Source organism: Leptodactylus fuscus, unplaced genomic scaffold, assembly GCF_031893055.1.
Source record: "Leptodactylus fuscus isolate aLepFus1 unplaced genomic scaffold, aLepFus1.hap2 HAP2_SCAFFOLD_167, whole genome shotgun sequence".
NCBI classification, from domain to species: Eukaryota; Metazoa; Chordata; class Amphibia; order Anura; family Leptodactylidae; genus Leptodactylus; species Leptodactylus fuscus.
This window is the reverse complement of record NW_027440189.1, coordinates 91011-163099: the sequence shown is the minus strand read 5'-3', so window position 1 is coordinate 163099 and position 72089 is coordinate 91011. Positions and strand designations below refer to the sequence as shown.

The window sequence follows — 72089 nt, the reverse complement described above, 5'->3', positions numbered from 1 at the left end:
GGGACCTTCATCAGGTGAGATGTCAGTGCTACGGGTCGGTAGTCATTGTAGCCCACCGGGTTGGGTATCTTTGGGACTGGCACCACACAAGATGTTTTCCACAGTCGAGGTACCACTCCCAGCTTTAGACTCGTATTGTACATGTGTGTAATAATACCACACAGCTGGTCACTGCACATTTTAAGAACTCTTGCGCTTATACCATCAGGTCCTCCGGCCTTGTCTGCTTTAATAAACCCTTCTGCTACCCTCCTCCCCTATATCTCCTCTCCGGAAAGTTTTACATTCATATCCCATAAGTGGTGTCCCTGACCCTCGATATCTACGGTCCTCGGCTAGAGTTATTCTACATTCTTTCCGCACTCCCACACCTGGGCTTTCTTGCCCTCCCCTGCAGCCCCCTGCCGCCTTCTCTAACAGGGTCTCATCCGAACCTCCCCTGTGGATTAGTCGTAGCAGTTAAGATTGGGAAAGGCTGTCTTACCTACAGGAATATCATCCCCACTACTGCACTAAGAGACGTAGAACCCAATTATACCTGATACCTCGCTTGCAGAGGACGACTGTCTGCCTAGACGCTGAGATTGTCAACCTTACCTATTGATATTTGGGGACCTCTCCCCTCCCTGTACCTAAGTGAATCTCCAAGAACACTCTTGTCTATGTTGTCATTTAGACTGATGCTCTCTGTTTGCTAGATGTTATAGTCTTGACCTTGTCCCTCTCCCTCACTTATATTGCATCCATCAAGATGGTTAAACCAAATAAAGACAAAGGCACAGACCTCGCTGGTACTCCCAATCAAACTAAACTCCAAAGTGACTTGCAAAAGTATCTTAGAAAGAAAAATCGACAATCTCCCGCCGGATCGCTGAAAATGGCGCCTGATCACAATAGGGAGCCTGACACAGGTGATGACTCGGATGCTGAGAGTAATATTGACCAGGACCGCCTGGAGGATAGCACCTTCTTAAGAACATTTCTACAACAAGCTCTGTCAGCCGCCCTAGACCCAGTTCTTCAGCAACTTGAGGATATTAGAGCAGAACTTCATCATATAGACAGTCGAGTCTCTACTCTAGAAAGTGCATATCCTTCAATTAAATCTCATAATGACCTCACTACGTCTCAGCTGGCCCTGCACAAAGATTACATCGATTGTTCTCTTACTCTACTTCACCGCCCTCATCTCTTCTCTCTCCAGCAACCCTAAAAGGATTTTTGAAACTTTTCACTCCTTACTCACAGCCAAGGTGCAGACACCATTCACAGTCCTTAGTGCTGATGACCTGGCCACGTATTTCCATGATAAAATTGATAAGATCCATCAGGAAATAACTGCCAAAGCCCCAGGTGGCATTGATCCCATCACCTACCATAGTACTGATCCCCTCACCAACCGCACTTCAGACTGTCTTTTCTCATCTTTTCAACCTGTTACAGAAGAGGAAGTCTCTCAGCTACTTTCTTCATCTCGCCCTACAACCTGCAGTAGTGACCCCTTCCCCTCGCACCTTCTCCAACCTCTGTCGCCTGCTGTCACGACTTGCCTTACTAAAATATTTAACTCTCTCTCTCTCTCTCTCTCTCTCTCTCTCTCTCTCTCTCTCTCTCTCTCTCTCTCTCTCTCTCTCTCTCTCTCTCTCTCTCTCTCTCTTCTGGAATCTTACCATCCTCCTTCAAGCATGCTGTTATAATTCCACTATTGGAAAAACCCCACCCTGTGCTGCTAACTATCGACCCGTCTCTAACCCGCCCTTCATCTCTAAACTTTTGGAACGCCTGGTCTATTCTCGTTTAATCCGCTATCTCTCTGCTAACTCTCTGCTTCACCCCTTACAATCTGGTTTCCGCGCTCTGCACTCTACTGAAATGGCTCTCGCAAAAGTCTCCAATGATCTCCTAATGGCTAAATCCAATGGTGACTTCTCTCTTCTTATTCTTCTGGACCTCTCTGCAGCTTTTGACACTATTGATCATCATCTTCTCCTCCTCACTATGCTCCGCTCAGTCGGCCTCAACGCCACTGCGCTCTCCTGGTTCCCCTCTTATCTCTCAGACCGCACTTCCAGTGTATCATTTGCGGGCTCTGTTTCTTCCCCTCTTTCCCTTGCTGTTGGGGTTCCTCAGGGCTCGGTCCTAGGCCCCCTGCTCTTTTCTCTCTACACAGCCCCATTGGACAAACCATCGCCAGATTTGGCTTCAGGTACCATCTTTATGCTGATGACACCCAATTATACACATCTTCCCGTGACATCACCCCTGCACTCATACAGAACACTAGTGACTGTCTTTCTGCTGTCTCTAATATCATGTCCTCGCTCTATCTGAAACTAAATCTCTCTAAGACTGAACTACTACTGTTTCCACCATCTAACAGATCTGTCCCTGATATATCCATTGCAGTGTCAGGCCTTACTATAACTCCTAGGCAGCATGCCTGCTGCCTCGGGGTCATGTTTGACGCAGACCTTTCCTTCACCCCGCATATTGAATCACTCGCACGTTCATGTCACCTCCTCCTCAAAAACATCTCCAGAATACGCCCTTTCCTCACCAGAGAAACACTAAAGACACTTATTGTCTCTCTGATTCATTCTCGCCTTGACTACTGTAACGCCTTACTAATCGGTCTTCCCCTCACTAAACTCTCCCCTCTACAATCTATTCTGAATGCAGCGGCCAGGCTCATCTATCAGGCTAGACACTACAGCGATGCCTCCGGTCTGTGCCAGTTGCTACACTGGCTGCCTATTCATTATAGAATAAAATATAAAGTTATCATCCTCCTCCACAAGGCTCTCCATAATGCCGCACCTCCCTATATTTCCTCCCTCATCTCTGTCTACTGCCCAACCCGTGCTCTCCGTTCACTCAATGGCCTAACACTTACATCCCCTATTATCAGAACCTCCCACGCTCGTATACAAGACTTCTCCCGAGCCGCACCACTTCTCTGGAATGCTCTACCCCGGACAATAAGATTAACTCCCAATTTCTACAGTTTCAAATGCAAACTAACGACACATCTTTTCAGACAGGCCTATCACAATTTCTAACGTAAACCCTTCCGTGCTATAATTAGAATCCCCAAAATTTAACCCTCTTCTGTCCCCGCTCCCACATTACCCCACATGATATGATGTCTTTTCCAGATAACTTTATTTGTCCAAGCTCCATCCACATGTTACAGGACACCACTAGTGATGGCTCATAAAGTTTTGTTTGTGTAATGACAGTAACCTCTATTACAAAAGTGTCTGACCCCTGTATAAGCAATGCCGCCCCTCCTACCTCTTGTGTCACCCCCCTCTACCTCATAGATAGTAAGCTCTTGTGAGCAGGGCCCTCAGTCCCATTGTGTGAAATGACGTTCTTTGTTATGTATCTGTCTGTATTTGAACCCTACAAAATGTACAGTGCTGCGGAATATGTTGGCGATATATAAATAAATTTATTATTATTATTATTATTATTATTATTATTATTGTTGTTGTTGTTGTTGTTGTTGTTGTTGTTGTTGTTGTTGTTGTTGTTGTTGTTGTTGTTGTTGTTGTTGTTGTTATCAAAGAAAACCACAGTTGCTGCAAAACGTAAGACTTAAGTGGCTTTCTGAATCTTGTGCTAATGAGGCTTTGCAGTAAATTGCAATCCGAATGTCTGATCCTCAAGGAGTCTCTGGTGTGCCGGGAAATCAAGAGGATTAAAGCAGACAAGGTAGACTTGTACCGCCCGAGGTGCACCGCCGCAGGCATGACGCCGCCGATCGCCGGAGTGAAATCTGGCCCGCGGAAGTATTTTGAAAGTTGAAATTTTGACAAAGTGTCTACGGAAGTGGAAATTCTCTCAGGGGGAAGCTCCCCTCGGACCCTGCCCAGGAGGGTGAGCCCCAGCCCGGCCTGGCGCTCGCCGCAGGAAGGCCTCCTCGGGGGCTCCGATTTTTTTTCAAAGTGTCTGCGGAAGTGGAAGTTCTCTCAGGGGGAAGCTCCCCTCGGACCCTGCCCAGGAGGGTGAGCCCCGGCCCGACTTGCCTCCCCTAGGCCCGCCCGGTCCGGAACCCGGTTCTCCCTGCAGACCTCGCCTCGGGGCAACCCTCCAACTCCACATCTCCCGGCACTTTCCGCCGGAGTCAAAAACAGCACTACCTCTTCCTTCCGCTGGCCCTCGAGAGTCCTCACCGCTCCCCCAGGCAGGCTTCCACGGGAGGCGGATCGGACCCCACCATTAAGCCCCCTGACAAATAGCCGTCCCTGGAACTCTCTCCGGGCCCGACTATTAAGCCCCACCGCCGACCCTCCGGGGCCGACTATTAAGCCCACTGCCAGAGATAGCACTCATGATAATCTCTCTGGGCCCGACTATTAAGCCCAACCGTGACTTATGCCGGGAAATGTGACTTATGCCGGGAAATGTGACTTATGCTGGCAAATGTGACTTATGCTGGCAAATGTGACTTGTCCGCCCAACCGTGACTTATGCTGGCAAATGTGACTTGTCCGCCCAACCGTGACTTATGCTGGCAAATGTGACTTGTCCGCCCAACTGTGACTTATGCCGGCAAATGTGACTTGTCCGCCCAACCGTGACTTATGCCTGGAAATGTGACTTGTCCGCCCTGTGCCTGGGCTTCCATGTATTGGATATCTCTGTCATGGTACGATAACCTTACATACAATTGCTATCTTTTAGAAACCCGAGACGGATGAAGAAGAACTGATTGCGCCGAATCCTGATGACATCACCCTTGCCTAAGGCGACCACTATTCTTCATTTTTCCCCCACATTTAAACAATAATGGGATTTGCCTGCTCCGAGAAACAGTTGATCTGTGGGGTTCTAACAGTCTAAGGGATCAGTAGGGATTAGAGATGAGCCAACAGCGTTCCATCGAATTGGTATTCAGGCTGCTCAAGATATTCCATTCCAATTGAATACCACGCGGCAAACGCACTAAAAATTTGTATCCCCTCCCACCTTCCCTGGCGCTTTTTCTTTCTTTCTTTCTTTTTTTTTTTTTTTTTGCACCAATAACTGTGCAGGGGAGGTTGGACAGGAACTACGACAACGGCGGCATCGAAAAAAAAAAAGTCAGAAAAAGTAACTGGCTGGCTGAATCAGGTGACCTCCGCTTCATATGAATGGGGGATTTCAGATTCGGTTCATATGAGACTGTGAACTATGTGACTGTGAGACAGGGATAGATATACTGTGGGAGGGGGAGGGGGCATGGCTAGCCGGCAACCAGAGCGGTCGCGTCTGCTGTGAGCTCCTGACTTGGACACTTTCATCCGTTTCTTACCGGCGGTGATCTCAGCCATCCATACAGATAACAACCCCGAGGCTCTCCTCCAAGCCTCTGTCTGCTATTTTGGGGTGTTATTTCACACTTTTACAGCGCTCCTGAGGATATAAACTGTTGCGGCCTTCTGTCCCACAGGACCCGGCCGCCATCTTGTTTTTGGACTTACCTGCTCCCGACTTGTTCCAGCTCCCGGCGTAGTCCCTCGCAGCTCTGGACCGCTCATCCGACCCAGGAGAGGACCTCTGGCGCGTTCCAGCCACTTACTGCCTTCATCCAGCTCTCTTACTTTACCGGGCAGCTGATCATAGGAGTCACGACCGCCATTTTGTTTTTTTGCGGCCTGCCTTCTTCTGGAGTCACCACGGCCTGCGGAGCGCAGGAGACATCTCCCGCGACATCACAGCTGCTTCTGGTTCTGGAGCAGCCTGGAGAGGAGGTATTTCGAGGTACGGAACCTCAGATTCTGGATCTCTTCTCCCAGACCCGGCAGCCATTTTGAGTAGGCCTCACTAGGATCTCTAGCCTAAAGTGTAAGGGCCGGCCCCTGATGTGACGTCTACGCAGAACCCAGATCCGGAAGAAGGGGTGTGACTTGCCGGACAGCTATCCGGCTGTGATTTGCGCCCAGCTCCAGACCTACCCATCTTGGAGCGCAGCCTGCCTCTCTGCATGAAGCAGCAGCTACAGACCAACTACACTGAGACGCCTGCAGCTGCCCTTCAGTTTAACCCACTCGTATCCTGACATGGAGGTGAGCCGAATCTGCATTTCTCCCTTCCCCTGGAGTTGGAAACAGTAGCAGGCCACATTAATCTGCACTTGAGGACCTATGATAAGATAAGATAATCCTTTAATAGTCCTACATTGGGGAAATTCCAGCATGTTACAGCAGCCTAGTAATACAGGATAATACACAGTAATATAATACAGACGCAGACACACATATGCTGAGAAGAGAAGATATACTAGGAGTCCATGGCAGCTAAGGAACGGAAGAGAAAGAAGGAAGACTTCATGGTCATCGTCATAGTCATTTAGTTGTCTGTGCGGAGTGTCTTCGCTTGGTCTGATGTAAATTATACAGCCCGGTCGCGGTTGGAAGGAAGGACCTGCGATAGCTTCTTCTCACACTTGGGGTGAAGCAGACGGTCACTTACAGTGCTGCCAAGTCCCATCAAGGTCCCATACATGGGGTGGGATTTGTTCTCCCGCATGGAGGTCACCACAGACAGTATCCTTCTGTCACCCACCACCTGTACTGGGTCCAGGGGGCTCCCCAGGACAGAGCTGGCCCTCCTGATCAGCCTGTCACGTCTGTTTCTGTCCCTGGTTGATGGACTGCACCCCCAGCAGGCCACACCGAAAAAGATGGCTGAGGCAACCACAGAGTTGAAGAAGGCCCTAAGAAGTGTCCCCTGGACTCCGAAGGCCCTCAGCCTCCTGGGCAGGTAGAGTCTGCTGTGGCCCTTTCTGTGCAGCGCCTCCAGGTGATCAGCCCAGTCTAGTTTATTAGTGAGGAGCACGCCCAGGTACTTACAGGTCCTGACTATCTCAATACATATTCCCTGGATCTCCACCGGGGTCGGAGCACCTCTCCGTTTACTAAAGTCCACCACCATCTCCTTGGTCTTCCCAGCATTAATACTGAGCTGGTTCCGCTGGCACCATTCAACAAAGTCCAGGTTTAAGTCTCTGTATTCCCTATCGTCGCCATCAGTGATAAGGCCGACTATAGCAGAGTCATCGGAGGACTTCTGTAAGTAACAGCTGGATGAGTTGTGCCTGAAGTCAGCAGTGTACAGTGTGAAGAGAAATGGGGCAAGAACTGGACCTTGTGGTGCCCCCGCACTACAGATCACAGTGTCAGACACACAGTCCCGGGCTCTCACATACTGAGGGCGGGTTGTCAGGTAGTCTAGGGTCCAGTTGGACAGGTGATGGTCCACTCCACCAAGGTTCAGCTTTTCCCTCAGTAGCCCTTGCTGAATGGTGTTGAACGCACTGGAGAAGTCAAAGAACAATATTCTCACAGTGTTCCCGGGTTTCTCTAGGTGAGAGAGAACTCTATGAAGAAGGTGGATGATGGCGTCATCTACCCCAATGCCCGGCCGATAGGCAAACTGGAGGGGGTCCAGAGCGGAGCTCACTAGAGGGTGTAGGTGTGTCAGGACCAGTCTCTCTGGGACCTTCATCAGGTGAGATGTCAGTGCTACGGGTCGGTAGTCATTGTAGCCCACCGGGTTGGGTATCTTTGGGACTGGCACCACACAAGATGTTTTCCACAGTCGAGGTACCACTCCCAGCTTTAGACTCGTATTGTACATGTGTGTAATAATACCACACAGCTGGTCACTGCACATTTTAAGAACTCTTGCGCTTATACCATCAGGTCCTCCGGCCTTGTCTGCTTTAATAAACCCTTCTGCTACCCTCCTCCCCTATATCTCCTCTCCGGAAAGTTTTACATTCATATCCCATAAGTGGTGTCCCTGACCCTCGATATCTACGGTCCTCGGCTAGAGTTATTCTACATTCTTTCCGCACTCCCACACCTGGGCTTTCTTGCCCTCCCCTGCAGCCCCCTGCCGCCTTCTCTAACAGGGTCTCATCCGAACCTCCCCTGTGGATTAGTCGTAGCAGTTAAGATTGGGAAAGGCTGTCTTACCTACAGGAATATCATCCCCACTACTGCACTAAGAGACGTAGAACCCAATTATACCTGATACCTCGCTTGCAGAGGACGACTGTCTGCCTAGACGCTGAGATTGTCAACCTTACCTATTGATATTTGGGGACCTCTCCCCTCCCTGTACCTAAGTGAATCTCCAAGAACACTCTTGTCTATGTTGTCATTTAGACTGATGCTCTCTGTTTGCTAGATGTTATAGTCTTGACCTTGTCCCTCTCCCTCACTTATATTGCATCCATCAAGATGGTTAAACCAAATAAAGACAAAGGCACAGACCTCGCTGGTACTCCCAATCAAACTAAACTCCAAAGTGACTTGCAAAAGTATCTTAGAAAGAAAAATCGACAATCTCCCGCCGGATCGCTGAAAATGGCGCCTGATCACAATAGGGAGCCTGACACAGGTGATGACTCGGATGCTGAGAGTAATATTGACCAGGACCGCCTGGAGGATAGCACCTTCTTAAGAACATTTCTACAACAAGCTCTGTCAGCCGCCCTAGACCCAGTTCTTCAGCAACTTGAGGATATTAGAGCAGAACTTCATCATATAGACAGTCGAGTCTCTACTCTAGAAAGTGCATATCCTTCAATTAAATCTCATAATGACCTCACTACGTCTCAGCTGGCCCTGCACAAAGATTACATCGATTGTTCTCTTACTCTACTTCACCGCCCTCATCTCTTCTCTCTCCAGCAACCCTAAAAGGATTTTTGAAACTTTTCACTCCTTACTCACAGCCAAGGTGCAGACACCATTCACAGTCCTTAGTGCTGATGACCTGGCCACGTATTTCCATGATAAAATTGATAAGATCCATCAGGAAATAACTGCCAAAGCCCCAGGTGGCATTGATCCCATCACCTACCATAGTACTGATCCCCTCACCAACCGCACTTCAGACTGTCTTTTCTCATCTTTTCAACCTGTTACAGAAGAGGAAGTCTCTCAGCTACTTTCTTCATCTCGCCCTACAACCTGCAGTAGTGACCCCTTCCCCTCGCACCTTCTCCAACCTCTGTCGCCTGCTGTCACGACTTGCCTTACTAAAATATTTAACCTCTCTCTCTCTCTCTCTCTCTCTCTCTCTCTCTCTCTCTCTCTCTCTCTCTCTCTCTCTCTCTCTCTCTCTCTCTCTCTCTTCTGGAATCTTACCATCCTCCTTCAAGCATGCTGTTATAACTCCACTATTGGAAAAACCCCACCCTGTGCTGCTAACTATCGACCCGTCTCTAACCCGCCCTTCATCTCTAAACTTTTGGAACGCCTGGTCTATTCTCGTTTAATCTGCTATCTCTCTGCTAACTCTCTGCTTCACCCCTTACAATCTGGTTTCCGCGCTCTGCACTCTACTGAAATGGCTCTCGCAAAAGTCTCCAATGATCTCCTAATGGCTAAATCCAATGGTGACTTCTCTCTTCTTATTCTTCTGGACCTCTCTGCAGCTTTTGACACTATTGATCATCATCTTCTCCTCACTATGCTCCGCTCAGTCGGCCTCAACGCCACTGCGCTCTCCTGGTTCCCCTCTTATCTCTCAGACCGCACTTCCAGTGTATCATTTGCGGGCTCTGTTTCTTCCCCTCTTTCCCTTGCTGTTGGGGTTCCTCAGGGCTCGGTCCTAGGCCCCCTGCTCTTTTCTCTCTACACAGCCCCCATTGGACAAACCATCGCCAGATTTGGCTTCAGGTACCATCTTTATGCTGATGACACCCAATTATACACATCTTCCCGTGACATCACCCCTGCACTCATACAGAACACTAGTGACTGTCTTTCTGCTGTCTCTAATATCATGTCCTCGCTCTATCTGAAACTAAATCTCTCTAAGACTGAACTACTACTGTTTCCACCATCTAACAGATCTGTCCCTGATATATCCATTGCAGTCTCAGGCCTTACTATAACTCCTAGGCAGCATGCCTGCTGCCTCGGGGTCATGTTTGACGCAGACCTTTCCTTCACCCCGCATATTGAATCACTCGCACGTTCATGTCACCTCCTCCTCAAAAACATCTCCAGAATACGCCCTTTCCTCACCAGAGAAACACTAAAGACACTTATTGTCTCTCTGATTCATTCTCGCCTTGACTACTGTAACGCCTTACTAATCGGTCTTCCCCTCACTAAACTCTCCCCTCTACAATCTATTCTGAATGCAGCGGCCAGGCTCATCTATCAGGCTAGACACTACAGCGATGCCTCGGGTCTGTGCCAGTTGCTACACTGGCTGCCTATTCATTATAGAATAAAATATAAAGTTATCATCCTCCTCCACAAGGCTCTCCATAATGCCGCACCTCCCTATATTTCCTCCCTCATCTCTGTCTACTGCCCAACCCGTGCTCTCCGTTCACTCAATGGCCTAACACTTACATCCCCTATTATCAGAACCTCCCACGCTCGTATACAAGACTTCTCCCGAGCCGCACCACTTCTCTGGAATGCTCTACCCCGGACAATAAGATTAACTCCCAATTTCTACAGTTTCAAATGCAAACTAACGACACATCTTTTCAGACAGGCCTATCACAATTTCTAACGTAAACCCTTCCGTGCTATAATTAGAATCCCCAAAATTTAACCCTCCTCTGTCCCCGCTCCCACATTACCCCACATGATATGATGTCTTTTCCAGATAACTTTATTTGTCCAAGCTCCATCCACATGTTACAGGACACCACTAGTGATGGCTCATAAAGTTTTGTTTGTGTAATGACAGTAACCTCTATTACAAAAGTGTCTGACCCCTGTATAAGCAATGCCGCCCCTCCTACCTCTTGTGTCACCCCCCTCTACCTCATAGATAGTAAGCTCTTGTGAGCAGGGCCCTCAGTCCCATTGTGTGAAATGACGTTCTTTGTTATGTATCTGTCTGTATTTGAACCCTACAAAATGTACAGTGCTGCGGAATATGTTGGCGATATATAAATAAATTTATTATTATTATTATTATTATTATTATTATTATTATTATTATTGTTGTTGTTGTTGTTGTTGTTGTTGTTGTTGTTGTTGTTGTTGTTGTTGTTGTTGTTATCAAAGAAAACCACAGTTGCTGCAAAACGTAAGACTTAAGTGGCTTTCTGAATCTTGTGCTAATGAGGCTTTGCAGTAAATTGCAATCCGAATGTCTGATCCTCAAGGAGTCTCTGGTGTGCCGGGAAATCAAGAGGATTAAAGCAGACAAGGTAGACTTGTACCGCCCGAGGTGCACCGCCGCAGGCATGACGCCGCCGATCGCCGGAGTGAAATCTGGCCCGCGGAAGTATTTTGAAAGTTGAAATTTTGACAAAGTGTCTACGGAAGTGGAAATTCTCTCAGGGGGAAGCTCCCCTCGGCCCTGCCCAGGAGGGTGAGCCCCAGCCCGGCCTGGCGCTCGCCGCAGGAAGGCCTCCTCGGGGGCTCCGATTTTTTTTCAAAGTGTCTGCGGAAGTGGAAGTTCTCTCAGGGGGAAGCTCCCCTCGGACCCTGCCCAGGAGGGTGAGCCCCGGCCCGACTTGCCTCCCCTAGGCCCGCCCGGTCCGGAACCCGGTTCTCCCTGCAGACCTCGCCTCGGGGCAACCCTCCAACTCCACATCTCCCGGCACTTTCCGCCGGAGTCAAAAACAGCACTACCTCTTCCTTCCGCTGGCCCTCGAGAGTCCTCACCGCTCCCCCAGGCAGGCTTCCACGGGAGGCGGATCGGACCCCACCATTAAGCCCCCTGACAAATAGCCGTCCCTGGAACTCTCTCTGGGCCCGACTATTAAGCCCCACCGCCGACCCTCCGGGGCCGACTATTAAGCCCACTGCCAGAGATAGCACTCATGGTAATCTCTCTGGGCCCGACTATTAAGCCCAACCGTGACTTATGCCGGGAAATGTGACTTATGCTGGCAAATGTGACTTATGCTGGCAAATGTGACTTGTCCGCCCAACCTTGACTTATGCTGGCAAATGTGACTTGTCCGCCCAACCGTGACTTATGCTGGCAAATGTGACTTGTCCGCCCAACTGTGACTTATGCCGGCAAATGTGACTTGTCCGCCCAACCGTGACTTATGCCTGGAAATGTGACTTGTCCGCCCTGTGCCTGGGCTTCCATGTATTGGATATCTCTGTCATGGTACGATAACCTTACATACAATTGCTATCTTTTAGAAACCCGAGACGGATGAAGAAGAACTGATTGCGCCGAATCCTGATGACATCACCCTTGCCTAAGGCGACCACTATTCTTCATTTTTCGTGGGCTAGTTATAAAATCCTACGAGGAGAGAGGACTATGTATTTGGCTTGCCTGTGTCAATGGCTGCTCCGGTCATAAATCTTTATCTGTCATGATTTCTAAAGATTGCCTTATTGCCTGGTAGGCACAGCTCAGGTTATAACACTTTTGCAGTCCTGACTTCTCCACCTTCATTTCCTCTTTAGCTCCCAGGAGGTATCCGTTTCCTTTACATAGACTTAAGTAAGGTGGAGCGAGGGGTCGCTATTAGAGATGAGCGAACACTAAAATGTTCGAGGTTCGAAATCCGATTCGAACAGCCGCTCACTGTTCGAGTGTTCGAACGGGTTTCAAACCCCATTATAGGCTATGGGGAACATATACTCGTTAAGGGGGAAACCCAAATCCGTGTCTGGAGGGTCACCAAGTCCACTATGACACCCCAGGAAATGATACCAACACCTTGAAATGACACTGGGACAGCATGTCTAGGGGCATAAAAGTCACTTTATTTCATGGAAATCCCTGTCAGCTTGCGGTTTTCGCAAGCTAACTTTTTCCCATAGGAATGCATTGGACAGCGCTGATTGGTCGAATTCCGTATTCCATTCAGGTCCGACCTTAGACTCCGCCTCCTTCGGCAGAGCCAGCACTGATTGGCCGAAGGCTGGCCAATGCATTCCTATGGGTATGCAGAGACTCAGCTGTGTTGAGCCAGTTCTGCTCAACTACACCGTGTGCTGGTCAGCCCATCAGATGTAACAGAGCCGAGGGTGCACTAGAACCCTTGTGCACACTCAGCTCACGCTAATAGAATGCATTGGCCAGCGCTGATTGGCCAATGCATTCTATAAGCCTGATGAAGCAGAGCTGAATGTGTGTGCTTAGCTCAACTACTCCACCAGCGTAGTTGAGCTAAGCACACACATTCAGCTCTACTTCATCAGGCTAATAGAATGCATTGGCCAGCGCAGATTGGCCAGAGTACGGAATTCGACCAATCAGCGCTGGCTCTGCTGGAGGAGGCGGAGTCTAAGGTCGGACCAGAATGGAGACTGGTGTGGAGTGATCTTAGACTCCTCCTCCTCCAGCAGAGCCAGCGCTGATTGGTCAAATTCCGCACTCTGGCCAATCAGCGCTGTCCAATGCATTCCTATGGGAAAAGGTTTATCTCACAAAAATCACAATTACACACCCGATAGAGCCCCAAAAAGTTATTTTTAATAACATTCCTACCTAAATAAAGGTTATCCCTAGCTATCCCTGCCTGTACAGCTATCCCTGTCTCTTACTCACACAGTTCACATTCTCATATGACCCGGATTTGAGATTTCGTCTAAAATGGAGGTCACCTAATTTCGGCAGCCAATGACTTTTTCCGATTTTTTTCAATGCCCCCGTTGTCGTAGTTCCTGTCCCACCTCCCCTGCGCTGTTATTGGTGCAAAAAAATGCGCCAGGGAAGGTGGGAGGGGAATCAATTTTTTTTGGAGTTTGCCACGTGATGTTCGATTCGAATCGAACACATCGAACAGCCTGATATCCGATCGAACATGTGTTCGATAGAACACTGTTCGCTCATCTCTAGTCGCTATGACTGTTCTAGTTCTAGTACAAGCCTCACATAAATGACAGTACAGTGCGTTCTGCTAATCTGACACCCAGTAGCCCTGAAGTCTGGATGGTCTAGGGTAACAGAATATACCTGATGGCGTGTTTCGGGATAGGCATAGGGAAAGTCAGACTCTTCAGATGAGCAACTTGGCTTATAACCACTAGTCTGCTGCCATGTTGGAATTGGTGCCTGGCCCCGGGGCTCTTGCTGTCCACATTGGCTTATCTGTCTATTGGTGATGGTATGAACTATGTAGAGAATATCACATTATCCTAAGGAGTATCACAGAATACAGCCCATACCATTGAATCCTCCTGCACCATGTGATGGTACCCAACAGCCCTGCCACTGCGAATGATACATCCTGTCACTCAGGGCCGCCATCAGGAATTTTGGGGCCCCATAAAGCCTAAGTGTCTGCCCCCCCCCCCCCCTGCCATTTTTGCTTTGCGCCGCGAGAAATTTAGCCCCACCCACTGTTATGTTGACTCCGCCTACTCATTAATTCCCATTTGCCCGCACACTGTATAATCCTCCTACAGTCACCCGTAAATTATATGTCCCCCTCCGTCTCTCCCCTAGCTTCATATACACCCTTCATCTGCCCCCAGATTCATGTCCCCTCCATCTCTGCCCCCAGATTCATGTCCCCACATTTCTGCCCACAGATTCATGTCCCTCCATCTCTGCCCCCAGATTCATGTCCCCCCATCTCCATACCTCCCAACTTTTGAAGAGCTAAAAGAGGGACAAAATGTGTGGCGCGCTTAGCGCGCCGCAACAAATTTAGCCCCGCCCACTTTTGTGTTGACTCCGCCCACTCATTAATTTTTCGTGTGCCCACACACAGTATAATCCTCCTACAGTCACCCGTAAATTATATGTCCCCCCTCTATCTCTCCCCCAGTTTCATATACACCCTTCATCTGCCCCCAGTTTCATGTCCCCCTTCCATCTCTGCCCAGGGATTCATGTCCCCACATCTCTGCCCCCAGTTTCATGTCCCCTCCATCTCTGCCCCCAGATTCATGTCCCCCCAGATTCATGTCCCCTCTCCATCTCTGCCCCCAGATTCATGTCCCCATCTCTGCCCCCAGATTCATGTCCCCACAGTGTCATGCCGTCCTCTCTTTCATCTGCCCCCAGATTCATGTCCCCACAGTGTCATGCCGTCCTCTTCTTCATCTGCCCCCAGATTCACGTTCCACCTCCACATTAAACTTACCTTCTCCTCCGCTCCCTCGCCGCTCTCTGCGCGTCTCTCTCGTTGACACATGCGGCTGAAGGAAGGAGCTGACACGGGTCAGCTCCACGCTTCGCCGCTGGGTGTCTCTCTCGCTGACACATATGCGGCTGAGCCGGGTTCCGGCTCAGCCGCATATGTGTCACCGAGAGAGGCGGCAGCGGCGAAGTGAGGAGCTGACCTGTGTCAGCTCCTCTCTTCAGCCGCATATGTGTCAGCGAGACAGGCGGCAGCGGCGAAGCGAGGAGCTGACCTGTGTCAGCTCCTCGCTTCAGCCGCGTATGTGCTCAACTCAGATCTGCGTCCTCTGGCCGGGCCCCTGACACCAGTAGCAGTAGTACTGGCCTATTGGCGGACCTGCTGTCACTGTTTTATGTCCACTAGTTTCAGGGCATGTCTGGCTGAGTAGGGGCAGTGGTGGGAGCTGTGACCACATGTGGCACAATAAGATAGACAGGAGCAAAGATCATATCTGTCTGAATATGGAAATAAAATCAATCAGACCTTTTTCTAGCCTGGCAGAGGTTGTCAGCAGGATGTAGTTCTATCGATCTCCAGGCTAATAAGCCGCCCCTCCGATCCATCTGACCCTGAAATCATGGACCTCATCAGTTTATAAAGGGCTCTCAGCTCTGCCCTCTTCCTGGAATCTTCCACCACTGACCCGACCACCTAATGTCCCGCATTAAGCCCAGAGAGAGAGAAATCATACATCTTTTGTGAATACGCCATAACTCCCGGGAATAAAACATATCGGTGTAATGTGCCTAACAAGAGATCCCAAATGCTTTGAGAAGTCGGGGTACGCCAGACCTGCAGCTTCAATGATACTCCATTCCCAGATGCAACCCTTGGGGACACTTGGCCAATATCCAGCATATTTTAGGGTTCCTACATAGTTAGGGTTTCTGGATCATCTGCTGGCGTCTGGATGGTCATAAAAACATAAATATGGCGGAAATGTCATTGATGTCATCATATTTTATTTCCAGTTTTTGGGCAGTCACGCTTTCACACTGACACCTGGAGCTGCTACTTCTGACTGCAATCCCCACACAACGACTTGCTGTATGGCCGTGTGTCTATCTGTAATGTGTCTTACTGTGCTGTTGGTTGTGGATTGTAATTGCCATACAGATCGCACAGGGTCTAAACTGACACATTGAAGCAAAGACAAACTTTTCAATAGTTCATGATGGTAGTGATTGTCAGGTTTGGATCACTATCACCTTGTATGCATCCCATCCTATATAATACGTGTAACTGCAGGAGACTGAAATCACCTCCAGCCATCATCCCATCCTACACGCCTCTGTGCAGACAGCTGTATATACACAATGTCCCCGCTTTTCTATTCTGCCCGGTGTATAGACATTGCTGCAGGGCAGAGCCCCATGAGAAGCGGCCCCCCTGTCTGCAGTGTATATATATATATATATATATATATATATATATATATATATATATATATATATGTATCTATCTGATGTGAGGACAGGGAGCCGGCAGTGAGCGGAGCCGCCGCCTGTGTTACCCTCCCCGGCTCTCAGCAGCTCCAGCTTGTCCCCGCATCGTACAATCAGCTTCCTGTAGCATAGAGCTTGTGGTAAAGATCCCGGGGATGGTGACAAGCGCCGGGAATAGAAGGGGGCAGCTCCCGCAGCGGTTTCATCTTCCTGCATAGATAGTGATGGACAGATGTGGGGGTGCTATGGCGGAAATCCCGGGGCCTCCTCTCCGCACCACCCCCGCACCTCCGCCAGTGACGGCCAGGGACTGTTAGGGAGGATGTCGGGGAGTGGGGAGACACGAAGAATGGAAGCTCTCCTGTCCGGTTCTAGCCGGTAATGGGCTCTGATCCCGGGCAGGGAAGCACACGGGGAGAGCGGAGCTTGACTCTGGCCCTGTGCTGAGTGACAGCCAATAGGAGGTGAGGCCGAGGCCGCTCAGCAGCCAATCAGTGCGCACCGCTGTGCATATAAGAGGCGGCGGCTGCTCCGGCCCCAGTGTTTTCCCGTCTAGGAAAGGAATTAGAGCTCGATTCGTATCATGGCAGAAACCGCGCCCGCCGCCGCCGCTGCTCCCCCTCCCGCCGAACCGGCCGCCAAATCCAAGAAGCAGCCGAAGAAAGCAGCCGCAGGGGGCGCCAAGAAGAGCAAGAAATCCTCCGGTCCCACCGTGTCCGAGCTGATCGTCAAAGCCGTGTCCGCCTCCAAGGAGCGCAGTGGGGTGTCTGTGGCCGCCCTGAAGAAGGTGCTGACTGCTGGCGGCTACGATACAGACAAGAACCGCAGCCGTGTCAAGCTGGGCCTTAAGGCTCTGGTGACCAAGGGAACCCTGATCCAGGTGAAAGGCAGCGGCGCCTCCGGCTCCTTCAAGCTGAACAAGAAGCAGGCGGAGAGTAAGGACAAGGCGGCCAAGAAGAAGCCTGCAGCGGCCAAGCCCAAGAAAGCTGCCGCCAAGAAGCCCGCGGCTAAGTCTCCTAAGAAGGCGCCGACCGCGGCCAAGAGCCCGAAGAAAGCCAAGAAGCCTGCCGCGGCCGCCAAGAAAGCGGCCAAGAGCCCCAAGAAGCCGAAGGCGGCTCCTAAAGCCAAGAAGGTGACGAAGAGCCCGGCTAAGAAGGCGGCTAAGCCCAAAGCTGCCAAGAGTCCGGCTAAGAAGGCGGCCAAGCCCAAAGCTGCCAAGAGTCCGGCTAAGAAGGCTGCTAAAGCCAAGAAGCCCGCGGCTAAGAAATAAGCCCGAGCCGCCCTGTACTTGTCCCACAAAGGCTCTTCTCAGAGCCACCACCTTGTCCCGGCAGAGCTGTATCATCGCTATCTCCCCAGCCAGCGGGGGGCGGGGGCGTCATATTAACGGCAATCCTATGACCAGGGCTCCATTCCCGTATCCGCACCGACACATGAGCGGTCACTACAGGGTAACATCCCCGCAGGTTTCTCCAGGTGACCGGTCCAGCGGGGTAGTAATGAGGACTAAAAGCTGAGGCCGCTGAGGGTTTATAGGGGCAGTAATCCAGTAGATTGGCCGCGCATCCTCCTCGTTACTGGCGGGGGCCTCTGTCTGGATAAGGGGGGAGGAGGAGGAGGAATTGTCAGTATGTCTGAGCTACACAATCCCTGCAGTCCCGAATGCAGCCTGATGCCGGGGGTCGCTGCGGTGTACGGCGGGCGGCTGTGTGCGTGTTTGTGGTAGGGGGACAAACGATACATACTCCCAGGTCTGTATCAGATCAGCGGGGAACGAGCCTGGACGCCCGGGAGGTTGTACTGGGGGAGAAGGGGGATGAGGCTGGGTGACAAGCGCTCTCAGGGGAGCCCCCGCCTGACACTACTCGTTCCTACACAGGCTGAGGAGGGGGCTCCCCTGAGAGCTCTTGTCACCCAGCCTCATCCCCTTCTCCCCCAGTACAACCTCCCGGCGTCCAGGCTCGTTCTCCCCTGAGAGCGCACACCGTTATTTCGGGGTCACTTCTGGACCCAGAAACTCGGATCTTTGCTGCCTCCTGTTCAGCGTGTTCTCTTGTATTTATAACGCACTGTCTGTGCTGCAGCTGAATGACTTGTCTGGGGGAGCTCCGGCTCCCAGCAGTAGGTTTGTGATGACACTGGGGCGGGTGGAGAAAGCCGGCAGACGTCCATTGTCTCCGGGGCCGAGCTGAGAGCGGCAGCAGGGACAGGGAGAGGCGGCGAGAACTGTAGGATATGAGCGGGAAAGCTCCGAATCACTAACGGGTGAGAGTTCTGCCAATCAGAGGAGGAAAGCGGGGGAGGGGGGAGTGGCTTCAGGACACACCCCCATAATTGCGTCATCATAGCAGGGTTCTCCTTCTGGTCCGACCACTCTCTATATAAAAGGCGGCTGTGCGGAGGGACGCTTATTCTAGTCTGTCAGCAGCACAGAAGATGTCCGGTCGCGGTAAAGGAGGGAAAGGTCTCGGCAAGGGCGGTGCCAAGCGGCACAGGAAGGTGCTCCGGGATAACATCCAGGGCATCACCAAGCCTGCCATCCGCCGTCTAGCTCGCAGAGGAGGCGTCAAGCGCATCTCCGGTCTCATCTATGAGGAAACTCGCGGTGTCCTGAAAGTCTTCCTGGAGAACGTCATCCGTGACGCCGTCACCTACACCGAGCACGCCAAGAGGAAGACCGTCACCGCCATGGACGTGGTGTACGCGCTCAAGCGCCAGGGCCGCACTCTCTACGGCTTCGGAGGTTAATTCCGCCGCTCCCCGACTCTCTACTACATAACCCAAAGGCTCTTCTCAGAGCCGCCACATCCTCCTGAGAACAGAGCTGTCCCCGCCACCCACCTCTCCTCTGCCCTCTAGGGCTGGAGCTGTCGCTGCGGCTACTGTAGGAATACCGGAGAGCGTGGAGATAAACGCTCCTAAGCTTCAGGGAACGTGTGAACAAATGCATAAATCTTAAGAGCGTTCCTGTCGCTGTACAGTGTGCACTGCCTAAAGTTTCTCCTTTACTTTGCCAGTGTGCGCAGATGTAGATACACGCGATAGATACGAGGTTATCAGGCGGATAAGTTCCTTCGCCTTGAGGATAATACAAACAGTGCGGTGTAACGTCCATAAATACAATGACAAAACGGATCGGGATAAATAAAGCCTCTGGTCCGGGGAATAAACACCAGAAATGGAGGGCTCAGCAGCTCTAGTGTGGAAGGTGTGGGGGGCTCTTAGAAGAGCCTTTTCCCACGGCGATCTTTTCCCACACGAGAATGAGAGAAAGTAATGTCTGTGCTCCTCCCAGCGCAGCCCTATTTATAGGCGGGCTATGCAAATGAGCGCCGCTGTCTGCGCGCTGTTCTACTGGACCAGCAAGTCATGTGACCAGTGCCAGCATCATAATCCCCGCCCTCCGCAGCTGATTGGCGCTTCCACCAGGTTTGAATTTCCCTCCGTTTCTCTCCTGGGTGATAGTACAGAGCAGGTGATGGAGCCGATTACTTGGCGCTGGTGTACTTGGTGACGGCCTTGGTGCCCTCGGACACGGCGTGCTTGGCCAACTCTCCGGGCAGCAGCAGGCGCACGGCGGTCTGGATCTCCCGGGAGGTGATGGTGGAGCGCTTGTTATAGTGAGCCAGGCGGGAGGCTTCTCCTGCGATGCGCTCAAAGACGTCGTTGACGAAGGAATTCATGATGCTCATGGCCTTGGAAGAAATGCCGGTGTCGGGGTGGACCTGCTTCAGCACCTTGTACACGTAGATGGCATAGCTCTCCCTCCTGGCCCTCTTACGCTTCTTGCCGTCCTTCTTCTGGGCCTTGGTCACGGCTTTCTTGGAGCCCTTCTTGGGCGCTGGGGCAGACTTGGCGGGATCAGGCATGGTAGCACGGCGATCTTTTCCCACACGAGAATGAGAGAAAGTAATGTCTGTGCTCCTCCCAGCGCAGCCCTATTTATAGGCGGGCTATGCAAATGAGCGCCGCTGTCTGCGCGCTGTTCTACTGGACCAGCAAGTCATGTGACCAGTGCCAGCATCATAATCCCCGCCCTCCGCAGCTGATTGGCGCTTCCACCAGGTTTGAATTTCCCTCCGTTTCTCTCCTCAGGTTTACAGGTTCTAATCGCCTCGTTATGTTGCGGGGGGGAACGCCACAGATTGTCCCCTGTGTAGCCTGATGCATGCCGGCGGGGGCTGTACAGCGCCGTGCTGCACGGGGTCTGGGGGAGGGGCATGAGCGCTAATGCTGGACTGTAGAAATAAACCAATGAGATGGAGGGGGCGGGCTTTCCATGAGCCAATGAGGACGAGCCCCGGCTGTATAAATATGTCGCTCTTTCCGCTCCTCAGCTCATATCACCGCTGTGTAGTAACGTCTATACTGAAGCGATGGCCAGAACCAAGCAGACTGCCCGCAAATCCACCGGAGGGAAAGCTCCCCGCAAGCAGCTGGCCACTAAGGCCGCCAGGAAGAGCGCTCCCGCCACCGGCGGAGTGAAGAAGCCTCACCGCTACCGCCCTGGTACAGTCGCTCTGCGTGAAATCCGCCGCTACCAGAAGTCCACCGAGCTGCTGATCCGTAAGCTTCCCTTCCAGCGCCTGGTCCGAGAGATCGCCCAGGACTTCAAGACGGATCTCCGCTTCCAGAGCTCCGCCGTCATGGCCCTGCAGGAAGCTAGCGAGGCTTACCTGGTCGGGCTCTTTGAGGACACCAACCTGTGCGCCATCCACGCCAAGAGGGTCACCATCATGCCCAAAGACATCCAGCTGGCCCGCAGGATTCGTGGGGAGAGGGCTTAGATCTGCCCAGGCACCGTCTGACAACACAAAGGCTCTTCTCAGAGCCACCAAATCCTCCCTCAGACGAGCTGTAGCCGTTGTCTTTCTCCTCTCGGGAGGGGAGAAGAGAAGCCTTCACTGGCTGCTAATAGAGAGGTTACCCTTTCCCTTACAGTCACTGAGTTAGCGATATCTCGTCTACCTCCTTTGTATGTATAACAGGCACATATGTAACTGCAGCGCCCTCTACAGTAACCTGAGCGCCCCCCCCACTGACTGCTGACTCAATCTTACTTCGCAGCAGCGGAGGATGTAATAGACAGGCGGAGGCTTGAAATTCGCGTCCTTTCTCCCTTTGCACCACCTGACGCTGCCGGTTCTCGCGCGGGTTGTAACGGTCACTGAATGAATGGGAATCTACGATTGAGCGGGAAGATAGACAAAGGTTCGCCCGGATCAGCCCTTTAACGCCCGTTTCATCGGCACTTCTAAACCTGCCACCGTGGGCTGTGCCCTGGCGGGGAGAGAGGATTAGGATGAGCACAGCCATTACTATCCCTAACTGACCCTGCGCCCGCACCACATCTCCCTCCCTCCTCTCCGTCGCTAGTATGTGCCTACTCCGCACATCTCTCCCTAGCGCCTTCTACAATGACCTGAGCGCCGCTGAATCTTCTTCAGTTGGGGAGGTTTTGAAATTCGCGCCCATTCTCTCTGCACCACGTGACGCTGCCGGCTCTCGCGCGGGTTGTAACGGTCACTGCGACTGAGCGGGAATTTCAAAACCACCAACCGTGTGAGCGGGGAGAAAAGACAAAGCGTCACCCGGAGGAGCCGGCGCTCACCTCGGCTTTGTATCAGCGCCCGCCCGTCCGTCCGTTATATCTAAGCTCCGCTTATACTACCTGCCTGGGAAGAGAGCATTAGCAGATTACCACCAGCCCGACCTGACACAAAACCCCGCGCCCGCACCACATCTCCCTACAGAGTGAATCCTCCTCCCTCCTTCCCAGTCAACCCACGGTGCTTCCCTGTAAGGGCCGCCAGTCGGGCCAGGAGTTGGCTTCAGAATAGACGGACAGCCCGTATTGTAGACAGGAGGCAGCTCTGCTGTAGACAAGGTGGTGGCTCTTAGAAGAGCCTTTGCTTGTATAGACGGATGGGGTGGGAGCGGCGCTCACTTGCTCTTGCTGGGCTTGCTGCTCTCGGTCTTCTTGGGCAGCAGCACGGCCTGGATGTTGGGCAGGACGCCTCCCTGGGCGATGGTCACGCCACCCAGCAGTTTGTTCAGCTCCTCGTCATTGCGCACGGCCAGCTGCAGGTGACGGGGGATGATGCGGGTCTTCTTGTTGTCCCGTGCAGCATTACCAGCCAACTCCAGGATCTCAGCGGTCAGATACTCCAGTACGGCCGCCAGGTAGACGGGAGCACCAGCACCAACCCTCTCGGCGTAGTTGCCCTTGCGGAGAAGCCTGTGCACACGACCGACGGGGAACTGAAGTCCCGCCCGGGATGAGCGAGTCTTGGCCTTAGCACGAGCTTTGCCTCCTTGCTTGCCGCGTCCAGACATGGTTCGTGGATCGTCAGTTACTGTAATGGAACACAGAATATCCTGCCCTGTACCGGCTCCTCCTGCCTTATATATATAGTTCTGCCCCGCCCTCCTGCAACTCTCATTGGACACATCTCAAGCCGCCAATAGAGGCCAGATTTGTGGAACCACCAATCCGCTTCAGCAGGCGGGGCTTGCAAAAGTCACATGGTTTGCTGGTCCAGTAGAACAGCGCACAGACAGCGGCACTCATTTGCATAGCCCGCCTATAAATAGGGCTGCGCTGGGAGGAGCACAGACATTACTTTCTCTCATTCTCGTGTGAAAGAGATCTCCGTGTTATACCATGCCTGATCCCGCCAAGTCTGCCCCAGCGCCCAAGAAGGGCTCCAAGAAAGCCGTGACCAAGGCCCAGAAGAAGGACGGCAAGAAGCGTAAGAGGGCCAGGAAGGAGAGCTATGCCATCTACGTGTACAAGGTGCTGAAGCAGGTCCACCCCGACACCGGTATCTCCTCCAAGGCCATGGTCGTCATGAATTCCTTCGTCAACGACATCTTCGAGCGCATCGCAGGAGAAGCCTCCCGCCTGGCTCACTACAACAAGCGCTCCACCATCACCTCCCGGGAGATCCAGACCGCCGTGCGCCTGCTGCTGCCCGGAGAGTTGGCCAAGCACGCCGTGTCCGAGGGCACCAAGGCCGTCACCAAGTACACCAGCGCCAAGTAATCGGCTCCATCACCTGCTCTGTACTATCACCCCAAAGGCTCTTCTAAGAGCCCCCCACACCTTCCACACTAGAGCTGCTGAGCCCTCCATTTCTGGCTTCTTGCTGCTGCTGCACGTGTTTCTACCCAGAACCTTTCTTTCCAGCTATTTTCTTGTACTTGCTAGACTCACTATACACCCAAAGAGAAGCTCTAATCTCCGGCTTGATGCATGACCTCTCTGCCGGTGCGTGCAGAGAGCACTGCTCCGGCAATTTGAAGATTAAACTAAGCTGCTACTTATCGGCCCGAGCTGCCGGCAGGGGGGGGTTACACTGCAGAGCCGCAGTAGGACTACTTCTAGGGACCTGTTCACAAAGCTTAGATTCCAAAGGTTTGGACCGTTTTCTTCTTCTACTCTCTCCAGTATTCCAGCAGTGATGACATTACAGCCTACAGGAGGCGTCTGCAGCCCCAGACCTACAAGGCAGAGGAGAGGTGGGTGGCGGGGACAGCTCTGTTCTCAGGAGGATGTGGCGGCTCTGAGAAGAGCCTTTGGGTTATGTAGTAGAGAGTCGGGGAGCGGCGGAATTAGCCTCCGAAGCCGTAGAGAGTGCGGCCCTGGCGCTTGAGCGCGTACACCACGTCCATGGCGGTGACGGTCTTCCTCTTGGCGTGCTCGGTGTAGGTGACGGCGTCACGGATGACGTTCTCCAGGAAGACTTTCAGGACACCGCGATTTTCTTCATAGATGAGACCGGAGATGCGCTTGACGCCTCCTCTGCGAGCTAGACGGCGGATGGCAGGCTTGGTGATGCCCTGGATGTTATCCCGGAGCACCTTCCTGTGCCGCTTGGCACCGCCCTTGCCGAGACCTTTCCCTCCTTTACCGCGACCGGACATCTTCTGTGCTGCTGACAGACTAGAACAAGCGTCCCTCCGCACAGCCGCCTTTTTATATAGAGAGTGGTTGGACCAGAAGGAGAACCCTGCTTTGATGACGTAATTCTTCGGCGTGACTCCTACAAGCCCCTCCTCTGTCTCGCGCTGATTGGCTGACATAAGACAATGGATCACTTTGAATTTCCCGCTCATTCTCCCATTGCCGAGGGTCAGCGGTCAGCGGCTCCTTCTAGCCGGCCTACTAGATAACATGTAGGGCGCTGTTCTCACTGCTCCAGACCTTCTTCTCTGTCAATAGGACTATTGTATTCCGGAGCCGCACCCCCTCCTCCCCGGATCTAATTCTTCTCCCGGCTGCGGTATCTCCTCTCTGCCCCCTATGGGCATCCTTGTGTAATCGCCGCGAGGCTGCAGTTATAGTGAACCCCGGGTGCGGGCTGTGCAGTTCCACGCTGATCCAGATGGGGGCGCGGGGAACAAACGGCACAGCTCGGGAGACCCTGTATATACGGATCCCAGCCAGCAGGTGGCGCACAGATACTACATAGGACGGTTACCGGGGCTCTAATTCTGTCGTTAGACGATCGTCTTTAACCCTTTCCCGCCAATGGCATTTTTTGTTTTTTTCGTTTTTTACTCCCCTCCTTCTAAGCCCCATAACTTTTTTATTTCTCCGCTCCCAGAGCCATATGAGGTCTTAATTTTTGTGGGACAAATTTTTCTTCCTGATGCCACCATTAATTATTCTATATAATGTACTGGGAAGCAGGAAAAACCATCAGAATGGGGTGGATTTGAAGAAAAAATGCATTTCTGCGACTTTCTTACGGGCTTTGGTTTTACGGCGTTCACTGTGCAGCCAAAATGACATGTCCCCTGTATTCTGTGTTTCGGTACGGTTCCAGGGATACCAAATTTATACGGTTTTATTTAAATTTCTACCCCTTAAAAAAAAAAATCCAAGACTGTGTTTTATTTTGTTTTTTCTAAAAGTCGCCATATTCCGACAGCCGTAACTTTTTTATACGTCCGTGTACAGGGATGTGTAGGGCGTCTTTTTTTGCGGGGTCGGGTGTACTCTTTAGTTCTACCATTTTCGGGAAATGTTATTGCTTTGATCACTTTTTATTCAAATTTTTATCAGAATCCCACCCCATGCATGGGACCTTGATGGGACTTGGCAGCACTGTAATTGACCGTCTGCTTCACCCCAAGTGTGAGAAGAAGCTATCGCAGGTCCTTCCTTCCAACCGCGACCAGGCTGTATAATCTACATCAAACCAAGCGAAGACACTCCGCACAGACAACTAAATGACTATGAATGTCCTCCTTCTTTCTTCTCTGTTCCTTAGCTGCTATGGACTCCTAGTATATCTTTCTCAGCATATGTGTGTCTACATCTGTAATATATTACTGTGTATTATCCTGTATCTGTATTACTATGCAGCTGAAACATACTGAAATTTCCCCACTGTGGGACTATTAAAGGATTATCTTATCTCTTATCTTATCTTATACTCCCTGTGTGTATACACTAGCTAGGCCAGTCCTGTTATAGTCCTTATTATATAATCCACAAGATACAGGTATTTCTGTGAGTATCTGTATTCTGCCCTTTACTTACAATAGACAGAGTAGGCCGTTCCGTGATTGGCTATATTTCAACACGTGACCTTCCGACAATGAAGTAGTCGACAACATACTATGTTAAAACCCATAAGAAGTAGGCATTTTTGTGATTGGCTACATTCAATCTATTTATTATAGATAAAGTAGGCCGCTTTGTGATTGGCCACATCTTAACACGTGACTTTTTGATAATGAAGCAGTAGATAATTCCATCATGTTAAAACCCATAAGAAGTAGGCATCTCTGTGATTGGCCAGTTTATCTCTATATACATCATGGATGAAAGTAGGCCACTCCATGATTGGCCATATTGTTAAACTACTTAGTGGCCATCCACAGTAAAAACCCATAGGGAATAGGCGACCCTGTGATTGGCTACAGTCATCTTCATATACAACATGGACAAAAGGAGGCTGTCATGGGATTGGCTACATAACAACATGTGACCCTCTGACAATCTAGTAGTGGGCATTCCACTATGGCAAGACTCATAGGAAGTAGGCAAATCTGTGATTGGCTGGTTCTACTCTATATACACTATGGGCTAAGGTAGGCCAGTCTGCTATTGGCCACATAACAACATGTGATCTTTTGCAAACTAAGCACAAGCACCCTTCTATAGTAAAAATCCATAGAAAATAGGCAACTCTGTGATTGGCTACAGTCACTCCTATATACACTATGGACAAAAGTAGGCTGTCTTGGGATTGGCTATATAACAACACATGATCGATCTTGCTCTTGGATACATAAGTTCTCCTTCAGGTCCGATGCCATTTCCCATGTCACTTAAATAGTAGGCAGTCCCCCTATTGGCTGTTAGGACCTTCATAGACTATAGTGGGATATGTAGGCTCACATATGTGCCGTGGTTATAGAAGATGTCTGAGTGACCAATCATATTTGTCCACATGTTTTCTTTCAAGTCCGCTATCGATATAAAATAGGGGCGGAGCTTAAGATGGGCCGCTCTATTCTGATTGGCTCCAAACTTTAAAAGCACACGGCCACATCTATACAGTATTTTTCTATTAACATACATCCCTATTTTATAAACTAGCCACTATATATATATATATACAGAAACATAACTTATTCATTACACATTGATCATTTCAGTATCATTTTAAACATTTTAATTACAAATGCTGCCGGCCATGTTTTCAGTAAAATGTCATTCTTTTATTATTGTTTCTGACTATTTGATTGTGATCATTATTGCTATTACTTTATTATATGTTTGTTTTGTGTTTTTCTGGATGGGAAATGTGACAATGTAGAGTGGCTGGATTCTTGCTCCGTGTCGGTGTCGTCTCTCCGCACACGCATGTAATATGACCATATTGACTTATGAACTCTTCTGGCAAATTTTGCATCCTGGAAAGAGATAAATTAGGATATATAATTAGGAAAGAAAGATAAGCAATTTTGTTATTGAAAACTTTATTTCTGTTTGTTCTTTATCTTCTTTTCTCTGACTGGTGACCACTTCCGCTATTATGCAGTAGGCAGGTACTTCCGGACATATGCACATCCTAGTTCTTTTAGTATATAAGTTCTCATTGAAGAGTTGCCAACATGCCATGATTAAGGTGCTTCGGCACTGAAACGCGTCGGCGTTAAACACTACCACCTCTGTACATGGACTACATTACTCTGAGATGTCCGAATTTTTAATGTGAAAAATAAAAGCGAAGTTTTAATCTAATCTCCCGACACAAGAGTTCTGGCTGCTGGATCCTTTTTTTCTTTACTGCATCATTGCGGCTCCGACCGGAGGGAGTCTTTTACCTGACAATCCGTGAGGACTCTCCAGGAGAACACCGGAAATATGGAACTGGAAGGCAACAATTTTTCTCTTTTCATTTTGGACACTGCTCAAAAACTATCTTACTATTAAGGGGCTGAATGCATACCATATTTGTTTGCAGTCCTGTTATACTCCCTGCGTGTATACACTAGCTGGGCCGGTCCCGTTATACTCCCCGCGTGTATACACTAGCTGGGCCGGTCCCGTTATACTCCCTGCGTGTATACACTAGCTGGGCCAGTCCCGTTATACTCCCTGTGTGTATACACTAGCTGGGCCAGTCCCGTTATACTCCCCGCGTGTATACACTAGCTGGGCCAGTCCCGTTATACTCCCTGTGTGTATACATTAGCTGGGCCAGTCCCGTTATACTCCCTGTGTGTATACACTAGCTGGGCCGGTCCCGTCACACTCCCCGCGTGTATACACTAGCTGGGCCAGTCCCGTTATACTCCCTGTGTGTATACATTAGCTGGGCCAGTCCCGTTATACTCCCTGTGTGTATACACTACCTGGGCCGGTCCCGTCACACTCCCTGCGCGTATACACTAGCTGGGCCAGACCCGTTATACTCCCCGCGTGTATACACTAGCTGGGCCGGTCCCGTCACGCTCCCCGTGTGTATACACTAGCTGAGCCAGTCCCGTCACGCTCCCCGTGTGTATACACTAGCTGGGCCGGTCCCGTTATACTCCCCGCGTGTATACACTAGCTGGGCCGGTCCCGTCACGCTCCCCGTGTGTATACACTAGCTGAGCCAGTCCCGTCACGCTCCCCGCGTGTATACACTAGCTGGGCCAGTCCCGTTATACTCCCCGCGTGTATACTCTAGCTAGGCCAGTCCCGTTATACTCCCTGTGTGTATACACTAGCTAGGCCAGTCCCGTTATACTCCCTGTGTGTATACACTAGCTGGGCCGGTCCCGTCACGCTCCCCGTGTGTATACACTAGCTGGGCCGGTCCCGTTACGCTCCCTGTGTGTATACACTAGCTGGGCCGGTCCCGTTACGCTCCCCGCGTGTATACATTAGCTGGGCCGGTCCCGTTACGCTCCCTGCGTGTATACACTAGCTGAGCCAGTCCCGTCACGCTCCCCGTGTGTATACACTAGCTGGGCCAGTCCCGTTACGCTCCCCGTGTGTATACACTAGCTGGGCCAGTCCCGTTACGCTCCCCGTGTGTATACACTAGCTGGGCCAGTCCCGTTACGCTCCCTGTGTGTATACACTAGCTGGGCCAGTCCCGTTATACTCCCTGTGTGTATACACTAGCTGGGCCAGTCCCGTTACGCTCCCCGTGTGTATACACTAGCTGGGCCAGTCCCGTTACGCTCCCTGCGTGTATACACTAGCTGGGCCGGTCCCGTTACGCTCCCCGTGTGTATACACTAGCTGGGCCGGTCCCGTCACGCTCCCCGTGTGTATACACTAGCTGGGCCAGTCCCGTCACGCTCCCCGCGTGTATACACTAGCTGGGCCAGACCCGTTATACTCCCCGCGTGTATACACTAGCTAGGCCAGTCCCGTTATACTCCCTGTGTGTATACACTAGCTGGGCCAGTCCCGTTATACTCCCTGTGTGTATACACTAGCTGGGCCAGTCCCGTTATACTCCCTGTGTGTATACACTAGCTGGGCCGGTCCCGTCACGCTCCCCGTGTGTATACACTAGCTGGGCCGGTCCCGTTACGCTCCCTGTGTGCATACACTAGCTAGGCCAGTCCCGTTATACTCCCTGTGTGTATACACTAGCTGGGCCAGTCCCGTTATACTCCCTGTGTGTATACACTAGCTGGGCCGGTCCCGTCAGGCTCCCCGTGTGTATACACTAGCTGGGCCGGTCCCGTTACGCTCCCTGTGTGTATACACTAGCTGGGCCGGTCCCGTTACGCTCCCCGCGTGTATACATTAGCTGGGCCAGTCCCGTCACACTCCCCGCGTGTATACACTAGCTGGGCCAGTCCCGTCACACTCCCCGCGTGTATACACTAGCTGGGCCGGTCCCGTCACGCTCCCCGTGTGTATACACTAGCTGGGCCGGTCCTGTTACGCTCCCCGTGTGTATACACTAGCTGGGCCAGTCCCGTTACGCTCCCCGTGTGTATACACTAGCTAGGCCAGTCCCGTTATACTCCCTGTGTGTATACACTAGCTGGGCCAGTCCCGTTACGCTCCCTGCGTGTGTACACTAGCTGGGCCGGTCCCGTTATACTCCCTGCGTGTACACACTAGCTGGGCCAGTCCCGTTATACTCCCTGTGTGTATACACTAGCTGGGCCGGTCCCGTCAGGCTCCCCGTGTGTATACACTAGCTGGGCCGGTCCCGTTACGCTCCCTGTGTGTATACACTAGCTGGGCCGGTCCCGTTACGCTCCCCGCGTGTATACATTAGCTGGGCCAGTCCCGTCACACTCCCCGCGTGTATACACTAGCTGGGCCAGTCCCGTCACACTCCCCGCGTGTATACACTAGCTGGGCCGGTCCCGTCACGCTCCCCGTGTGTATACACTAGCTGGGCCGGTCCCGTTACGCTCCCCGTGTGTATACACTAGCTGGGCCAGTCCCGTTACGCTCCCTGTGTGTATACACTAGCTGGGCCGGTCCCGTTACGCTCCCCACGTGTATACATTAGCTGGGCCAGTCCCGTCACACTCCCCGCGTGTATACACTAGCTGGGCCAGTCCCGTCACAATCCCCGCGTGTATACACTAGCTGGGCCGGTCCCGTCACGCTCCCCGCGTGTATACACTAGCTGGGCCGGTCCCGTTATACTCCCCGCGTGTATACACTAGCTGGGCCAGTCCCGTTACGCTCCCCGTGTGTATACACTAGCTGGGCCATTCCCGTCATGCTCCCCGTGTGTATACACTAGCTGGGCCGGTCCCGTTACGCTCCCTGTGTGTATACACTAGCTGGGCCGGTCCCGTTACGCTCCCCGCGTGTATACATTAGCTGGGCTGGTCCCGTTACGCTCCCTGCGTGTATACACTAGCTGAGCCGGTCCCGTTACGCTCCCTGCGTGTATACACTAGCTGAGCCAGTCCCGTCACGCTCCCCGTGTGTATACACTAGCTGGGCCAGTCCCGTTACGCTCCCCGTGTGTATACACTAGCTGGGCCAGTCCCGTTACGCTCCCTGTGTGTATACACTAGCTGGGCCAGTCCCGTTATACTCCCTGTGTGTATACACTAGCTGGGCCAGTCCCGTTACGCTCCCCGTGTGTATACACTAGCTGGGCCAGTCCCGTTACGCTCCCTGCGTGTATACACTAGCTGGGCCGGTCCCGTTACGCTCCCCGTGTGTATACACTAGCTGGGCCGGTCCCGTCACGCTCCCCGTGTGTATACACTAGCTGGGCCAGTCCCGTCACGCTCCCCGCGTGTATACACTAGCTGGGCCAGACCCGTTATACTCCCCGCGTGTATACACTAGCTAGGCCAGTCCCGTTATACTCCCTGTGTGTATACACTAGCTGGGCCAGTCCCGTTATACTCCCTGTGTGTATACACTAGCTGGGCCAGTCCCGTTATACTCCCTGTGTGTATACACTAGCTGGGCCGGTCCCGTCACGCTCCCCGTGTGTATACACTAGCTGGGCCGGTCCCGTTACGCTCCCTGTGTGCATACACTAGCTAGGCCAGTCCCGTTATACTCCCTGTGTGTATACACTAGCTGGGCCAGTCCCGTTATACTCCCTGTGTGTATACACTAGCTGGGCCGGTCCCGTCAGGCTCCCCGTGTGTATACACTAGCTGGGCCGGTCCCGTTACGCTCCCTGTGTGTATACACTAGCTGGGCCGGTCCCGTTACGCTCCCCGCGTGTATACATTAGCTGGGCCAGTCCCGTCACACTCCCCACGTGTATACACTAGCTGGGCCGGTCCCGTTACGCTCCCTGCGTGTATACACTAGCTGGGCCAGTCCCGTTACGCTCCCTGTGTGTATACACTAGCTGGGCCGGTCCCGTCAGGCTCCCCGTGTGTATACACTAGCTGGGCCGGTCCCGTTACGCTCCCTGTGTGTATACACTAGCTGGGCCGGTCCCGTTACGCTCCCCGCGTGTATACATTAGCTGGGCCAGTCCCGTCACACTCCCCGCGTGTATACACTAGCTGGGCCAGTCCCGTCACACTCCCCGCGTGTATACACTAGCTGGGCCGGTCCCGTCACGCTCCCCGTGTGTATACACTAGCTGGGCCAGTCCCGTTACGCTCCCCGTGTGTATACACTAGCTGGGCCAGTCCCGTTACGCTCCCTGCGTGTATACACTAGCTGGGCCGGTCCCGTTACGCTCCCCGTGTGTATACACTAGCTGGGCCGGTCCCGTTACGCTCCCCGTGTGTATACACTAGCTGGGCCGGTCCCGTTACGCTCCCTGCGTGTATACACTAGCTGGGCCAGTCCCGTTACGCTCCCTGTGTGTATACACTAGCTGGGTCGGTCCCGTCACACTCCCTGCGTGTATACACTAGCTGGGCCAGTCCCGTCACGCTCCCCGTGTGTATACACTAGCTGGGCCGGTCCCGTTACGCTCCCTGCGTGTATACACTAGCTGGGCCAGTCCCGTTACGCTCCCTGTGTGTATACACTAGCTGGGTCGGTCCCGTCACACTCCCTGCGTGTATACACTAGCTGGGCCGGTCCCGTCACACTCCCCGCGTGTATACACTAGCTGGGCCAGTCCCGTTATACTGCCTGCGTGTATACACTAGCTGGGCCGGTCCCGTTACGCTCCCTGCGTGTACACACTAGCTGGGCCGGTCCCGTCACGCTCCCTGCGTGTATACACTAGCTGGGCCGGTCCCGTCGCGCTCCCTGCGTGTATACACTAGCTGGACCGGTCCCGTTACGCTCCCTGCGTGTATACACTAGCTGGGCCGGTCCCGTCGCGCTCCCTGCGTGTATACACTAGCTGGGCCGGACTCGTCACGCTCCCTGCGTGTATACACTAGCTGGGCCGGTCCCGTCGCGCTCCCTGCGTGTATACACTAGCTGGACCAGTCCCGTTACGCTCCCTGCGTGTACACACTAGCTGGGCCGGTCCCGTCGTGCTCCCTGCGTGTATACACTAGCTGGGCCAGTCCCGTTATATTCCCTGTGTGTATACACTAGCTGGGCCGGTCCCGTTAAGCTCCCTGCGTGTATACACTAGCTGGGCCGGTCCCGTTACGCTCCCTGCGTGTACACACTAGCTGGGCCGGTCCCGTTACGCTCCCCGTGTGTATACACTAGCTGGGCCAGTCCCGTTATACTCCCCGCGTGTATACACTAGCTAGGCCAGTCCCGTTATACTCCCTGTGTGTATACACTAGCTGGGCCAGTCCCGTTATACTCCCTGTGTGTATACACTAGCTGGGCCGGTCCCGTCACGCTCCCCGTGTGTATACACTAGCTGGGCCGGTCCCGTTACGCTCCCTGTGTGTATACACTAGCTGGGCCGGTCCCGTTACGCTCCCCGCGTGTATACATTAGCTGGGCCAGTCCCGTCACACTCCCCGCGTGTATACACTAGCTGGGCCGGTCCCGTCACGCTCCCCGTGTGTATACACTAGCTGGGCCAGTCCCGTTACGCTCCCCGTGTGTATACACTAGCTGGGCCAGTCCCGTTACGCTCCCTGCGTGTATACACTAGCTGGGCCGGTCCCGTTACGCTCCCCGTGTGTATACACTAGCTGGGCCGGTCCCGTCACGCTCCCCGTGTGTATACACTAGCTGGGCCGGTCCCGTTACGCTCCCTGTGTGTATACACTAGCTGGGTCGGTCCCGTCACACTCCCTGCGTGTATACACTAGCTGGGCCAGTCCCGTCACACTCCCCGCGTGTATACACTAGCTGGGCCAGTCCCGTTACGCTCCCTGCGTGTATACACTAGCTAGGCCAGTCCCGTCACACTCCCCGCGTGTATACACTAGCTGGGCCAGTCCCGTTATACTGCCTGCGTGTATACACTAGCTGGGCCAGTCCCGTTACGCTCCCTGCGTGTATACACTAGCTAGGCCAGTCCCGTCACACTCCCCGCGTGTATACACTAGCTGGGCCAGTCCCGTCACACTCCCCGCGTGTATACACTAGCTGGGCCAGTCCCGTTATACTGCCTGTGTGTATACACTAGCTGGGCCGGTCCCGTTAAGCTCCCTGCGTGTATACACTAGCTGGGCCGGTCCCGTTACGCTCCCTGCGTGTATACACTAGCTGGGCCGGTCCTGTTGGCGCCTAAATCTGACAATCCTCATTCTATACACTAGCGGACCTGAAAGAGAACAAGGACAGTGGAGTCGTCTCCTATTGGCTGAAGCCATCTATCTTGGCGCTGATTGGCTGACCTCACAACTGTTCGGCATTTGGAATGTCCCGCTTATTGTATGTGACCGGCTCACACACGTAACAATCGTACAGCGCGTGTCTTATCCCGATATATTGTGATAGGTTTGCGCATGTCACTGATGCAGATTGTCAGCTGTGGCGGCCACATACAGCTCAGTGTGAATTAGGCCATAGATCTGTAGCCTCGGTCACTATAACGAGCAGTAAATACCGGATAAGGGTGCATTCACACTGAGTAAACGCTAGCTTATTTTGTAGAGTAAAATTACACTTGTAAATTTTGCTATCCCATTGACTTCAATGACATTTTACAGGCGTATTTTTACAGGCGTATTTTTTACTGGCGTATTTTTACACTTGTAAAAAAATATCATTGAAGTCAATGGGATAGCAAAATTTACAAGTGTAATTTTACTCTACAAAATAAGCTAGCGTTTACTCAGTGTGAATGCACCCTTAATCTGGACTAGAGGCGCCGAAACACAAGCGGGAGTTCTGGCGGGATCCCCTCACCATTCATTCAATGGAATTTCAAATAGACAACGCAATGACGTCACCGGCGTCTTCATGAAGGCGGAGCCAGCTGATCCTAAATGTCCAATCCTGTAAGTGCTCGGCGATTACGTCACAACAACGATGTTCCTCCTGATTGGTGCTATTTCAATACCATAGAGCCTCATTGATTGGCTTGGATAACAACCAATCACTGGCGCCGGCTGCTTGTCCTTGCGGGTATAAATGAGGAGGCGGCCTAAGCGCTGGAGCTTCACGGAGATTCACTCGTAGGAAGAAGGATGTCTGGACGCGGCAAGCAAGGAGGCAAAGCTCGTGCTAAGGCCAAGACCCGCTCATCCCGGGCAGGACTTCAGTTCCCCGTCGGTCGTGTGCACAGGCTTCTCCGCAAAGGCAACTACGCCGAGAGGGTTGGTGCCGGTGCTCCCGTCTACCTGGCGGCCGTACTGGAGTATCTGACCGCTGAGATCCTGGAGTTGGCTGGTAATGCTGCACGGGACAACAAGAAGACCCGCATCATCCCCCGTCACCTGCAGCTGGCCGTGCGCAATGACGAGGAGCTGAACAAACTGCTGGGTGGCGTGACCATCGCCCAGGGAGGCGTCCTGCCCAACATCCAGGCCGTGCTGCTGCCCAAGAAGACCGAGAGCAGCAAGCCCAGCAAGAGCAAGTGAGCGCCGCTCCCACCCCATCCGTCTATACAAGCAAAGGCTCTTCTAAGAGCCACCACCTTGTCTACAGCAGAGCTGCCTCCTGTCTACAATACGGGCTGTCCGTCTATTCTGAAGCCAGACCGGCGGCCCTTACAGGGAAGCACCGTGGGGTGACTGAGCGGGAGGGAGGAGGATTCACTCTGTAGGGAGATGTGGTGCGGGCGCGGGGTTTTGTGTCAGGTCGGGCTGGTGGTAATACTCTCCGCCGGGGCAGGTTTAGGAGAAGCTGCGATGAAACGGTATGTGAAGGGCTGATACAAAGCTTCTACCGCAGGATCCGGCGCTCACCTCCGCTTTATCTCTCCTCTCACACGGTTGGTGATTTTGAAAATCGCCGATTTCTATTCTGTGACCGTTACAAGCAGCGCGAGAGCCGGCAGCGTCACGTGGTGCAGAGGGAGAAAGCGCGCGAATTTCAAACACTCAATAACGCTCAGCATTTCCCCTCATGACACTGTCAGTTACATCCTCCGCTCCTCAGAAGGGAGACTGAGCGGAAGAGTCAGCAACACATCGGGGCAGCAGCGGTGAGGTTACTGTAGAGGGCGCTGCAGATAGATATGTATCATTATATATAAGGGAGGGAGGGAGCGAGACCCGGTGCCGCTACTCAGTGACTGTAAGGGAAAGGGTAACCTCTCTATTAGCAGCCAGTGAAGGCTTCTCTTCTCCCCTCCCGAGAGGAGAAAGACAACGGCTACAGCTCGTCTGAGGGAGGATTTGGTGGCTCTGAGAAGAGCCTTTGTGTTGTCAGACGGTGCCTGGGCAGATTTAAGCCCTCTCCCCACGAATCCTGCGGGCCAGCTGGATGTCTTTGGGCATGATGGTGACCCTCTTGGCGTGGATGGCGCACAGGTTGGTGTCCTCAAAGAGCCCGACCAGGTAAGCCTCGCTAGCTTCCTGCAGGGCCATGACGGCGGAGCTCTGGAAGCGGAGATCCGTCTTGAAGTCCTGGGCGATCTCTCGGACCAGGCGCTGGAAGGGAAGCTTACGGATCAGCAGCTCGGTGGACTTCTGGTAGCGGCGGATTTCACGCAGAGCGACTGTACCAGGGCGGTAGCGGTGAGGCTTCTTCACTCCGCCGGTGGCGGGAGCGCTCTTCCTGGCGGCCTTAGTGGCCAGCTGCTTGCGGGGAGCTTTCCCTCCGGTGGATTTGCGGGCGGTCTGCTTGGTTCTGGCCATCGCTTCAGTATAGACGTTACACAGCGGTGATATGAGCTGAGGAGCGGAAAGAGCGACATATTTATACAGCCGGGGCTCGTCCTCATTGGCTCATGGAAAGCCCGCCCCCTCCATCCCATTGGCCCAGGATTAGCTCTCATGCCCCTCCCCCTGCCCGAGCCCTGATCCTGTGCCGGGGAGTCACCTCTGCACTGCCGGCCTCACATCGCATCACAGCCGCAGCTTGTATCCTGGTGTGTATGTGTGTGCGGTACCGCAGGCTATGTGACCAGTCAGTGCGGCCAATAAGTGGCGCCATATCACCCCCGTGTGGCCACTGCAGAGAACCGCACACTCCGAATAAGAACCGCAACCGGATCCAACTGCTGAACAAGAGGGAAACACGATCCCAATGCGGAACAGCGGCATTGCATGGCTAGAACCGCTTTGGGGTAACGCCCTGGTCTGCACGCTGGTAATAGCCGCGAGGCTGCCGCTTCTGTCATGTGGACTGCAGCAGTCTATGAATAGTGAACCCCGGGTGCGGGCTGTGCAGTTCCACGCTGATCCAGATGGGGGCGCGGGGAACAAACGGCACAGCTCGGGAGACCCTGTATATACGGATCCCAGCCAGCAGGTGGCGCACAGATACTACATAGGACGGTTACCGGGGGGGGGGGGGGGGGGGGGGGGGTCTCCAGTCACATTCTGCACTACTGGGCTCAGGACACACATTGCAGGGAAGCGGTTTTTCTGTAGCTTTTTTCTTGTATATGTTGCTGTTGTGCTTTCATACACAAGGTGGCGCCTCAGCCTTCTATTGGTTTCTAGTGGGTCCTCAGAGCCATAGCACAGGCTCACAGCAGCACATTTGTATTGCAGCTCTGGCCTTGACTGGAGTCTGAAAAGACTTCGGGCTAAAGGGCGAGTTCCCACAGAGTTTTTTTGCAGGCTGCCTCTGACTTCAATGGGAGCCAATTGCTTTTTTTCTAGGCTAGCGAGATTTCCGCGGGACAGTCACGATTTGGGTGACATGTCCCGCGGTCCCGGTTGGAGGGAGGTATGTCCCGATTTCAACTCAGATCTGCGTCCAGAGGACGCAGATCTGAGTTGAACACATATGCGGCTGAAGCAAGGAGCTGACACAGGTCAGCTCCTCGCTTCGCCGCTGCCCGCCTCTCTCCCTGACACATGCGGCTGAAGCTGCTCGCGTGCTCGCTTCGCCGCTGCGTCTCTCTCTCGCTGACACATGCGGCTGAAGCGAGGAGCTGACCTGTGTCAGCTCCTCGCTTCGCCGCTGCCGCCAGCTCCTGGCTTGTAGACGCGATGTACAAGCCAGGAGCCGGCGGCAGCGGCGAAGCGAGGAGCTGACACAGGTCAGCTCCTCGCTTCAGCCGCATGTGTCAGCGAGAGAGAGACGCAGCGGCGAAGCGAGCACGCGAGCAGCTTCAGCCGCATATGTGTCAGGGAGAGAGGCGGGCAGCGGGGAAGCGAGGAGCTGACCTGTGTCAGCTCCTTCCTTCAGCCGCATGTGTCAGCGAGAGAGGCGGGTAGAGCGGCGAGGGAGCGGAGGAGAAGGTAAGTTTAATGTGGAGGTGGAACGTGAATCTGGGGGCAGATGAAGGAGAGGACGGCATGACACTGGGGGCAGAGATGTGGGGACATGAATCTGGGGGCAGAGATGGAGAGGACATGAATCTGGGGGCAGAGATGGGGGACATGAATCTGGGGGCAGAGATGGAGAGGACATGAATCTGGGGGCAGAGATGGGGGACATGAATCTGGGGGCAGAGATGGAGGGGACATGAATCTGGGGGCAGAGATGGGGGACATGAATCTGGGGGCAGAGATGGGGGACATGAATCTGGGGGCAGAGATGGAGAGGACATGAATCTGGGGGCAGAGATGGGGGACATGAATCTGGGGGCAGAGATGGAGGGACATGAATCTGGGGGCAGAGATGGAGGGACATGAATCTGGGGGCAGAGATGGGGGGACATGAATCTGGGGGCAGAGATGGAAGAGGGACTTGAAACTGGGGGCAGATGAAAGGTGTATATGAAACTGGGGGAGAGATAGAGGGGGGACATATAATTTACGGGTGACTGTAGGAGGATTATACTGTGTGCGGGCACATGACAAATTAACGAGTGGGCGGAGTCAACACAAAAGTGGGCGGGGCTAAATTTGCCCGCACAATTTGTCCCTCTTTCAGTTCTTCAAAAGTTGGGAGGTATGCCTATCCTGCCGCAGCGCGATGCCGCTCTCTTCTAGGCGGAATGTGGCTCCTCTGTGTGAATATAGCCTAACAGTGACTGACTGGAGCAGAGGGCTAGAAGAGCCCACAAGAGCTTCCAATGTATGAAGGAAGGGGAGAGATCCAGTGGCTGAGGGGAGAGGCTGCTCACATGGCGCTGTGGTGGGGCAGTGTTATTGCAGGCTGAAGGCTTTCGGCTGAGCGCTGCACTGGGAGACTCTTGTCCTCCTGACACAGGACTCCCCTGACTTGCTGTTGCTCTCCCACTCACTCAGAAGAAGATCCTGGCCAATTGCCTTATTCACAGCCCGACCCTCGGTGCCCTATTGACAACCTTTCACATACATACCTGTGATAGGATGGGAAGATAGGAGGGAATAAAAGCTCTGATCTGCCCTCAACACTCAAATCATTGAAACCTCAAGGCAAAAACTATTGAAGAAAAAACCTCCAGCTCTCCCCCTGAAGATGTCTGATCCTCTGTAGTATCCTAATTCCATGAAAGACACTGCTGTGGATGGAGCCCGTGACAGGGCAGAGAGCTTTGTGCTCCTTCCCCGGGAGCTGTGGGCGCAATGTGATGACATCACTCACATCGCACTTGCAGCTCCCTGACCAGTCCATGAGAAGAGACTGCACAGAGCGGCAGGGGAGCGAGGAGAGGAAACTATCAGTGTCTTATTATGTTAGACTGGGGGCAGATGAAGGGGGCATTAAACTCGGGGAAGATTAAGTGGCCATTAAATTGAGGGAGATGAAGTGGAACATTAAACAGGAAGGGGGGGTCAGATCATGGTGGGACAGTGACATTAATCCGGGGACAGCTGGTTTGGGATATTAAACTGGGGGCAATAATAATGATTTTCCCTTTGTAAATACAAGTAAGGTCACTTTGCATTTAATGGACTGATGTCATATTGGCCTTGTGAAGGCTCCCGGCCCATCATTCTATTTCTTCTATTGCAGGCTACGCTAGGTAGTCTGCAATAGAAGAGCCGGTATTTTGCAATGCATTAGCATTAGAGATGAGCGAACAGCATTCAATCGAATATCAGGCTGCTTCTATTTCTTCTATTGCAGGATACGCTAGGTAGTCTGGGATCCATGTCAGCTTGCGATATGCATGAGCTGACTTTTTCCCATAGGAATGCATTGGCCAGCGTTGATTGGCCGAATGCCATACTGTCAGGATACGGAGTCGCCGCGGTCTCCTTGCTGCGCGGCGTCTCCCTGGGAGACGTGTTAGGAGTTCTATTGGGTGTGCTTAGGTCATTAAGGGTTAATCTTTTCCTTGCCTTCAGTCTCCATGTCATGCAGTAACTGTGACGTCCTTCTGGTCAAGGCTCGGCTGTTCCTGGACAGACTTCTCCCTCCTCCTCCCTCCTCACAAGCAGGACACCTCAGTACTGGAGATCTTGATGGAGCGATTGCTTGATCTTGTGGGCTGAAAATGGCCGCCTTACTGGTCCTGGTTTCCATGGAATGACTGTGACAAGCCGAGTGATGGAAGTGTGACACTGTGATCTCATGATGTGACCAGTCCTGAGATTCTGATGAGCCCCTGCTGTCCTGTACTAGGCCGCAGCCTGAGCTGTAGTAAGCATGACACCGAGCATGAGCCGCCCCACAGCTTGTATAGGAAATAGCCTAATAATAATAATAATAATAATAATAATAATAATAATAATAATAATAATAATAATAATAATAATAATAATAATCCTACTAATATTATAAATGTGAAAGTTTGTGTGTTTGGATGTTTGTGAGTTTGGATGTTTGTTCCTCAATCACGCTAAAACGCCTGGACGGATTTGCGTGCAATTTTCCACAAACATAGTTTTCCCTCAGGATTGAGTCACAGGCTACTTTTGGTGCCACTAAACAACATGGCTTCCTAGCAGGAGACTCACAAAAGCAGGACTCCTAGCCCCAGCTATAGACTCACACACACTGCCTGGCATTTCCTGCCTCAACCTGCCTGCACACTCCTTACTGTCTCCTCAGGAGTAGCCCTCACTCTACTCACTCACATTTACATATAGCTTTCCACTATACATACACAATACAACACATCACATTGTAATTACAGGTTGTCACGGGATGGTTAGAGTCTATACTATAGGCAATGTGTAATATATATTTCATGTGGAATGTATTCTCTAACCTGTTGTATACATCAATGTGTAGTTGGCTGATTCGGGTCTAGTGTGTTAGCACATTGTATGCAAATACCTCTAACTAGTGAGGACCAGTGAGGACAATGGGTGGAGATAATCTGATCAGTGTCTCCAAGAAGATGTTGGACTGTGCATTGTTCAAAAGAGACAGGGAGTCTGCTCTCCTTGGCATAGGTGAGGGGGGAAGGATCTGTGACTCAGCCCTTCCCACCCCCAGATATAGGAAGTAACAGTTTAGTATATAGTATATAGCTAGCAGTTAGTATGAGTTAGCCGGCCTGTGCACAGCTCTGTAGAGAGCCAGGATTTAGTTACAGGACCAAGGAGCCAAAGCTCTCATTGGATTGTGACTTCTGTGGACTTATTGTTATTACGGTTGATGTGACCGCCGCCGGCTACTAACTTTGTGGATTACAATAAATTGCTGTTGTCTCCCGACCTCTTGCGTCCGTGTTGATTCAAAAGACCATCCGGAGGAAGACGTATACCTTTGCTCCGTGACAACTGGTTGGCAGCGGTGGGATCAACAGCGGACAGCGAGATGGACTACAACAGCCCAGCGATTAATGGAGCCACAACCTCAGAATACAGGAACTGGACTATGGCAAGTCTACAAGTAAGGGCCCGGGAACTAAACCTGAGTTATCAGGGAAGAACGAAAGAGCAACTGATCGAGGCACTGGAGGAGATGACCCTGCAAAGCGACCATGAGGAGGGCTGCCCCCAGGAGACAGTAGAGATACGGGAGTGGCAGGTACAGACCCAAAAGAGCAGATGGGTTGTTTTGTATGAGGAGGAATTGGCAGTGCTGGGGCTAGGAGCAACTGCAGAGTAAAGGAGTAGAGCATTACAGAGGGCTCAGGAAACGGAGAAGGAGGAACAGAGAATGGCGCATGAAAAGGAAAGAATGGCACATGAAATGCGAATGGCTGAGATAACTATGAGGAATTATAATCAAACGTCGACCCCCAGCCCAACAGTGAGAGAACCACCATATGTCTCCCATAAACACTTCAAGACCTTTGATGAAGCGGCTGGGGATGTTGATGGATATTTTCAGGACTTCGAACACCAGTGCCGCCTGATGGAAGTCCCAGAGAAGGATTGGGTCCGGTATCTGGTGGGGCACCTACGAGATGGGGCTGCGGAAGCTCTCAGAGCCATGGACCCTAGTGATCAGCGGGACTATGAGGCCATTAAAAGAGCGGTGCAGAAGTATTATGCAGTCACTCCAGAGTCCTACCGAGTTCAGTTCCGCTCTTTGTCTTACAATGGGGGAAGCTCCTTCCACATGTTCACCCACAAGTTGAAGCAAGCATGCAAGCGCTGGCTAGAAGGAGAGGGGGCTGTCACAGTCGATAAAATCCTCCAAGTCATACTTAAGGAACAGTTCTTTTCCCAGTGCCCCGCTGAGATCCGTGAGTGGGTGCTGGAACGGAACCCAGCCACAGTTGAGCAAGCTGCTTCTCTTGCAGATGAGGGCCTGACCATCAAGCCGCAGTGGAAGAGGTTGTTTGCAGAGGAGCGGAAAACTACCACAGTCCGCCAGACACCCTTCAGCCAGCCACCCACCTTTCGTGCCCGGCCTCAGGATTACAATTCCCCCTCTACCCTTGCCCCAGCCCATCGGCCTCCAGCTATGAACAACCCTGTCCCTAGACAACGACCTACTGGAAGAATGCTAGAGCGCAGATGTTTTGGTTGCGGGCGACCTGGACATTTGCAAGCTAGTTGCCCTGTTAACATGGGGGCACGGGCCACCGTGACATCTCGGCCTATTCACTACCTGGGAACAACCCCTAGGACAGAAAGTTTGGCCCCATTTCCAGATGACTCCATGAATGACCCATCTGTTCCACCTCCAGGGGTCTGTGGGATTCAGCCTTCTGCCACACATCCTGCAAACCTTCAGCGGAAGCACTTGCAGGAGGTCCTCCTGGATGGCCGAACAGTTGTTGGATTCCGGGACTCGGGAGCTTTCCTAACGGTAGCGGACCCCCGAGTTGTGCGACCCGAGGCCCTAGAGGAGGGCCCTGGCATTTCTATCGAGTTGGCAGAGGGTACTCGGAGACGTATTCCTAAAGCTACCGTGGAACTTGACTATGGTTATGGACCAAAACGATGCACAATTGGTGTGATGAGCGGGCTGCCGGCCGATGTTCTGTTAGGCAACGATGTTGGAAATCTACAGTGCCACTTTGTGGGAGCAGTGACCCGAAGCCAAGCTCAGAGAGAAGCCAACATGGATCGACCGGATTTGCTGCCAGATTCCAGCCCAGCGGCCCCAACTTCCCAACTGGTGAGTGACTCTTCCCTCGGGGCTAATAATCCTGCAATTTGGGACAAGGCACAGTTTAGGAGGGAGGTAGAGACGGACCCTACATTGGATAGTTTCCGAGCACGGGCTGAGATTGGACAGATAGGAGAAAGTGGTGAGAAGATTATTAAGGAAGATGGACTCCTCTACCGGGTTACAGAGGCTTGCTCTCCAGATAAACCCTGGACTTATTGTAGACAGCTTGTTGTGCCCCAACGATACCGGGCCTCCCTACTGCACCTTGCCCATGACATTCCCATGGCTGGCCATCAAGGGAAAACTCGCACAGAACGGAGGCTTACTCACTTGTTTTATTGGCCTGGGATCTCTCAGGCTGTTGCGCAGTTCTGTCGGACTTGTGATGTATGTCAGCGTAGAGGCCGACCAGGGGACCACCCAAGAGCCCCCTTACAGCCTTTGCCCGTCATCGATGAACCCTTCCAACGAGTGGCTGTTGATATCATCGGGCCTTTGGCTAGACCTAGTAAATCTGGGAAACAATATATATTGACAGTAGTCGACTATGCCACCCGATACCCGGAAGCTGTGGCACTATCCTGTATCTCTGCCACCAAAGTAGCCGAGGCCCTTGTGACTGTCTTCACCAGAGTTGGATTCCCAAGTGAGATCTTGTCAGACCAGGGTACCCAATTTATGTCCGAACTGGTACAGTGTCTATGGCGTACCTGCGGGGTGCGGGCGATCCGGACCACCCCATACCACCCCCAGACCAATAAACTATGTGAGCGTTTTAATGGTACTCTAAAGAACATGTTAAAAGCCTTTACTGAGACTGATCCAGACTGGGAAAGGTACCTACCACATCTCCTGTTTGCATATCGGGAAGTGCCCCAGGAATCTACTGGATTTTCCCCCTTTGAACTGCTGTATGGCCGGAAAGTTCGTGGTCCGTTAACCTTAGTCAAGGAGCACTGGGAGGGGCCAGTGGAGGATACCGGAATTCCTGTTGTCCCTTATGTTCTGAAGCTTCGAGACACGCTGGCCCAGTTGGCCCATTTTGCTAAAGAGCAGGTCCAGAGGGCGCAGACTCGACAAAAGACTTGGTACGACCGCAAAGCACGCTATCGGGAATTTACTGAGGGGCAACAAGTTCTTATGATTGTCCCACATCCCCAAAATAAGCTACAGACCACCTGGGAAGGGCCTTTTAGAGTCCTCCGAAAGCTCAATGACACCAACTACCTCTTAGCACTAGATGAGCAGGGGCTCCGACAAAAGACTGTCCATATTAATATGATTAAGGAGTATCACGATCGGGCTCCACCTATGATTGCCATGTGCCAACTTGCCTCTGAGGAGCGCTCAGAAGGAGACTCCCTCCCGGATCTCCTAGAAACGGCCCAACGCATCACCACTGTAGAAGATGTCCCTCTAAAGGACCACCTGCACCCAGCACAGCGAGAGGAAGTGTCCAATATACTTCATCAGCACAGGGCTGCATTCTCCTCCCGACCAGGGCAAACCAGGCTGACCCAACACAATGTGGACACCCCCGGTGTCCCACCAATGCAACAAGCACCTTACCGGGTCCCTGAATCTGTCAAAAACACCATGTGCAAAGAGCTGGAGGATATGCTAGCCCTAGGGGTTATCCAAGCCTCGCACAGTCCCTGGGCTTCTCCAGTGGTGCTTGTACCCAAAAAGGATGGCAGTACGAGATTTTGTGTGGACTACAGGCGACTGAATGACCATACTATGAGTGACCCCTACCCTATGCCACGCATTGATGAGCTTCTGGACAAACTCGCTGCGGCTAAGTATGTCACCACCTTGGATCTCAGCAAGGGGTACTGGCAGATTCCCCTGACCGCTGCAGGGAGGGAAAGGTCAGCGTTCATAACCCCTTTCGGACTGTTTGAATTCCTAAGCATGCCTTTTGGAATGAAGAATGCCCCAGCAACCTTCCAGAGGATGGTGGACCAGCTACTTCAAGGATGCAGAGACTTTGCCTGTGCTTACTTGGATGATATCGCAATCTTTAGCCACACGTGGGAGGACCACTTGCATCATGTTGAGGCTGTTCTAGATCGGATACAGGAGGCCGGCCTGACAATTAGACCAGACAAATGCCAGATAGGTCTGGGCGAGGTGCAATACTTGGGACATAGAGTGGGAGGGGGAAAACTGCGACCAGAGCCCGCTAAGATACAGGCTATTAGAGACTGGCCCATACCACAGACCAAGAAACAGGTCATGGCGTTCTTAGGTACTGCTAGTTATTACCGAAAATTTGTCTCTAACTTCAGCTCTGTGGCCAAGCCCCTGACAGACCTGACGAAGAAGAACCTGCCCAGAGTGGTGAGCTGGACCCCGGCCTGCGACAGAGCTTTTAACCAACTGAAGGACGCCCTTGCCTGCTCACCTGTCCTTGCTGCCCCGGATTATAAACGAAGGTTTATTGTTCAGACAGACGCCTCCACATATGGACTGGGAGCCGTCCTCAGCCAAGTAAATGCCGCGGGGGAGGAGCACCCCATTGCCTACCTCAGCCGGAAGCTGCAGGACCGGGAAGTAGCATATGCCACTATAGAGAAGGAATGCTTGGCAGTAGTTTGGGCCCTCAAGAAGTTACAGCCGTACCTGTATGGTCGGGAGTTCACCGTAGTGACCGACCACAACCCCCTCACTTGGCTGCAGAGAGTCTCTGGGGACAATGGACGACTGTTGAGGTGGAGTCTGGCCCTTCAACCCTACAACTTTACCATTCAGTACCGCCGAGGGAGCCAACACCAGAACGCGGATGGGTTATCCCGGCAGGAGGACATATGACCTATAGAGACTGATGTGCATTCCCCAATTTACCTGTGTAGGCCAATTGGGTCATGCACATGTTTTGAGAGGGGGAGGGGTTGTCACGGGATGGTTAGAGTCTATACTATAGGCAATGTGTAATATATATTTCATGTGGAATGTATTCTCTAACCTGTTGTATACATCAATGTGTAGTTGGCTGATTAGGGTCTAGTGTGTTAGCACATTGTATGCAAATACCTCTAACTAGTGAGGACCAGTGAGGACAATGGGTGGAGATAATCTGATCAGTGTCTCCAAGAAGATGTTGGACTGTGCATTGTTCAAAAGAGACAGGGAGTCTGCTCTCCTTGGCATAGGTGAGGGGGGAAGGATCTGTGACTCAGCCCTTCCCACCCCCAGATATAGGAAGTAACAGTTTAGTATATAGTATATAGCTAGCAGTTAGTATGAGTTAGCCGGCCTGTGCACAGCTCTGTAGAGAGCCAGGATTTAGTTACAGGACCAAGGAGCCAAAGCTCTCATTGGATTGTGACTTCTGTGGACTTATTGTTATTACGGTTGATGTGACCGCCGCCAGCTACTAACTTTGTGGATTACAATAAATTGCTGTTGTCTCCCGACCTCTTGCGTCCGTGTTGATTCAAAAGACCATCCGGAGGAAGACGTATACCTTTGCTCCGTGACACATGTATCTCCTATCACTGCTATATACAGAGCCTGATACATATATACTCCTGTACACAGGCTGTATATACTATATAATTACATGTATTACCTATCACTGCTATATACAGTACCTGATACATATATACTCCTGTACACAGGCTGTATATACTATATAATTACATGTATTACCTATCACTGCTATATACAGTACCTGATACATATATACTCCTGTACACAGGCTGTATATACTATATAATTACATGTATCTCCTATCACTGCTATATACAGTACCTGATACATATTATACTCCTGTACACAGGCTGTATATACTATATAATTACATGTATTACCTATCACTGCTATATACAGTACCTGATACATATATACTCCTGTACACAGGCTGTATATACTATATAATTACATGTATCTCCTATCACTGCTATATACAGTACCTGATACATATATACTGACTACTGATATACACACACACATACACAGACTACTGACATACACACACATACACAGACTACTGACATACACACACAAATGCACAGACTACTGACGTACACACACACACATACACAGACTAGGACTGGACTGGAACAGAGATAGACTACCTGTCCTCTGATGGAAACCTGCACATCCCGGTAGGCGAGGTCCACCACCTGGAGTCTGCACAGAGAAGAAGAAATAGCTATGACATAGTCGTCAACAAGAGCGGGAGACAGCTGCTGAACCTGTGCCGAAGTCTGGGACTGTACATAATGAACGGGCGTACCAGAGGGGACACTCAGGGACGCTTCACACTAAACTCCCATGTGGGCAACAGCGTGGTGGACTATGTCATCACAGACGCAGACCGGTCAGACATAGATGCTCTCATAGTCACCCCTGAGACACACCTGTCAGACCACAATCAGATCCTGCTGTACATGAGATCCACTGACAAGCCCCTCACACAGCAGCCCCACCAGATTGGTCTCTACAACCTGCCACCATTCTTCAAATGGGCCAGTCACCGGGCCACCGAATACACCAATGCGGCTGACCGACCCGAAATCAAGGAACTGCTCACAAACTTCTATATGAGTTCCTACCAGCCAGACCAACAAGGGGTCACCCGAGCAGTGAAGGACTTCAGTAACATCCTGTACACCACGGCAGAACTAGCAGGCCTGAAACAGACAAAGCCCAAGAGACCGACTAACAAACAGTCTCACAAATGGTTTGACAGCGACTGCAAGGCTCTACGCCGTTCTCTAAGGGCAGCCTCCAACCAGAAACACAGAGACCCCAACAACAGAGAGTCGAGGGAAGCCTACAACAAATTATGCAAGCAATACAAGGGCACCCTCAGAGAGAAGAGACAGAGGTACCTCTCCCACAAAATAGAGCAACTAGAGGACTCCCTCCAGGACAGCTCATTCTGGGAGACCTGGCACCACATGGGCACAAAGCCCAAGATAAACTCTCTCCACATCCAAAATGGCAATATCTGGCTCAACTACTTCAGAGGTCTCTACAAAAACATCCCAGAAGAAGAACTAACTCCAGAACAGCAACAGATAATCACCAAACTGAGGGACATGGAGAAAGTCATCAAAGACTTCCAGAACCCTCTGGACTCACCAATCACCATAAAAGATATACAGGAAAGAATTGTCCTGCTGAAAGGCAAAAAGGCCAGAGGCCCCGACGGCATCCTACCAGAGATGATCAAATACAGCCCTCCAGCAATACATGTGGCACTGGCAAAGCTATTCACCCTCGTGCTCAATGCTGGACACTTCCCCGAAGACTGGAACAAAGGGCTCATAACCCCCATCTACAAGAATGGGGACCAATATGACCCCAACAACTACAGAGGGATCTGCGTCAGCAGCACGCTGGGGAAACTGTTCAACAGCATCATCAATAACAGAATCCTCACCTTCCTCACACAACACGGGGTCCTCAGCAAGAGCCAAGCAGGGTTCATGCCAAACCACCGCACCACAGACCATATCTACACCCTGCACAGCCTCATCAAGACGCACGTCCACAACACCAGAAGAGGCAAGATATTCACCTGCTTCGTAGACTTTAAGAAGGCGTTCGACTCAGTATGGCACCCAGGCCTACTCCTAAAACTCCTAGAGAGTGGAATAGGAGGAAGAATGTACAACGTCATCAAGAGCTCCTACACCGGAAACCAGTGCAGTGTGAAGGTGAATGGGAAAAGGACAGCATACTTCCAACAGGCCCGAGGGGTGAGACAAGGCTGTAGCCTGAGCCCAACGCTCTTCAACATCTACATCAATGAACTGGCTACAGCCCTGGAGGCCTCACCAACCCCAGGCCTCACCCTGAACAATCGAGAGGTGAAGTTCCTGCTATACGCCGACGACCTCCTACTCCTGGCCCCCACCGAGAAAGACCTCCAAGAAAGCCTGTCAGTGCTGGAAAAATTCAGCACCACATGGGCCCTACCCATCAACCAGAAGAAGACCAAAGTCATGGTATTTCAGAAGAAGGGCCACAATAAAGCCTCCACCACCCCACAATTCACACTGAACGGCTCCACACTGGAGAAAACCAACAGCTACACCTACCTGGGGCTGGAGCTCAGCCAATCAGGAAGCTTCAAAGCAGCAATAGAAACCCTGAAAGCAAAAGCCTGCAGAACCTCCTACGCCATCAGAAGACAACTGTACCACCTCAAACCACCGGTGAGGGTCTGGCTGAAGAAATTTGACGCAGTCATCTCCCCGATCCTTCTCTATGGCAGTGAGGTTTGGGGCCCAGCCACCTACCCAGACCAGTCAAAGTGGGATTCCAGCCCAACAGAGAACTTCCACCTGGAGTTCTGAAAATACCTGCTCCATGTCCATCGCAACACCACCAACATGGCCTGCAGGGCAGAGCTAGGCAGACTCCCCCTATGGCTCACCATACAGAAGAGGGCGCTAGCTTTCCAGGCACACATTCAGGGGAGCAAGCCTGACTCCTACCACCACCAAGCATGGCTAAGCCACCTGAGCAAACCAGATACTCACCAACCAAACAACAGCCAACCACCAAACCAAAAACACCAACAGATGATAACCAAGGCCGAAATAAAGGCGACCACAGAGGCAAACAGAGAGCGGTACATTGAAGAATGGAGAAACGAAATAAATAACTCCAAGAAACTCACCGTGTACCAATCCCTACAAAGGGACTACACCATGGCCACCTACCTGGAGAGAATACGCCACCGCAAACACAGGCAGACCCTGAGCCGGTACAGACTGAGCGCCCACAACCTAGAGATAGAGACGGGGCGATACAGGCAGACGTACAAGCCACGGGAGAACAGACTGTGCCAGCACTGTCACCAGGGGGCCCTAGAAGACGAGACCCACTTCCTGCTACACTGCACCAAATACTCAGCTGTGAGGGCCGTCTACTACCAAAGACTCTGCCCACATCCCAGACTTCATATCTGCTGACGAGAAGAGGAAACTCTACATCCTACTGGGAGAAGAAGAGGCCACTGTGGAGATCGCTGCCCAATACGTGTCCAGCTGTCACCAAATAAGAGGAAGACGAGACTCCACGGACTGTTATATTTATTCCAATACACCCGCCCCACCCCCACCCCACGCACCCCCACCTCCCCATATAGAAGTCACCAACGAAGAGGAAGATGAAACTCCATGGACCGTTATACCCCAAACCAACCGCCCCACCCCACCCCCACCACTCACCCACCCGAGACCAACTCCCCCCCCCCCACTTTACTAGCTTTGGCAATGCCAAATATCTAATCGGACGTGCCAATAAAGCTTTTTTGATTTGATTTGATTTGATACACAGACTACTGACGTACACACACACATACACAGATTACTGACGTACACACACACACATACACAGACTACTGACGTATACACACATACACAGACTACTGACGTTCACACCCACATACACAGATTACTGACGTACACACACACAAATACACAGACTACTGACGTATACACACATACACAGACTACTGATGTACACACACACATACACAGACTACTGACGTACACACACACATACACAGACTACTGACGTACACACACACACAAACACAGACAACTGACGTACACACACATACACAGACTACTGACGTACACACACATACACAGACTACTGATGCACACACACACAAACACAGACTACTGACGTACACACACACTCATACACAGACTACTGATGTATACACACATACACAATCAACTGACGTACACGCACATACACAGACTACTGACGTACACACACATACACAGACTACTGATGCACACACACACAAACACAGACTACTGACGTAAACGCACATACACAGACTACTGACGTACACACACATACACAATCAACTGACGTATACACACATACACAGACTACTGACGTACAAACACACATATACATACAACTGACTTACACACATATACACAGACTCCTGATGTACACACACACATACACAGAATACTGACGTACACAAACACATATACAGACAACTGACTTACACACATATACAAAGACTACTGACGTATACACACACATACACAGACTAATGACATACACACATACACAGACTATTGACGTACACACCAACATACACAGACTACTGATGTACACACACATACACAGACTACTGACGTACACACACATACTCAGACTACTGATGTACACACACATACACAGACTACTGACGTACACACACAAACACAGACTACTGATGCACACAAATACAGACTACTGACGTAAACGCACATACACAGACTACTGACGTACACACACATGCACAATCAACTGACGTATACACACATACACAGACTACTGACGTACACACACACATATACATACAACTGACTTACACACATATACACAGACTCCTGATGTACACACACACATACACAGACTACTGACGTACACAAACACATATACAGACAACTGACTTACACACATATACAAAGACTACTGACGTATACACACACATACACAGACTATTGACGTACACACCAACATACACAGACTACTGATGTACACACACATACTCAGACTACTGATGTACACACACATACACAGACTACTGACGTACACACACATACACAGACTACTGACGTACACACACAAACACAGACTAATGACGTACACACACACATACACAGACTACTGACGTACACACACATACAGACTACTGACGTACACACACACATATACAGACAACTGACTTACACACATATACAAAGACTACTGACGTACACAAACACAGACTACTGACGTACACACACATACACAGACTACTGACGTACACAGACATACACAGACTACTGACGTACACACACACATACACAGACTACTGACGTACACACACACATATACAGACAACTGACTTACACACATATACACAGACTACTGATGTACACACACACATATACAGACTACTGACATACACACACATACACAGACTACTGACGTACACACACACATGCACAGACTACTGACGTACACACACACATACACAGACTACTGACGTATAAACAGACTACTGACGTATACACACATACACAGACTACTGACGTACACACACACATACACAGACTACTGATGTATACACACATACACAGACTACTGATGTATACACACATACACAGACTACTGACGTACACACACACATACACAGACTACTGAAGTACACACACATACACAGACTACTGACGTACACACACACATACACAGACTACTGACGTACACACACATACACAGACTACTGACGTACACATACATACTCAGACTACTGACGTACACACACATACACAGACTACGGACGTACACACACATACACAGACTACTGATGTACACAAACATACACAGACTACTGACGTACACACACATACACAGACTACTGACGTACACACACATACTCAGACTACTGACGTACACACACATACACAGACTACTGACGTACACACACATACACAGACTACTGACGTACACACACATACACAGACTACTGACATGTACACACTTACACAAACTACTGACGTGTACACACTTACACAGACTACTGACGTACACACATACACAGACTACTGACATACACACACACATACACAGACTACTGATGTACAAACCCACATACACAGATTACTGACATACACACACACACACATACAGACAACTGACGTATACACACATACACAGACTACTGACGTATACACACATACACAGACTACTGACATACACACACACATACACTGACTACTGACGTACAAACTCACATACACAGATTACTGACGTACACACACACATACACAGACTACTGACATACACACACATACACAGACTACTGACGTACACACACATATACAGACAACTGACTTACACACGTATACAAAGACTACTGACGTACACAAACACAGACTACTGACGTACACACACATACACAGACTACTGACGTACACACACACATACACAGACTACTGATGCATACACATATACACAGACTACTGACGTACACACACACACAGACCACTAACGTACACACATACACAGACTACTGACGTACACACACATACACAGACTACTGACGTACACACACATACACAGACTACTGACGTACACACACACATACACAGACTACTGACGTACACACACATACACAGACTACTGACGTACACACATACTCAGACTACTGACGTACACACATACACAGACTACTGACGTGTACACACATACACAGACTACTGACATACACACACATACACAGACTACTGATGTACAAACCCACATACACAGATTACTGACGTACACACACACACATACACAGACTACTGACGTATACACACATACACAGTCTACTGACGTACACACACATACACAGACTACTGACGTACACACACACATACACAGACTACTGACGTACACACACACACATACACAGACTACTGACGTACACACACACATACACAGACTACTGACGTACACACACATACACAGACTACTGACGTACACACACATACACAGACTACTGACGTACACACACATACACAGACTACTGACGTACACACACACATATAAAGACAACTGACTTACAAACATATACACAGACTACTGATGTACACATACACACATACACAGACTACTGACTTACACACATATACACAGACTACTGATGTACACACACACACATACACAGACTACTGACATACACACACATACACAGACTACTGACGAACACACACAAATGCACAGACTACTGACGTACACACACACATACACAGACTACTGACGTACACACACATACACAGACTACTGACGTACACACACATACACAGACTACTGACGTACACACACATACACAGACTACTGACGTACACACACATACACAGACTACTGACATACACACACATACACAGACTACTGACGTACACACACACATACACAGACTACTGACATACACACACATACACAGACTACTGACGTACACACACATACACAGACTACTGACGTACACACACACATACACAGACTACTGACGTACACAAACACATACTCATTCTACTGACGTACACACACATACACAGACTACTGACGTACACACACATACACAGACTACTGACGTACACACACATACACAGACTACTGACGTACACACACATACACAGACTACTGACGTACACACACACATATACAGACAACTGACTTACACACATATACACAGACTACTGATGTACACATACACAGACTACTGACATACACAGACATACACAGACTACTGACGTACACACACAAATGCACAGACTACTGACGTGCACACACACACATACACAGACTACTGACGTACACACACACATACACAGACTACTGACGTACACACACACATACACAGACTACTGACGTACACACACGTACACAGACTACTGACGTACACACACATACACAGACTACTGACGTACACACCCACATACACAGATTACTGACGTACACACACACACATACACAGACTACTGACGTATACACACATACACAGACTAATGACGTACACACACACATACACAGACTACTGACGTACACACACATACACAGACTACTAACGTACAAACAAACATACACAGACTACTGACGTACACACACACATACACAGACTACTGACGTGTACACACTTACACAGACTACTGACGTACACACACATACACAGACTACTGACATACACAAACACATACACAGACTACTGACGTACACACACATACACAGACTGCTGACGTACACACACACATACACAGACTACTGACGTATACACACATACACAGATTACTGACGTACACACACATACACAGACTATTGACGTACACAAACACATACACAGACTACTGACTTACACACACATACACAGACTGCTGACGTACACACACATACACAGACTACTAACGTACACACACACATACACAGACTACTGACGTATACACACACATACACAGACTACTGACGTACACGCACATACACAGACTACTGACGTACACACATACTCAGACTACTGACGTACACACACATACACAGACTACTGACGTACACACACATACACAGACTACTGACATACACACACATACACAGACTACTGACGTACACACACATCCACAGACTACTGACGTGTAAACAATTACACAGACTACTGACGTACACACACACATACACAGACTACTGACATACACACACATATACACAGACTACTGACGTACAAACCCACATACACAGATTACTGACGTACACACACACATACACAGACTACTGACGTACAAACCCACATTCACAGATTACTGACATACACACACATACACAGACTATTGACGTAAACACACATACACAGACTACTGACATACAAACACACATACACAGACTAGTGACGTACACACCCACATACACAGATTACTGACGTACACACATACACAGACTACTGACGTATACACACATACACAGACTACTGACGTACACACACACATACACAGATTACTGACGTACACACACACACATACACAGACTACTGACGTATACACACATACACAGACTAATGACGTACACACACACATACACAGACTACTAACGTACAAACACACATACACAGACTACTGACGTACACACACACATTCACAGACTACTGACGTGTACACACTTACACAGACTACTGACGTACACATACACAGACTACTGACGTACACACACATACACAGACTACTAACGTACAAACAAACATACACAGACTACTGACGTACACACACACATACACAGACTACTGACATGTACACACTTACACAGACTACTGACGTACACACACATACACAGACTACTGACATACACAAACACATACACAGACTACTGACGTACACACACATACACAGACTGCTGACGTACACACACACATACACAGACTACTGACGTATACACACATACACAGATTACTGACGTACACACACATACACAGACTATTGACGTACACAAACACATACACAGACTACTGACGTACACACATACACAGACTGCTGACGTACACACACATACACAGACTACTAACGTACACACACACATACACAGACTACTGACGTATACACACACATACACAGACTACTGACGTACACACACACATACACAGACTACTGACGTACACACACATACACAGACTACTGACGTACACACATACTCAGACTACTGACGTACACACACATACACAGACTACTGACTTACACACACATACACAGACTAATGACTTACACACACATACACAGACTACTGACGTACACACACACACATACACAGACTACTGACGTATACACACATACACTGACTACTGACGTTCACACACATATACAGACAACTGACTTACACACATATACACAGACTCCTGATGTACACACACACATACACAGACTACTGACATACATACACATACACAGACTACTGACGTACACACACACATACACAGACTACTGACTTACACACACACATACACAGACTACTGAGGTACACACACACACATACACAGACTACTGACGTACACACACACATACACAGACTACTGACGTATACACACATACAGATACTACTGACGTACACACACATACTCAGACTACTGACGTACACTCACATACACAGACTACTGACGTACACACACATACACAGACTACTGACGTACACACACATACACAGATTACTGACGTACACACACATACACAGACTACTGACATACACAGACATACACAGACTACTGACATACACACAAATGCACAGACTACTGACGTACACACACACATACACAGACTACTGACGTACACACACATACACAGACTACTGACGTACACACACAAACACAGACTACTGACGTACACACGCATATACAGACTAATGACGTACACACACACATACACAGACTACTGACGTACACACACATACAGACTACTGACGTACACACACACATATACAGACAACTGACTTACACACATATACAAAGACTACTGACGTACACAAACACAGACTACTGACGTACACACACATACACAGACTACTGACGTACACAGACATACACAGACTACTGACGTACACACACACATACACAGACTACTGACGTACACACACACATATACAGACAACTGACTTACACACATATACACAGACTACTGATGTACACACACACATATACAGACTACTGACATACACACACATACACAGACTACTGACGTACACACACACATGCACAGACTACTGACGTACACACACACATACACAGACTACTGACGTATAAACAGACTACTGACGTATACACACATACACAGACTACTGACGTACACACACACATACACAGACTACTGACGTACACACACACATACACAGACTACTGAAGTGCCCACACATACACAGACTACTGACGTACACACACACATACACAGACTACTGACGTACACACACATACACAGACTACTGACGTACACATACATACTCAGACTACTGACGTACACACACATACACAGACTACGGACGTACACACACATACACAGACTACTGATGTACACAAGCATACACAGACTACTGACGTACACACACATACACAGACTACTGACGTACACACACATACACAGACTACTGACGTACACACACACACATACACAGACTACTGACGTACACACACATACACAGACTACTGACATGTACACACTTACACAAACTACTGACGTGTACACACTTACACAGACTACTGACGTACACACATACACAGACTACTGACATACACACACACATACACAGACTACTGATGTACAAACCCACATACACAGATTACTGACATACACACACACACACATACAGACAACTGACGTATACACACATACACAGACTACTGACGTATACACACATACACAGACTACTGACATACACACACACATACACTGACTACTGACGTACAAACCCACATACACAGATTACTGACGTACACACACACATACACAGACTACTGACATACACACACATACACAGACTACTGACGTACACACACATATACAGACAACTGACTTACACACATATACAAAGACTACTGACATACACAAACACAGACTACTGACGTACACACACATACACAGACTACTGACGTACACACACACACACACACACACAGACCACTAACGTACACACATACACAGACTACTGACGTACACACACATACACAGACTACTGACGTACACACACATACACAGACTACTGACGTACACACACACATACACAGACTACTGACGTACACACACATACACAGACTACTGACGTACACACATACTCAGACTACTGACATACACACATACACAGACTACTGACGTGTACACACATACACAGACTACTGACATACACACACATACACAGACTACTGATGTACAAACCCACATACACAGATTACTGACGTACACACACACACATACACAGACTACTGACGTATACACACATACACAGTCTACTGACGTACACACACATACACAGACTACTGACGTACACACACACATACACAGACTACTGACGTACACACAAACACATACACAGACTACTGACGTACACACACACATACACAGACTACTGACGTACACACACATACACAGACTACTGACGTACACACACATACACAGACTACTGACGTACACACACATACACAGACTACTGACGTACACACACACATATAAAGACAACTGACTTACACACATATACACAGACTACTGATGTACACATACACACATACACAGACTACTGACTTACACACATATACACAGACTACTGATGTACACACACACACATACACAGACTACTGACATACACACACATACACAGACTACTGACGTACACACACAAATGCACAGACTACTGACGTACACACACACATACACAGACTACTGACGTACACACACATACACAGACTACTGACGTACACACACATACACAGACTACTGACGTACACACACATACACAGACTACTGACGTACACACACATACACAGACTACTGACGTACACACACATACACAGACTACTGACATACACACACATACACTGACTACTGACGTACACACACATATACAGACAACTGACTTACACACATATACACAGACTCCTGATGTACACACACATACACAGACTACTGACATACACACACATACACAGACTACTGACGTATACACACATACAGATACTACTGACGTACACACACATACTCAGACTACTGACGTACACACACATACACAGACTACTGACGTACACACACACATACACAGACTACTGACGTACACACACATACACAGACTACTGACGTACACACACATAAACAGACTACTGACGTACACACCCACATACACAGATTACTGACGTACACACACACACATACACAGACTACTGACGTATACACACATACACAGACTAATGACGTACACACACACATACACAGACTACTGACGTACACACACATACACAGACTACTAACGTACAAACAAACATACACAGACTACTGACGTACACACACACATACACAGACTACTGACGTGTACACACTTACACAGACTACTGACGTACACACACATACACAGACTACTGACATACACAAACACATACACAGACTACTGACGTACACACACATACACAGACTGCTGACGTACACACACACATACACAGACTACTGACGTATACACACATACACAGATTACTGCCGTACACACACATACACAGACTATTGACGTACACAAACACATACACAGACTACTGACTTACACACACATACACAGACTGCTGACGTACACACACATACACAGACTACTGACATACACAAACACATACACAGACTACTGACGTACACACACATACACAGACTGCTGACGTACACACACATACACAGACTACTGACGTATACACACATACACAGATTACTGACGTACACACACATACACAGACTATTGACGTACACAAACACATACACAGACTACTGACGTACACACACATACACAGACTGCTGACGTACACACACATACACAGACTACTAACGTACACACACACATACACAGACTACTGACGTATACACACACATACACAGACTACTGACGTACACACACACATACACAGACTACTGACGTATACACACATACACAGACTACTGACGTACACACATACTCAGACTACTGACGTACACACACATACACAGACTACTGACGTACACACACATACACAGACTACTGACGTACACACACATACACAGACTACTGACATACACACACATATACACAGACTACTGACGTACAAACCCACATACACAGATTACTGACGTACACACACACACATACACAGACTACTGACGTACAAACCCACATTCACAGATTGCTGACGTACACACACATACACAGACTACTGACGTAAACACACATACACAGACTACTGACGTATACACACATACACAGACTACTGACGTACACACACATACTCAGACTACTGACGTACACACACATACACAGACTACTGACATACACACACATACACAGACTACTGATGTACACACACATACACAGACTACTGACATACACAGACATACACAGATGTCACGGGATGGTTAGAGTCCGGCAATAGGCAATGTGTAATGTATATTTCATGTGGAATGTATTCTCTAACCTGTTATATACATCAATGTGTAGTTGGCTGATTCGGGTCCAGTGTGTTAGCACATTGTATGCAAATACCTCTAACTAGTGAGGACAATGGGTGGAGATAATCTGATCCGTGTCTCCAAGAAGATGTTGGACTGTGCATTGTTCAAAAGAGACAGGGAGTCTGCTCTCCTTGGCATAGGTGAGGGGGGAAGGATCTGTGACTCAGCCCTTCCCACCCCCAGATATAGGAAGTAACAGTTTAGTATATAGATGTAGCTAGCAGTTAGTATGTGTTAGCAGGCCTGTGAACAGCTCTGAAGAGAGCCAGGATTTAGTTACAGGACCAAGGAGCCAAAGCTATCATTGAGTTGTGACTTCTGTGGACTTATTGTTATTATGGTTGATGTGACCGCCGCCGGCTACTAACTTTGTGGATTACAATAAATTGCTGTTGTCTCCCGACCTCTTGCGTCCGTGTTGATTCAAAAGACCTTCCGGAGGAAGACATATACCTTCGCTCCGTGACAACAGACTACTGACGTACACACACACACATACACAGACTACTGACGTACACACACACATACACAGACTACTGACGTACACACACACATACACAGACTACTGACATACACACACACACATACACAGACTACTGACGTACACACACACATACACAGACTACTGACGTACACACACATACACAGACTACTGACATACACACACACATACACTGACTACTGACGTACAAACCCACATACACAGATTACTGACGTACACACACACATACACAGACTACTGACATACACACACATACACAGACTACTGACGTACACACACATATACAGACAACTGACTTACACACATATACAAAGACTACTGACATACACAAACACAGACTACTGACGTACACACACATACACAGACTACTGACGTACACACACACATACACAGACTACTGATGCATACACATATACACAGACTACTGACGTACACACACACACACACAGACCACTAACGTACACACATACACAGACTACTGACGTACACACACATACACAGACTACTGACGTACACACACATACACAGACTACTGACGTACACACACACATACACAGACTACTGACGTACACACACATACACAGACTACTGACGTACACACATACTCAGACTACTGACGTACACACATACACAGACTACTGACGTGTACACACATACACAGACTACTGACATACACACACATACACAGACTACTGATGTACAAACCCACATACACAGATTACTGACGTACACACACACACATACACAGACTACTGACGTATACACACATACACAGTCTACTGACGTACACACACATACACAGACTACTGACGTACACACACACATACACAGACTACTGACGTACACACACACACATACACAGACAACTGACGTACACACACACATACACAGACTACTGACGTACACACACATACACAGACTACTGACGTACACACACATACACAGACTACTGACGTACACACACATACACAGACTACTGACGTACACACACACATATAAAGACAACTGACTTACACACATATACACAGACTACTGATGTACACATACACACATACACAGACTACTGACTTACACACATATACACAGACTACTGATGTACACACACACACATACACAGACTACTGACATACACACACATACACAGACTACTGACGTACACACACAAATGCACAGACTACTGACGTACACACACACATACACAGACTACTGACGTACACACACATACACAGACTACTGACGTACACACACATACACAGACTACTGACGTACACACACATACACAGACTACTGACGTACACACACATACACAGACTACTGACGTACACACACATACACTGACTACTGACGTACACACACATATACAGACAACTGACTTACACACATATACACAGACTCCTGATGTACACACACATACACAGACTACTGACATACACACACATACACAGACTACTGACGTATACACACATACAGATACTACTGACGTACACACACATACTCAGACTACTGACGTACACACACATACACAGACTACTGACGTACACACACATACACAGACTACTGACGTACACACACATACACAGACTACTGACGTACACACACACATATACAGACAACTGACTTACACACATATACACAGACTACTGATGTACACACACACATACACAGACTACTGACATACACAGACATACACAGACTACTGACGTACACACACAAATGCACAGACTACTGACGTGCACACACACACATACACAGACTACTGACGTACACACACACATACACAGACTACTGACGTACACACACACATACACAGACTACTGACGTACACACACATACACAGACTACTGACGTACACACACATACACAGACTACTGACGTACACACCCACATACACAGATTACTGACGTACACACACACACATACACAGACTACTGACGTATACACACATACACAGACTACTGACGTACACACACATACACTGACTACTGACGTACACACACATATACAGACAACTGACTTACACACATATACACAGACTCCTGATGTACACACACATACACAGACTACTGACATACACACACATACACAGACTACTGACGTATACACACATACAGATACTACTGACGTACACACACATACTCAGACTACTGACGTACACACACATACACAGACTACTGACGTACACACACATACACAGACTACTGACGTACACACACATACACAGACTACTGACGTACACACACACATATACAGACAACTGACTTACACACATATACACAGACTACTGATGTACACACACACATACACAGACTACTGACATACACAGACATACACAGACTACTGACGTACACACACAAATGCACAGACTACTGACGTGCACACACACACATACACAGACTACTGACGTACACACACACATACACAGACTACTGACGTACACACACACATACACAGACTACTGACGTACACACACATACACAGACTACTGACGTACACACACATACACAGACTACTGACGTACACACCCACATACACAGATTACTGACGTACACACACACACATACACAGACTACTGACGTATACACACATACACAGACTAATGACGTACACACACACATACACAGACTACTGACGTACACACACATACACAGACTACTAACGTACAAACAAACATACACAGACTACTGACGTACACACACACATACACAGACTACTGACGTGTACACACTTACACAGACTACTGACGTACACACACATACACAGACTACTGACATACACAAACACATACACAGACTACTGACGTACACACACATACACAGACTGCTGACGTACACACACACATACACAGACTACTGACGTATACACACATACACAGATTACTGACGTACACACACATACACAGACTATTGACGTACACAAACACATACACAGACTACTGACTTACACACACATACACAGACTGCTGACGTACACACACATACACAGACTACTGACATACACAAACACATACACAGACTACTGACGTACACACACATACACAGACTGCTGACGTACACACACATACACAGACTACTGACGTATACACACATACACAGATTACTGACGTACACACACATACACAGACTATTGACGTACACAAACACATACACAGACTACTGACGTACACACACACATACACAGACTGCTGACGTACACACACATACACAGACTACTAACGTACACACACACATACACAGACTACTGACGTATACACACACATACACAGACTACTGACGTACACACACACATACACAGACTACTGACGTACACACACATACACAGACTACTGACGTACACACATACTCAGACTACTGACGTACACACACATACACAGACTACTGACGTACACACACATACACAGACTACTGACGTACACACACATACACAGACTACTGACATACACACACATATACACAGACTACTGACGTACAAACCCACATACACAGATTACTGACGTACACACACACACATACACAGACTACTGACGTACAAACCCACATTCACAGATTACTGACGTACACACACATACACAGACTACTGACGTAAACACACATACACAGACTACTGACGTATACACACATACACAGACTACTGACGTACACACACATACACAGACTACTGACGTACACACACATACACAGACTACTGATGTACACACACATACACAGACTACTGACGAATACAAACGTACACAGACTACTGACGTACACACACACATACACAGACTACTGACGTACACACACACATACACAGACTACTGACGAACACACACACATACACAGACTACTGATGTACACACACACATACACAGACTGCTGACGTACACACACATACACAGACTACTGTCGTACACACACATATACAGACAACTGACTTACACACATACACACAGACTCCTGATGTACACACACACATACACAGACTACTGACATACACACACATACACAGACTACTGACGTACACACACACATACACAGACTACTGACGTACACACACACATACACAGACTACTGAGGTACACACACACATACACAGACTACTGACGTACACACACACATACACATACTACTGACGTATACACACATACAGATACTACTGACGTACACACACATACTCAGACTACTGACGTACACACACATACACAGACTACTGACATACACACACATACACAGACTACTGATGTACACACACATACACAGACTACTGACATACACAGACATACACAGATGTCACGGGATGGTTAGAGTCCGGCAATAGGCAATGTGTAATGTATATTTCATGTGGAATGTATTCTCTAACCTGTTATATACATCAATGTGTAGTTGGCTGATTCGGGTCCAGTGTGTTAGCACATTGTATGCAAATACCTCTAACTAGTGAGGACAATGGGTGGAGATAATCTGATCCGTGTCTCCAAGAAGATGTTGGACTGTGCATTGTTCAAAAGAGACAGGGAGTCTGCTCTCCTTGGCATAGGTGAGGGGGGAAGGATCTGTGACTCAGCCCTTCCCACCCCCAGATATAGGAAGTAACAGTTTAGTATATAGATGTAGCTAGCAGTTAGTATGTGTTAGCAGGCCTGTGAACAGCTCTGAAGAGAGCCAGGATTTAGTTACAGGACCAAGGAGCCAAAGCTATCATTGAGTTGTGACTTCTGTGGACTTATTGTTATTATGGTTGATGTGACCGCCGCCGGCTACTAACTTTGTGGATTACAATAAATTGCTGTTGTCTCCCGACCTCTTGCGTCCGTGTTGATTCAAAAGACCTTCCGGAGGAAGACATATACCTTCGCTCCGTGACAACAGACTACTGACGTACACACACACACATACACAGACTACTGACGTACACACACACATACACAGACTACTGACGTACACACACACATACACAGACTACTGACATACACACACACACATACACAGACTACTGACGTACACACACACATACACAGACTACTGACGTACACACACACATACACAGACTACTGACGTACACACACATACACAGACTACTGACGTACACACACATACACAGACTACTGACGTACACACACATACACAGACTACTGACGTACACACACATACACAGACTACTGACGTACACACACACACATACACAGACTACTGACATACACACACATACACAGACTACTGATGTACACACACAAATGCACAGACTACTGACGTACACACACATACACAGACTACTGACGTACACACACATACACAGACTACTGACGTACACACACATACACAGACTACTGACGTACACACACATACACAGACTACTGACGTACACACACATACACAGACTACTGACGTACACACACATACACTGACTACTGACGTACACACACATATACAGACAACTGACTTACACACATATACACAGACTCCTGATGTACACACACATACACAGACTACTGACATACACACACATACACAGACTACTGACGTATACACACATACAGATACTACTGACGTACACACACATACTCAGACTACTGACGTACACACACATACACAGACTACTGACGTACACACACATACACAGACTACTGACGTACACACACATACACAGACTACTGACGTACACACACATATACAGACAACTGACTTACACACATATACACAGACTACTGATGTACACACACACATACACAGACTACTGACATACACAGACATACACAGACTACTGACGTACACACACAAATGCACAGACTACTGACGTGCACACACACATACACAGACTACTGACGTACACACACACATACACAGACTACTGACGTACACACACACATACACAGACTACTGACCTACACACACATACACAGACTACTGACGTACACACCCACATACACAGACTACTGACGTACACACCCACATACACAGATTACTGACGTACATACACACACATACACAGACTAATGACGTACACACACACATACACAGACTACTGACGTACACACACATACACAGACTACTAACGTACAAACACACATACACAGACTACTGACGTGTACACACTTACACAGACTACTGACGTACACACACACATACACAGACTACTGACGTACACACACATACACAGACTACTAACGTACAAACACACATACACAGACTACTGACGTACACACACACATACACAGACTACTGACGTGTACACACTTACACAGACTACTGACGTACACACACATACACAGACTACTGACATACACAAACACATACACAGACTACTGACGTACACACACATACACAGACTGCTGACGTACACACACACATACACAGACTACTGACGTATACACACATACACAGATTACTGACGTACACACACATACACAGACTACTGACATACACAAACACATACACAGACTACTGACGTACACACACATACACAGAATGCTGACGTACACACACACATACACAGACTACTGACGTACACACACATACACAGACTACTGACGTACACACACATACACAGACTAATGACGTACACACACATACACAGACTACTGACGTACACACACACATACACAGACTACTGACGTACACACACATACACAGACTACTGACGTACACACACATACACAGACTACTGACGTGCACACACACACACATACACAGACTACTGACGTACACACACACATACACAGACTACTGACGTACACACACACATACACAGACTACTGACGTACACACACATACACAGACTTTTGACGTACACACCCACATACACAGATTACTGACGTACACACACACACATACACAGACTACTGACGTATACACACATACACAGACTAATGACGTACACACACACATACACAGACTACTGACGTACACACACACATACACAGACTACTGACGTACACACACATACACAGACTACTAACGTACAAACACACATACACAGACTACTGACGTACACACACACATACACAGACTACTGACGTGTACACACTTACACAGACTACTGACGTACACACACATACACAGACTACTGACGTACACACATGCACAGACTACTAACGTACAAACACACATACACAGACTACTGACGTACACACACACATACACAGACTACTGACGTACACACACATACACAGACTACTGACGTACACACACATACACAGACTACTGACGTACACACACATACACAGACTACTGACGTACACACACATACACAGACTACTGACGTACACACACACACATATAAAGACAACTGACTTACACACATATACACAGACTACTGATGTACACACACACACATACACAGACTACTGACATACACACACATACACAGACTACTGACGTACACACACAAATGCACAGACTACTGACGTACACACACACATACACAGACTACTGACGTACACACACATACACAGACTACTGACGTACACACACATACACAGACTACTGACGTACACACACATACACAGACTACTGACGTACACACACATACACAGACTACTGACGTACACACACATACACTGACTACTGACGTACACACACATATACAGACAACTGACTTACACACATATACACAGACTCCTGATGTACACACACATACACAGACTACTGACATACACACACATACACAGACTACTGACGTATACACACATACAGATACTACTGACGTACACACACATACTCAGACTACTGACGTACACACACATACACAGACTACTTACGTACGCACACATACACAGACTACTGATATACACACACATACACAGACTACTGACGTACACACACACATATACAGACAACTGACTTACACACATATACACAGACTACTGATGTACACACACACATACACAGACTACTGACATACACAGACATACACAGACTACTGACGTACACACACAAATGCACAGACTACTGACGTGCACACACACATACACAGACTACTGACGTACACACACACATACACAGACTACTGACGTACACACACACATACACAGACTACTAACCTACACACACATACACAGACTACTGACGTACACACCGACATACACAGACTACTGACGTACACACCCACATACACAGATTACTGACGTACATACACACACATACACAGACTACTAACGTACAAACACACATACACAGACTACTGACGTGTACACACTTACACAGACTACTGACGTACACACACACATACACAGACTACTGACGTACACACACATACACAGACTACTGACGTACACACACATACACAGACTACTGACGTACACACACATACACAGACTACTGACGTACACACACATACACAGACTACTGACGTACACACACATACACTGACTACTGACGTACACACACATATACAGACAACTGACTTACACACTGTCACGGGATGGTTAGAGTCCGGCAATAGGCAATGTGTAATATATATTTCATGTGGAATGTATTCTCTAACCTGTTGTAAACATCAGTGTGTAGTTGGCTGATTCGGGTCTAGTGTGTTAGCACATTGTATGCAAATACCTCTAACTAGTGAGGACCAGTGAGGACAATGGGTGGAGATAATCTGATCAGTGTCTCCAAGAAGATGTTGGATGGTGCATTGTCCATAGTAGACAGGGAGTCTGCTCTCCTTGGTATAGGTGAGGGGGGAAGGATCTGTGACTCAGCCCTTCCCACCCACAGATATAGGTGTAACAGTTTTAGTATATAGTTGTAGCTGGAGTTAGTATGTGTTAGCCGGCCTGTGAACAGCTCTGCAGAGAGCCAGGATTTAGTTACAGGACCAAGGAGCCAAAGCTATCATTGGATTGTGACTTCTGTGGACTTATTGTTATTACGGTTGATGTGACCGCCGCCGGCTACTAACTTTGTGGATTACAATAAATTGCTGTTGTCTCCCGACCTCTTGCGTCCGTGTTGATTCAAAAGACCATCCGGAGGAAGACGTATACCTTTGCTCCGTGACAACTGGTTGGCAGCGGTGGGATCAACAGCGGACAGCGAGATGGACTACAGCAGCTCAGCGATTAATGGAGCCACAACCTCAGAATACAGGAACTGGACTATGGCAAGTCTACAAGTAAGGGCCCGGGAACTAAACCTGAGTTACCAGGGAAGAACGAAAGATCAACTGATCGAGGCACTGGAGGAGATGACCCTGCAAAGCGACCATGAGGAGGGCTGCCCCCAGGAGACTGGAGAGATACGGGAGTGGCAGGTACAGACCCAAAAGAGCAGATGGGTTGTTTTGTATGAGGAGGAGTTGGCAGTGCTGGGGCTAGGAGCAACTGCAGAGCAAAGGAGTAGAGCATTACAGAGGGCTCAGGAAACTGAGAAGGAGGAACAGAGAATGGCGCATGAAAAGGAAAGAATGGCGCATGAAATGCGAATGGCTGAGATAACTACGCGGAATTATAATCAAACGCCGACCCCCAGCCCAACAGTGAGAGAACCACCATATGTCTCCCATAAACACTTCAAGACCTTTGAGGAAGCGGCTGGGGATGTTGATGGATATTTTCAGGACTTCGAACACCAGTGCCACCTGATGGAAGTCCCAGAGAAGGATTGGGTCCGGTATCTGGTGGGGCACCTACGAGATGGGGCTGCGGAAGCTCTCAGAGCCATGGACCCTAGTGATCAGCGGGACTATGAGGCCATTAAAAGAGCGGTGCAGAAGTATTATGCAGTCACTCCAGAGACCTACCGAGTTCAGTTCCGCTCTTTGTCTTACAATGGGGGAAGCTCCTTCCACATGTTCGCCCACAAGTTGAAGCAAGCATGCAAGCGCTGGCTAGAAGGAGAGGAGGCTGTCACAGTCGATAAGATCCTCCAAGTCATACTTAAGGAACAGTTCTTTTCCCAGTGCCCCGCTGAGATCCGTGAGTGGGTGCTGGAACGGAACCCAGCCACAGTGGAGCAAGCTGCTTCCCTTGCAGATGAGGGCCTGACCATCAAGCCGCAGTGGAAGAGGTTGTTTGCAGAGGAGCGGAAAACTACCACAGTCCGCCAGACAACCTTCAGCCAGCCACCCACCTTTCGTGCCCGGCCTCAGGATTACAATTCCCCCTCTACCCCTGCCCCAGCCCATCGGCCTCCAGCTATGAACAACCCTGTCCCGAGACAACGACCTACTGGAAGAATGCTAGAGCGCAGATGTTTTGGGTGCGGGCGGCCTGGACATTTGCAAGCTAGTTGCCCTGTTAACATGGGGGCACGGGCCACCGTGGCATCCCGGCCTATTCACTACCTGGGAACCACCCCTAGGACAGAAAGTTTGGCCCCATTTCCAGATGACTCCATGAATGACCCATCTGTTCCACCTCCAGGGGTCTATGGGATTCAGCCTTCCGCCACACATCCCGCAAACCTTCAGCGGAAGCACTTGCAGGAGGTCCTACTGGATGGCCGAACAGTTGTTGGATTCCGGGACTCGGGAGCTTTCCTAACGGTAGCGGACCCCCGAGTGGTTCGACCCGAGGCCCTAGAGGAGGGCCCTGGCCTTTCTATCGAGTTGGCAGGAGGTACTCGGAAACGTATTCCTAAAGCTACCGTGGAACTCGACTATGGTT

The 72089-nt window shown here is 49.7% G+C and overlaps 9 protein-coding genes across 9 annotated transcripts; 5 read left to right on the top strand and 4 right to left on the bottom strand.

Moving 5' to 3' along the window:
- The first annotated feature begins 17104 nt into the window (after window positions 1–17104).
- LOC142187280 (histone H1.03-like) lies at window positions 17105–17816 on the top strand. Its single transcript, XM_075261503.1, has one exon. The coding sequence runs from the start codon at window positions 17108–17110 to the stop codon at window positions 17792–17794; it is 687 nt and encodes a 228-aa protein (XP_075117604.1). The 5' UTR covers window positions 17105–17107; the 3' UTR covers window positions 17795–17816.
- A 1138-nt stretch (window positions 17817–18954) lies between these two features.
- On the top strand, window positions 18955–19330 carry LOC142187279 (histone H4). Its single transcript, XM_075261502.1, has one exon. It carries the CDS (start codon window positions 18961–18963, stop codon window positions 19270–19272), a length of 312 nt encoding a protein of 103 aa, XP_075117603.1. The 5' UTR covers window positions 18955–18960; the 3' UTR covers window positions 19273–19330.
- Window positions 19331–19985: 655 nt separating this feature from the next.
- LOC142187287 (histone H2B type 1-O-like) lies at window positions 19986–20423 on the bottom strand. The gene has a single exon (XM_075261509.1). The coding sequence runs from the start codon at window positions 20391–20393 to the stop codon at window positions 20013–20015; it is 381 nt and encodes a 126-aa protein (XP_075117610.1). The 5' UTR covers window positions 20394–20423; the 3' UTR covers window positions 19986–20012.
- Window positions 20424–20888: 465 nt separating this feature from the next.
- On the top strand, window positions 20889–21317 carry LOC142187289 (histone H3). The gene has a single exon (XM_075261512.1). The coding sequence runs from the start codon at window positions 20901–20903 to the stop codon at window positions 21309–21311; it is 411 nt and encodes a 136-aa protein (XP_075117613.1). The 5' UTR covers window positions 20889–20900; the 3' UTR covers window positions 21312–21317.
- Window positions 21318–22384: 1067 nt separating this feature from the next.
- Window positions 22385–22892, bottom strand: LOC142187281 (histone H2A type 2-B). Its single transcript, XM_075261504.1, has one exon. The coding sequence runs from the start codon at window positions 22858–22860 to the stop codon at window positions 22468–22470; it is 393 nt and encodes a 130-aa protein (XP_075117605.1). The 5' UTR covers window positions 22861–22892; the 3' UTR covers window positions 22385–22467.
- A 265-nt stretch (window positions 22893–23157) lies between these two features.
- Window positions 23158–23630, top strand: LOC142187286 (histone H2B type 1-O-like). The gene has a single exon (XM_075261508.1). The coding sequence runs from the start codon at window positions 23189–23191 to the stop codon at window positions 23567–23569; it is 381 nt and encodes a 126-aa protein (XP_075117609.1). The 5' UTR covers window positions 23158–23188; the 3' UTR covers window positions 23570–23630.
- Window positions 23631–24138: 508 nt separating this feature from the next.
- LOC142187278 (histone H4-like) lies at window positions 24139–24450 on the bottom strand. The gene has a single exon (XM_075261501.1). The coding sequence runs from the start codon at window positions 24448–24450 to the stop codon at window positions 24139–24141; it is 312 nt and encodes a 103-aa protein (XP_075117602.1).
- Window positions 24451–35007: 10557 nt separating this feature from the next.
- LOC142187282 (histone H2A type 2-B) lies at window positions 35008–35481 on the top strand. The gene has a single exon (XM_075261505.1). The coding sequence runs from the start codon at window positions 35008–35010 to the stop codon at window positions 35398–35400; it is 393 nt and encodes a 130-aa protein (XP_075117606.1). The 3' UTR covers window positions 35401–35481.
- A 650-nt stretch (window positions 35482–36131) lies between these two features.
- Window positions 36132–36621, bottom strand: LOC142187288 (histone H3). The gene has a single exon (XM_075261511.1). The coding sequence runs from the start codon at window positions 36619–36621 to the stop codon at window positions 36211–36213; it is 411 nt and encodes a 136-aa protein (XP_075117612.1). The 3' UTR covers window positions 36132–36210.
- Between the last annotated feature and the right edge of the window lie 35468 nt (window positions 36622–72089).

Coding starts and splice junctions, on each gene's coding strand:
- LOC142187280 (XM_075261503.1), top strand. CDS start 17,108: ATGGCAGAAACCGCGCCCGCCGCCGCCGCTGCTCCCCCTCCCGCCGAA.
- LOC142187279 (XM_075261502.1), top strand. CDS start 18,961: ATGTCCGGTCGCGGTAAAGGAGGGAAAGGTCTCGGCAAGGGCGGTGCC.
- LOC142187287 (XM_075261509.1), bottom strand. CDS start 20,393: ATGCCTGATCCCGCCAAGTCTGCCCCAGCGCCCAAGAAGGGCTCCAAG.
- LOC142187289 (XM_075261512.1), top strand. CDS start 20,901: ATGGCCAGAACCAAGCAGACTGCCCGCAAATCCACCGGAGGGAAAGCT.
- LOC142187281 (XM_075261504.1), bottom strand. CDS start 22,860: ATGTCTGGACGCGGCAAGCAAGGAGGCAAAGCTCGTGCTAAGGCCAAG.
- LOC142187286 (XM_075261508.1), top strand. CDS start 23,189: ATGCCTGATCCCGCCAAGTCTGCCCCAGCGCCCAAGAAGGGCTCCAAG.
- LOC142187278 (XM_075261501.1), bottom strand. CDS start 24,450: ATGTCCGGTCGCGGTAAAGGAGGGAAAGGTCTCGGCAAGGGCGGTGCC.
- LOC142187282 (XM_075261505.1), top strand. CDS start 35,008: ATGTCTGGACGCGGCAAGCAAGGAGGCAAAGCTCGTGCTAAGGCCAAG.
- LOC142187288 (XM_075261511.1), bottom strand. CDS start 36,621: ATGGCCAGAACCAAGCAGACCGCCCGCAAATCCACCGGAGGGAAAGCT.